Source organism: Salvelinus fontinalis, chromosome 12, assembly GCF_029448725.1.
Source record: "Salvelinus fontinalis isolate EN_2023a chromosome 12, ASM2944872v1, whole genome shotgun sequence".
In the NCBI taxonomy this organism is placed as follows: domain Eukaryota; kingdom Metazoa; phylum Chordata; class Actinopteri; order Salmoniformes; family Salmonidae; genus Salvelinus; species Salvelinus fontinalis.
Window position 1 is genome coordinate 26,044,056 of NC_074676.1, and position 72,089 is coordinate 26,116,144.

Consider the following 72,089-nt stretch of genomic DNA (forward strand, 5'->3'; position numbering starts at 1 on the left):
TAAAAAATTGGTATTAGGTGAACAATAGATATGTAAAGAAATAAAAATAACAGTAAAAAGACTGTGAAAAATTAGAGTAATGTCACACCCTGGCCTCTGTTATATTGATTTTCTTTATTAGTTTAGTTAGGTCAGGGTGTGACATGGGGATGTTTGTGTGTTTTGTCTAGTTTAGGGTGTTTGTATTGTATAGGGGGTTTTGTTGAGTGTATGGGGTTGGGCTTAGTATAGGTGTCTAGGCAAGTCTATGGTTGCCTGAATGGTTCTCAATCAGAGACAGCTGTCATTCATTGTCTCTGATTGGGAGCCATATTTTAGGCAGCCATAGCCAGTAGGCTTTCGTGGGTAATTGTCTATGTTGAACGTTAGTAGCTTGTGTGTGCACTTTCGTTTATAGCTTTGTAAGAGTGTTTCGTTTTCGTGTTACGTCTTCGTCTAATAAAAGGAAGATGTATTTCTCTCCCGCTGCGCCTTGTTCCCCTCATTCACCACAAGACGACCGTGACAAGTAGGGAGGCTATTTACAGTAGCGAGGCTATATACAGGCACCGGTTAGTCGGTATATTGGATGACTTATTCATATTCCATTCACCCAGTTCAATGTAACAGTGATAGGTTTAGGCTACTACATGATACTAAAATTTTCCCTATACCCATCATGAGATTGCTTCAATTTAGCCTATGAATGAAAGTTTACAATATTGGATTATATCAATGGATTTATGAGTTTGTAATTTGGGAATGTTTTCTTGGGGTGCTCTAAGTTACGATTATATGCGTTTCTGGCATTGAAAAAAAAGTGCTACACCCCCTTTAAAATGGGATTGAGCGAAGTAGCAGCAAATATATTCAATAAGCAACTAATGAGCATGGAGAGCCTCACACGTTATACAAAATTAACTTATATCTTTTAGTATAATATAGCTACTTACTTACTTTAGTAGCTCTTCGTTGGAAGCACGCTTTTTGTAAGTAGTTAGGCCTCTCCAGGTTTACAGTCCTCTCCAAATTTAGCTGGAATTTAACCTCAAAGGATTTAAGAAATGTGATTGCCTGACGATAGCTGTATGCCATGGGAGGGCATAGGCCCACCCATTTGGGAGCCAGGACCACCCACTGGGGAGCCAGGCCTAGCCAATCAGAATTGGTGTTCCCCCACAAAAAGGCTTTATTACAGATAGAAATACTCCTCAGTTTCATCAGCTGTCCGGATGGCTGGTCTCAGACAATCCCGCAGGTGAAGAAGCCGGATGTGGAGGTCCTCGGCTGGCATGGTTACATGTGGTCTGCAGTTGTGAGGCGCGCTGACAAATTCTCTAAAACGACATTGTATGTGGCTTATGGTAGAGAAATTAACATTAATTAAGTTTCTTCAAGTGCAGTTGCAAAAACCTTCAAGAGCTATGATGAAACTGGCTCTCATTAGGACCACCACAGGAATGGAAGACCCAAAGTTACCCCTGCTGCAGAGGATACGTTAATTAGAATTACCAGCCTCAGAAATTGCAGCACAAATAAATACTTCACTGAGTTCAAGTAACAGACACATCTCAACATCAACTGTTCAGAGGAGACTGTGTGAATCAGGCCTTCGTGGTCAAATTGCTGCAAAGAAACCACTACTAAAGGACACCAATAAGAAGAAGAGACTTTCCTGGGCCAAAGAAACACGAGCAATGTATTTTAAATCGGTAGAAATGTGTCCTTTGGTCTGTCCTAATTGGCGATTTTTGGTTCCAACCGCTGTGTCTTTATGAGACGCGGTGTGGGTGAATGGATGATCTCCGCATGTGTATTTCCCACCGTAAAGCATGGAGGTGGAGGTGTGATGGTGTGGGTGTGCTTTTCTGGTGACACTGTCTGTGATTTATTTAGAATTCAAGGCGCACTTAACCAGCATGGCTACCACAGCATTCTGTATCAATACGCTACGCCATCCCATCTGTTTTGGGATTAGTGGGACTATCATTTGTTTTTCAACAGGACAATGACCCAGGCTGTGTAAGGGCTATTTTACCAAGTGGGAGAGTGATTGAGTACTGCATCAGATGACCTGGCTTCCACAATCCCCTGACCTCAACCCAATTGAGATGTTGAGGGATGAGTCGGACCACAAAGTGAAAGAAAAGCAGCCAACAAGTGCTCAGCATACGTGAGAACTCCTTCAAGACTTTGGAAAAGCATTCCAGGTGAAGCTGGTTGAAAGAATGTCAAGAGTGTGCAAAGCTGTCATCAAGGCAAAGGGTGGCTATTTGAAGAATCTCAAATATAAAATATATTTTGATTTGTTTATCTTTTTAGGGATAGGGGGCAGCATTTTCACTTTGGATGAATAGCGTGCCCAGAGTGAACTGCCTCCTACTCTGTCTCAGATGCTAATATATGCATATTATTATTACTATTATTATTACTATTGGATTATTACTATTGGATTACTATTGAAACACTCTGAAGTTTCTAAAATGGTTTGAATGATGTCTGTGAGTATAACAGAACTCACATGGCAGGCAAAAACCTGAGAAAAAATCCAAACAGGAAGTGGGAATTCTGAGGCTGGTCGATTTTCAACTCATCGCCTATTGAAACCCAGTGGGATATGGATCTGTTTGCACTTCCTATGGCTTCCACTAGATGTCAACAGTCTGTAGAATGTTGAATGAAGCTTCTACTCTGATGTTGAGCCGGATGGGAGCTGTTTGAGTCAGTGGTCTGGCAGAGAGCCAGGTCCTGGTCATGTGCATTCCACATGATATTGACTTGCGTTCCATTACTTCTATAGACACAAGGAATTCTCTGGTTGGAACATTATTGAATATTTATGATAACAACATCCTAAAGATTGATTCTATACTTAGTTTGACAAGTTTATTCGACCTGTAATATAACTTTTAGAAGTTTTCGTCCGAAGTTCGCCTGGACCTGCACGAGCGTTTGGATATGTGTACTAAACGTGCTAACAAAAGTAGCTACTTGGACATAAATAATGGACAATATCGAACAAAACAACAATCTATTGTGGAACTAAGATTCCTGGGAGTGCATTCTGATGAAGATCATCAAATGTAAGGGAATATTTATAATGTAATTATATCGTATTTCGTATTTTTGTTGACTCCAACATGGCGGAGAAATGTTGTTTCTATCTGACCGCCGTCTCAGATTATTGCATGGTTTGCTTTTTCCGTAAAGTTTTTCTGAAATCTGACACAGCGGTTGCATTAAGAACAAGTGTTTCTTTAATTCTATGTAAAACATGTATCTTTAATCAAAGTTTATGATGAGTATTTCTGTTATTTGATGTGGCTTTTTGCAACTTCTCCGGATATTTTGGAGGCATTTCTGAACATGGCGCCAATGTAAACTGAGATTTTTGGATATAAATATGCACATTATTGAACAAAACATACATGTATTGTGTAACACGATGTTCTATGAGTGTCATCTCATGAAGATCATCAAAGGTTAGTGATTAATCTTATCTCTATTTCTGCTTTTTGTGACTCCTCTCTTTGGCTGGGAAAATGGCTGTGTGTTTTTGGGACTTGGCGGTGATCTAACAATCATATGTTGTGTTTTCGCTGAAAAAGCATTTTTTAAATCGGACATGATGGGTAGATTAACAAGATGTTTATCTTTCATTTGCTGTATTGGACTTCTAATTGTGTGAAAGTTACATATTTCAACAAAAAAAAAATGAATTTCCCGCGCTGCCTTTTCAGTGGAATGTTGTCGAGGGGTTCCGCTAGCGGAACGTGTGTCCTAGAAAGGTTAACACCTTTTTGGTTACTACATGATTCCATATGTGTTATTTCATAGTTTTGATGTCTTCACTATTATTCTACAATGTAGAAAATAATAAAAATAAAGAAAAACCCTTGAATGAGTAGGTATTCTAAAACGTTTTACTTGTACTGTATATATACACTGCTCAAAAAAATAAAGGGAACACTTAAACAACACAATGTCACTCCAAGTCAATCACACTTCTGTGAAATCAAACTGTCCACTTAGGAAGCAACACTGATTGACAATAAATTTCACATGCTGTTGTGCAAATGGAATAGACAACAGGTGGAAATTATAGGCAATTAGCAAGACACCGCCAATAGAGGAGTGGTTCTGCAGGTGGTGACCACAGACCACTTCTCAGTTCCTATGCTTCCTGGCTGATGTTTTGGTCACTTTTGAATGCTGGTGGTGCTTTCACTCTAGTGGTAGCATGAGACGGAGTCTACAACCCACACAAGTGGCTCAAGTAATGCAGCTCATCCAGAATGGCACATCAATGCGAGCTGTGGCAAGAAGGTTGGCTGTATCTGTCAGCGTAGTGTCCAGAGCATGGAGGCGCTACCAGGAGACAGGCCAGTACATCAGGAGACGTGGAGGAGGCCGTAGGAGGGCAACAACCCAGCAGCAGGACCGCTACCTCCGCCTTTGTGCAAGGAGCACTGCCAGAGCCCTGCAAAATGACCTCCAGCAGGCCACAAATGTGCATGTGTCTGCTCAAACGGTCAGAAACAGACTCCGTGAGGGTGGTATGAGGGCCCGACGTCCACAGGTGGGGGTTGTGCTTACAGCCCAACACCGTGCAGGATGTTTGGCATTTGCCAGAGAACACCACGATTGGCAAATTCGCCACTGGCGCCCTGTGCTCTTCACAGATGAAAGCAGGTTCACACTGAGCACATGTGACAGACGTGACAGAGTCTGGAGACGCCGTGGAGAACGTTCTGCTGCCTGCAACATCCTCCAGCATGACCGGTTTGGCGGACAACAAAGTCAAGGTATTAGAGTGGCCATCACAAATCCCTGACCTCAATCCTATAGAAAAGTTATGGGCAGAACTGAAAAAGCGTGTTTGAGCAAGGAGAAACCCAAAATATGTCCATTATAAGAACTCAATACAATACATTATATTTTGATAGATAATGATGCACTGATATTAATGATATTCTGTAGACAAAATATTAACCACATATTAATCTATCTTTCAGCTACAGGAAACTACAACAAAAAGTCTAGAATGTGGAGTGTCTACGCTTTGAAATGTACATCCCGAAACTCCAGAGAGCAGTGATGATGAGATGACTAGGGGTTCAATCAGGGCTACCAAGGAGCAGGATCCTGAGACCAGATTAATCAAGATGATTAGGTTTACTCCCTGAAGTGGCAGCACCATCAATGGCTGAGCTTATGCAGGCTCAAGTCCACAGAGGAGCTAACACAGAGGCCCCCCTGCAGTTAGCACTCCTTTGAACATGGGAGGACCTGAGCTCTCCATGTTATTTTCAGACTTGACTGGCTGCGGGAAAATGTGAAAATACTCAGAAGATTTGTTAACAGGGGGGACAACAACCAAATGTGTGAATCATATGTAAATAAGATATGTTTGTTTGGACAACAATAAACTTGTGGGAGAAACACATTTTTGCATTCCTTATCTAGCATATAAAAATAATTAGTGAACTTTCAAAAGGTTTTATAATTATTTACTGAACTACTCTCTTCATGGACATCTGTGCTCCTGAAGGTTTATTTCCAAATAACCTAACATACTGGAGATGTCAGAAATAGGGATGACTACCCTGGTGTAAATACAGTATGAATAAGTCAAAATCAAATCCAATTTTATTAGACCTTACAGTGAATTGCTTACTTACAAGCTCTTAACCAACAAGGCAGTTTTAAGAAAAATAAGTGTTAAGAAAGTATTTACTAAAATAAACTGAAGTTAAAAAAAAATGTAAAAGAAATGTCTGTACACTGATAAGGTCAAATAAATGTTTATTATGGACATTTTACAAGATAGTCTCTGTGTCCTTCTGAAAATGACAAAAAAAAGCTAAAGCAGTTGTGCAAAAATGACAAGACAAATAAGACAAAATAACATTCCTATGAACTCCTGATCTGGTAATAAACTGAACCTCTATTGCCCAGAACGAATAAAACAATCACAAACAACTATTTACAATGATATCAAGGAATATTATTCCTAATTGGGATACCAATGAAGAATATTGCAGTGCAGTGGAAAGTGTTCAATTGTTATGCAAACATACTTGGTGATAAATATCAGGCACATGTGCTTTCAAAAAAATGTTTTCAAACAAAGTTTGTTTGAAAAACATAACTAACTAGCTAGTCTAACTACAGTGCATTCGGAAAGTATTCAGACCCATTCACTTTTTCCACATTTTGTTACGTTACAGCATTTTTCTAAAATGGATTAAATACTTTCTTCCCTCATCAACCTACACACAATACACCATAATGACGGAGCAAAAACAGGTATTTAGACATTTTTGAAAATGTATTAAAAATAAAAAACTTAAATATCACATTTACATAAGTATTCAGACCCTTTACTCAGTACTTTATTGAAGCACCTTTGGCAGTGTTCTTCTTGGGTATGAAGCTACAAGCTTGGTACACCTGAGTTCTCCCATTTTTCTCTGCAGATCCTCTCTGTCAGGTTGGATGGGTAGCGTCGCTGCACAGCTATTTTCAGGTCTCTCCAGAGATGTTCGATCGGGTTCAAGTCCGGGCTCTGGCTGGGCCACTCAAGAACATTCAAAGACTTGTCCCAAAGCCACTCCTGCATTGTCTTGGCTGTGTATTTAGGGTCGTTGTTCTGTTGGAAGGTTAACCTTCACCCCAGTCTGAAGTCCTGAACGCTCAAAAGTAGGTTTTCATCAAGGATCTCTCTGTACGTTTCTCCATTCATCTTTCCCTGATCCTGACAAGTCTCCCAGTCGCTGCCACTGAAAACATCCCCACAGCATAATGCTGCCACCAGCATGCTTCACCATAGAGATGGTATTGGCCAGGTGATGAGCGGTGCCTGGTTTCCTCCAGACGTGACTCTTGGCATTCAGGCCAAAGAGTTCAATCTTGGTTTCATCAGACCAGATCATCTTGTTTCTCATTGTCTGAGAGTCCTGTAGGTGCCTTTTGGCCAACACCAAGCGGGCTGTCATATGCCTTTTACTGAGGAGTGGCTTCTGTCTGGCCTGATTTGTGGAGTGCTGCAGAGATGGTTGTCCTTCTGGAAGGTTCTCCCATCTACCACAGAGGAACTCTGGAGCTCTGTCAGAGTGACCATCGGATTCTTGGTCATCTCCCTGACCAAGGCCCTTCTCCCCCGATTTCTCAGTTTGGCCGGGCGGCCAGCTCTAGGAAGAGTCTTGGTGGTTCCAAACTTCTTTCATTTAAGAATGATGGAGGCCGCTGTGTTCTTGGGGACCTTCAATGCTGCAGACATTTTTTGATACCCTTCCCCAGATCTGTGCATCGACACAATCCCGTCTCGGAGCTCTACGGGCATTTCCTTCAACCTCATGGCTTGGTTTTTGCTCTGACATGCACTGTCAACTGTGGGACCTTATATATACAGCTGGGTGCCTTTCCAAATCATGTCCAATCAATTGAATTTGCCACAAGTGGACTCCAATCAAGTTGTATATATATCTCAAGGATGATCAATGGAAACAGTATGCACCTGAGCTCAATTTTGAGTCTCATAGCAAAGGGTCTGAATACTTATCTAACTCGGGTATTTCTGTTTTTATTTTTTATGCGTTTGCCCAAAAATTGTAAACCTGTTTTCACTTTGCCATTGTGGGGTATTGTCTGTAGATTGAATAGGAAAACAATGTATTTAATCCATTCTAGAATAAGGCTGTAACGTAACAAACTGTGGAATAAGTGAAGGAGTCTGAATACTTTCCGAATGCACTGAATATAGTTAGCTGGCTAAGGAGGACTATTAGCTAGCTCTCAAGAATGCAAGGAGTCAGAGAGCAAAGGACTAACATTACCAAGCAAGCCAAAGCCAAGCTATTGTTGTGGAAATTCACCACTAATGACTCAAACTCAATATAAATGAATAAATCTTTATTAGTACGGCCGGAGGGGTTCAAACTCAATCCAAGCTTGATGAAAACTCTGAAAAGGGTGTTCCCTCTTAGTCCTCATATGCTGCCATATAAATAAGTCATATAAGCATGATTTACATGATTCATTATTCATTGTCAATGTTGGTTCCTGCATGTGACTGACGAGGCTTCTTCTCTCAAAGCAGAGACATTGATACTGAGATACTCCTTTTAGCTCCCAGAACAATGTTCTGAACGTACTACAATTGGTCAGAGGTCTGAGGTCACAGCCACCTGCACAAACCAAGATAGAGTGATAGGAGATGCTGTGTACAATTCAATGCTATAACTATTCAGACAACAACATTTTCCCTCACAATATTTTCTGTGAATGCAACTCTTTGAAAATCAAAATGTATTGTTTTACTCAATTTTTTTCCACAAGTGTGATAGCTAGCTAATGGAACTACCAACTTAGCTTGCCAGCTATCATCAGATTGAAATCCAATCTTTTACCAGGCAGAAAAATTCACGGTAAGGCCGTTAGCTAACATCAGACAGCTATAATGTTATAACAATGTAGCCCACCTTACATTGTTAACGTTCTGGCTAACAACATAAACACTTTATTTCAATAAAAAAACAAGATTTATAGCCAATATATCACATTACCTGTTCTAAAGACATTGTAAGATGGAATCGATTGATTTTGTATTCAATTTTGAACGTAGCTGTTCAGAGCGGATGTTGATATATCATGTCATTCCCAGCCGACGACCTATGAGAGTTGGGATTTCTGGGGAATTGAGTTCTAATTGAGAAAAAATACAGATTCTAGCAGGAGGGGTCTCCAAAAACACCTGTAAACACAAACTGAAATAGTTCCACTTTAACTTCTGAGAGATCAAAATGTGTCAGAGGGTGAGGTTGGACCCAGGTGCAGAGAAGAGACCAGACGGGGAATCAGCGATTAAGAATAAACACAATAATTTACTGAGACACGGTAATGGAAGTATCACAGTAACACTGGGAAAACAGCAAACACTGTCTCGAAAACTCACTCAGGAGACAAACGCACATGGCACATAACTAAAGCTCCAACAAAGGACAACAGAAAACACACCTCTTTTAACAGGGAAATCATAATGAGTAAATAGGACCCACCTGGGTGTTGCTAATGTCTCTAGGACGGTTTCTGCCGCCTTCTGGTGACAGGTGGAATCATGACAATACGCCCCATTCTAGGAGTGGCTCTAGCCGCAGAGCCAGGGCGACCACCACGTAGTTGGTTGAAGTCCCGAACGAGTCCCGGATCCTGGATGTCCCGGGCAGGCACCCACACCCGCTTCTCGGAGCTGTAGCCCTCCTAGTCCACCAGGTACTGCAGGGTGCCTCGAACCCGACGAGCCTCCAACAGACGCCGGACAGTGTAGGCCGGGCAACCAATAACAAGTCAAGAGGCAGGAGGGGCAGGTGTGGGGGAAGAGAAGGAACTGGTCCTCACCAGATTGAGATGGTAGACATGGAAGGATGGATAGACCCTCATAGACCTGGGAAGCTGGAGACGATAGGTGACCGGGTTGATGCGACTCAGGATCTTGAATGGTCCTATGTAGCATGGAGATAGCTTCCACAAGTCCACCTTTAAGAGAAGATCACGGGTGGACAGCAACACTCGTTGACCCTGCCGGAAGAGCTGAAGAGGCCTTCGGTGCCGGTTTGTCTGGTGTTGGAGTAGGGCAGATGAGCGGAGCAAGGAGGATTGCGCTCTGATCCAGGTGCGGCGATATCGTAGAATGAACACCTCAGCTGATGGCACCCCCGAACAGGCCGAACCCGAACTGACACTTGAATGGCGACAGTACAGTGGACGAGTTTGGCAGTGTGTTGTGAGCATACTCCACCCAGACTTCTCCAGCTCCTGGTTGGCCCGCTCCATTTGCCCATTCGGCTGTGGGTGGAACCCAGAGGAGAGACTCACCAATGCCCCCAACAGGGAGCAGAAGGCTTTCCAATACTGTGCGTTGAACTGGGGCCCACGATCGAAGACAATGTCCTGGGGAAGTCTGTGTAGTTGAAAGACATGGGTAATCATGAGATCAGCAGTCTCCTTCACTGACGGAAACTTGGGTAAGGCAATGAAATGGACTGCCTTGGAGAACCGATCAACAACCATGAGGATAGTGGTAAGCCTTTGGGATGGAGGTAACCCTGTGATAAAGTCTACGGACAGGTGGGACCAGGGCCAGCTGGGGATGGGAAGAGGTTGGAGCAACCCAGCCGGTCGCTGTCATGAGGACTTGCTTTGGGCACAGGTGGAACAGCCCGTAACAAATTATTTCACATCCTCAATCATGTTAGGCCATCAGAATTTCACCTTCAGCATCCCCAGTGTCTAATTAACCCCTGGATGCCCAGTTAATTTAGAGCAGTGTCCCCATTGTAGCACTTGAGAACGGGCTGATTGTGGAATATAAAGTCTATTAGTAGTACCGCTGCCGCGGTCAGGTTCTCGGGTCTGGGCTTGTCATAGCATGGTCTCTATACTCCATAACACGGGAGCCACAATGCGGGAGCTGGGGATGATGGGCTCGGAGTCCCTGTCCTCGTTAGAGATATCATGATGGCGGGATAGGACATCTGCTTTCTGATTCTTGGATCCCGGGCGATAGGCTAGAGTGAAGTTGAACCTGTTAAAAAAACAGAGCCCACCTAGCCTGGAGAGCGTTCCACCTCCTGGCTTCTTGAATGGAGACCAAGTTCTTATTGTCCGTCCAGATCATGAAAGGATGAGGTGCCCCCTCTAACCAGTGTCTCCACCCCTCAAGAGCCCACTTGACTGCCAAGAGCCTGCCTACATCGTAGTTGTGTTCCACTGGCGAGAAGCCCTTGGAAAGAAAGGCGCACGAAGAAGAAACCTGCACCAGCTGGGGATGTTGAGGAGCGAATGAAACCTGCCTCCAGCAACTCCCGGATGTAATTGTCCATGACTGCATCTTCAGGGATCCCCACTCGGGGAGGGGAGAGCGGAGAAGTTGATCTTGGTCTTCAATGGATGCAGGGGGATGCAGCAAGGCTCTAGGTGGGGGTCATAGACATTTAACCTGGCAGTTCTTACCCCAGTAGGTGTAGTAGGTGTCCCGTGGACCAGGAAAGTAGTGGGTTATGTAGCGCTGGCCACTGATACCCTAGGATAAGGGGGTTCTCGGGAGCCGTGATCAAAAGAAAACTAAGAGTCTGAGTGATTCACCCCAACCTGCAGTAGAAAGGGCTTGGTCTGACATTCCACCTGACCGGAGCCAATGGGGCGTCCACCGAGGGCTTGAATCTGCAGATGGATGGGAGATTTCACACAGGGGATTTGTAATTCTCTGACGAAGTCTTGATCAATGAAATTATCTGTGGCTCCAGAGTCCACGAAGGCTTGAATCTGGTGCTGACGGTTGTCCCAGTGGAGGGTTGTGGGTAGTGACAGACAGTGACTGGGTAGCTGGTGGGTAACTGCATAGCATGTCAGGGTCTCCCCTTGTCCTGGCGAGCCTTGGCGTTTCCCGTCAGCTCTGTGCATGTAGCACGGAGATGGACAAGACCTCCACAGTAGAGGCAACAGCCTTCGCGCATGAGCCTGTCAGACTCCTATGGGCTCAGACGTGTGCGACTCAGATGTTTACGTCCCAACTGCATTGGGCTCCTCAATGCTGGGTTCGGGGGGCTTGGGGTGCTAAGAAATCCGAGATACTGGGGTGGTGTCAAAAAAGCTCTGTCTCATACGTTCTCAGAGGCAGTTGTCGATCCTGATTGCCAGCGTTATCAGCGACTAATGGTCCTCTCCCAGTTCCTGAGAGGCCAGTTCATCCTTGACAGAGTTAGACAACCCCTGGTGGAAAGCGTTGACCAGTGGAAAAGCTTTGAATAGTGCCTGTGTATTCCACCCACTCTCTGCGGCGAGGGTGTGCGGAACTCAATGGCAAAGTCAGTCACTGGTCTGGCTCCTTGGCGGATGTTGAACAGTCGTCTGGCCGCTGCTCTTCCCCCGACTAGGTTTTCGTAGACTCGTCGCAGCTCGGCAGTGAAGGCTAATATGGAGCTGCAGGATGGTGGCTGTTGTTTCCACACTGCCGTTGCCCATGCCAGGGCCTTGTCTGAGTGTAGAGAGATTATGTAGGCGATCTTGGCCTGATCGGTGTGGAACGAGGAGGACTGTAGCTCGAACACCAGAGAGCACTGGGTGAGGAATCCCTTGCATCCTCCCGGTTGGCTGTCATACCGCTCAGGGGGCTGAGTAAGTGCCCAGAGTGTTTCTGATATCTGGAAGAGTTGTTCTTGCTGCCGCCCCAGCAGTGCTCCTTGGTGGGTTACAACATTCTTGATCTGTGTGATCTCTGCTGGGTCCATGTTGATGGGCTGAAGCTTGCTGTGACATGGTGAGGTTGGACCCAGGTGCAGAGAAGAGACCAGACGAGGAATCAGCGGTTAACCTGTCTAGGATCAGCGTGGCGCTAGCGGCACACCCCCCCCCCCCCCACTGAAAAACCAGTGCCGCGAAATTCAAAAAAAATATTTTTTTTAAATATTTAACTTTCACACATTAAAGTCCAATACAGCTAATGAAAGACACAGATCTTGTGAATCCAGTCAACATTTCCGATTTTTAAAATGTTTTACAGGGAAGACACAATATGTAAAGATGTACATCTATTACCTAAAAACACATTAGCATAATCCACCATCTTTTATTTGTCCACCAACACCAGTAGCCATCACCAATTCGGCTAAACTAAGATATTTATAGCCCCTAACCAACAAAAAAACTCATTAGATGACAGTCTGATAACATATTTATGGTATGGGATAGGTTTTGTTAGAAAAAAGTGCATATTTCAGGTAGATGGCATAGGTTACAATTGCACCCACCGTCACAAATGGAATAGAAAAACTACTTAGAGCAACGTGTTTACCTACTTACTAATCATCAAACATTTCGTAAAAATACACAGCATACACGAATCGAAAGACACAGATCCTGTGAATACAGACAATATTTCAGATTTTCTAAGTGTCTTACAGCGAAAACACAATAAATCGTTATATTAGCGTAGCACATAGCACATAGCAGCCCAGCATTGATTCTAGCCAAAGTGAGCGATAAAAGTCAACATCGCCAAAAGATATTAATTTTTTCACTAACCTTCTCAGAATTCTTCCGATGACACTCCTGTAACATCATATTACACATTCCATATAGAGTTTGATCGCAAATGTTTATATTTAGCCACCAAAATCATGGTTAGACAATGTGAAATGTAGACAAGCTGGTCAGAAAAAGTCCTTGCGCCACTTAGACAGTGATCTACTCTTATACATAAATACTCATAAACGTGACTAAAAAATATAGGGTGGACAGGGATTGATAGACAATTTAATTCTTAATACAATTGCGGAATAACATTTTTTAATTTATCCTTACTTTTCAATACAGTTTGCGCCTAGCGAAGCTACGTCATAAAACATGGCGTCCTAAGCCACTAAAATGTTTCGACAGAAACACGATTTATCATAATAAAAATGTCCTACCTTGAGCTGTTCTTCCATCAGTATCTTGGGCAAAGGATCCTTTCTTGAGAGCAATCGTCTTTTGGTGGAAAGCTGTCCTCTTGCCATGTGGAAATGCCTACTGCGTTCGGGATGAACTGAAAAGCGTGCCCAACTATTCACATCGTTGCAAAAATAAATGTCCCAAAATCGCACTAAACGGATATAAATTGCTATAAAACGCTTTAAATTAACTACCTTATGATGTTTTTAACTCCCATAACGAGTAGAAACATGACCCGAGTAATATTACCCCCTTCACTAATGCTTGGAACAGGAGCGGGCCGGTGTCCTCTAGGCGCATGACGCAGCTCCAAAAGAATGACTAGCTTCAGGGTTTTTTCATTTGTGGGGCCTGTGAACGCGCAATCGACCCCATTGGAATCGTCATCACGTAAAGGCATCCAGGGGAAGACGTAAGAAGTGTCCGTATAGTCATAGCAATATCAGTGCCGTTTTAACTGACTTCAGAACAGTGGCCAACATTTCTGAAATCTGAATCCATGTCAGGGAAATTGCTGTAGAATGGGCTCTGTTCCACTTAGAGACAAAATTTCAACTCCTATAGAAACTATAGACTGTTTTCTATCCAATAATAATAATAATATGCATATTGTACGATCAAGGATTTTGTGGGAAGCCGTTTCAAAAATTACCCAATTAGCATAAATAGTCTAAACAGCGCCCCCATCCCCAACAGGTTATTAAGGATAAATATAATATTTTATTGAGACACAGTAAAGGAAGGATCACAGTAACACTGGGAAAACAACAAACACTAAGTCTCGAAAACTCCCCCAGAAGACAAACACGGCACATAATTCAAGTTTCAGTAAAGGACAAAATAAACACACCTATTTGAACAGGCAAAACATAATGAGTACATAGGACACAACTGAGTGTCATTAATGTATCTGCCGCTCTCTGGAGACAGGTGGAACCATGGCAAAAGGAGGGTTTGTGGCAGGGTCAAAAACCTTCCCATCTGGGCTGGCACCAAGGTAAGGAGCATCTGGGTGTATCACAAAGCCACAAGGTGACACACTGACATTATACATTTCAGAGTACTGCTCTAACACCTCTGGCTCTACATCCCCTTTTCATTTGACTGGTTTACCGTACCCCCTTAATCTCGTTTACCCAGAAGTGTGCAGGCAATTGAGTTGGTATCCAACATGGCATTGACTGTGATCTGACTGTTAATTTTGACTGGCGTGTAAAAGAGGCTATATGAGCTATCAACACGCTGTGTGTTCTGGAAGACTACTTTGGGAGACTCTTGGGAAATTTCATTAAGTGATGAATAAACTGACTCATAATCAGGTACTTCACTGAGGGATTTTTCACTGTTACCTTCACTTCTCCTCTCTGAATGCAGGCAACCTAGTTTCCCTGAGCTGGTGGATTCTGGCTGGCTCGTCACTCGGGCAGCCAGGGTTTTAGATGCGGCTATAGGGCAGTCTCTCTTAATATGAGCTATGGAGTGAAATCTGAAACATAGTCGACTAGACTGACATTGGGAGAACGTGGTGTGTGCTGTATCTTTACACACATGGCATGCCTGTTCAGGGGCACTGTTGTTGTTTACACAAAAATAGTTTTGTCATTTTGCAGATCCTGTTATCCAGTGCAAGGGTAAGGGTTAAGTGCCTTTCTCAAGGACACCAACAGATTTTTCACCTAGTCAACTCAGGGATTTGAACCAGCAACCTTTCAGTTACTGGCCCAATGCTCTTAACAACTAGGCTACCTGCTGCTATAGTGCTGCTTCAGAATGCTATAGCCTACTCATCTTCTTCTCTGACTGGCTGGTTAATGGGACACTCCTTCTCTTCATGTCCATCCCCATCACATCAACCCATTCCAGAAAGTCACACTTGTCTGACCCATCCCCCTGAAGACTGGTGTATCCTTGGCGTCAGATTTCAGGATTACATTCAACTGAGATAGATCTCGGTTTGTACCCTGTGGGCTGAAGTTGGCTGAACCACTGTGACATCTGGAGGGCTGAGTTATTTTCCCAAATTCACCCTCAAATAGTAGTCTGGCTGTCACTGAGTTGCCTATGTGCTCGACTAACTTCTCCATCAACATACCTAACTCTCTAGCTGGGTCACTAGAGGTCCTGGTGTTGATATTCACAGTAGTTTCCAAGATCTGGTAAATCAAGGTCTGAGCTAGGGTCAGCAAAGTGCACTGAGACTTTGGACCTAGTGCCACAATAACCTTTACCTGGTCTGGTTCTATCAATACCTTCTGCCATGGTATTAATATTAAAATATCCCAAAAGTCAAATTAAATGTGTAAAATTATTGTTTTATTCACTGCTGGTGAGAGACTGTTTAAAAATACGACTCAAATGACTGAGAAATGTACTCTGAAAATAACAAATAGAGAAATTCAGAGAATTCAGAGAGAACTCCGTATAATACGAAAAGGTACCGAAATGAAATCCACTTGTGATGCACTAGATACACGGCACTGCTGCAGATGTCCCTAGGCAATCGGCTGATCCGATTGTAACCAATTGTAACCTTTTGTTTCTGACTCCTTTCCAAGGCAACTAATCAGCATGCACGGACACGATGGTACTGGAGCACATGAAATTATTTTATTCTGGGACAGACAACACGCAGTGTTCGTTGACTTATTGCTTCTTTCACACTCTATACACTCCATCAGCATTTAACAGTCTGTTATGGTATTCTTGTTTTGATCATATAGTATATATCATTTTTCTTTCAAAATCCATGAGCTCCATATAAAATTATAAAATTTTATTTATTTTTATTTTACCAGGTAAGTTGACTGAGAACACGTTCTCATTTGCAGCAACGACCTGGGGAATAGTTACAGGGGAGAGGAGGGGGATGAATGAGCCAATTGTAAACTGGGGATTATTAGGTGACCATGATGGTTTGAGGGCCAGATTGGGAATTTAGCCAGGACACCGGGGTTAACACCCCTACTCTTACGATAAGTGCCATGGGATCTTTAATGACCTCAGAGAGTCAGGACACCCGTTTAACGTCCCATCCGAAAGACGGCACCCTACACAGGGCAGTGTCAAACTGCCCTGGGGCATTGGGATTTTTTTTTAGACCAGAGGAAAGTGTGCCTCCTACTGGCCCTCCAACACCACTTCCAGCAGCATCTGGTCTCCCATCCAGGGCCTGACCAGGACCAACCCTGCTTAGCTTCAGAAGCAAGCCAGTAGTGGTATGCAGGTTGGTATGCTGCTGGCTAACAATAACAATAGACAACAATAATTACATAGAAAAAATACAAATTCTCCATAGACAACACATTCAATCACATACCTGGGACAGGCAATAACCAACACCGTAGTGTTAGTTGACTTATAGTTTCTCTCACTCTCCTACAACATCAAATTATATTTTTTAGGTTTGGACGGCACACACATGTTGAAAACAAGCTATTTAACAGTATACAGTACATGGCTAACAGGACGAGAGCTAGCATAGCTAACAAGTTAGCATGAAAACTCAGTTAAAACAACCAAAATACATTTTACATTGCAACAAACTACTTGTCATTACGTTGTACATTAGTTCATACACATTCTGACAGTTTGGACGTAATTATATCAAGAGACCGTGCCTTTAACTGGGAAAGTAGTAGAGAAGCATTTCCAACCTACCGTACACTCCATCAGCACAAAACAGTCGCAACAACAATAGAGCAGTCAGAGTGAAATATTGTCAACCAACTACACAATGTCAGTCAAGTAGCAATGAATGGAATACAGTATGTCAATAGGAATCAATACAACTATATGACATGTTTAAACAGAAACTCAATAACATGAATGCAATGCTTTTTAAACTAATTTGGGCGAACTTTACAAATAAAACAGGATATATTTTTTTACTCTGTTACACCTGCCATGCTGAGATATGTTGTATGGAACAGAATACATGTATGTATATATCAGTCATGTTTTGAACACTCATGAGCCCAACATGAATCCTTCCGAACACGATAAATTAATCTACATGGCAATATCCAGCCCCTTTGTCAAGGAGAGGTGTCATTTCCTAAAGGTGCCCCCAGTGATATACTGGGCCGTATCACTACCCTCTGTAGTGCTTTGCGGCCGGAGGCTGAGCAGTTGCCATACCAGGCAGTGATGCAACCAGTCAGGATGCTCTCGATGGTGCAGCTGTAGAACTTTTTGAGGATCTGAGGACCCATGCTAAGTCTTTTCAGTCTCCTGAGGAGGAATAGGCTTTGTCGTGCCCTCTTCACAACTGTCTTGGTGTGTTTACCATGATAGTTTTTTGTTGATGTGGACACCTAAGAACTTGAAGCTCTCAACCTGCTCCACTGCAGCTCCGTCGATGAGAATGGGGGCATGCTCAGTCCTCCTTTTCCTGTAGTCCATAATCATCTCCTTTGTCTTGATCACGTTGAGGTCTCTGACTTTCTCCCTATAGACCAGGGGTGTCAAAGTCAAATGGACGGAGGGCCAAATAAAAAATTTAGCTACAAGCCGAGGGCCGGGCTGTTCGAATGTTCATTGAAAAATTTTTAAATGACGCATATAGTCTAGTGAACCTAATTGAACCTACTGAAAACCTAACAAATATATTCCAATATGATCAGATAAATAAAGCAATATTTTCTTATGGCTCTGTCAGTAATCTTTAATTTTCAACAGACACAAAAGACAAATTTCCTTTATATAAAAATCCCCATAACATGAACATTAAATGAAAGAAACCGGTATTCAAGGCACCATCAGTAGCCTATATTTTCTATTTTAGCAAAAGTGGGCTAAATTTACTTCAAAGAAAAAAACAATAATAGCAATTTTCTATCATCCACTCAACTGAAATATTTTTAAAATATAATTGGATTGAAATACAATAAAATAAAGTGCAAAAATCTATTAATCAAAAACAACACTTTGTTTAAGGAGAAGTAACATGCAGTGAAAACAAATATTAAACTTTAACTTTTAAACTTGAACTGAGTAAAAACTCTAAATATGTGATTGCACAGTAATGTTCACTTGTTTGAGGTTGAGGGTGATACTTGGTGGTGTCCCATCTTTTCCACAAGTTCATCAATGTTCGGGGTAAGGCTCTGAGCTGAGGAAATCCTCAGAATTGAGTGGAGGTGTTCAGCAGTAAGTCGACTTCTGTGTGATGTTTTGTTCAGGTTCATCAAAGAAAACAGTTGTTCACACAGGTATGTGCTGCCAAACATAGACAACGTTTGAGCAGCCTGGATGCGCAGCTGGGGCATTGTGTCGGGGAGGAAACGGGCGAACTCCGCAGCACCCACTGCCGCATATTTTGCCCTCAGTGCATCATTGCATTGGAGGTCAATCAACTCCATTTGGAGGTTTGGTGGTGAGCTTTCCACGTCAACAGCAAATGGGTTACCGAGCAGTTCCAACCTGCTTTTTTGTGCTTCAAAGTCAGCAAATCGGCGTCGAAAGTCAGCGGCAAGCATACCTATTTTATCAGCCAACTGTGCGCTCGGGAACGCACTGGTAGAGAGCTTCTCTTTCATGGTCTGGCAGCTGGGAAAGTGGCTCAAATTTTCTTTCCGCATCTGCGTCTCCCACAGAGTCAGTTTGGTTTTAAATGCCTTCACTGTACTGTACATATCAGAGATGACATGATCCCGACCCTGCAGCTGCAAGTTCATTGCATTCAGATGACTCGTAATGTCACACAGAAAAGCCATTTCACACAGAAACATTTCGTCTCGGAGTTGTGTTGTGTCTTTCCCTTTGCTGTCCAAGAACAGACAAATCTCCTCACGAAGCTCGAAACATCTTTGAAGCACCTTTCCCTGGCTTAGCCATCGCACCTCTGTGTGATAAGGCAAATCACCATGCTCCGTTTCTAACTCCGTCAGAAATGCCTTGAACTGGCGGTGATTCAAACCTTTGGCTCTGATAAAGTTAACTGTGCGCGTGATGATGCTCATTACATGCTCCATTTTCAAGGCTTTACCGCACAACGCTTCCTGGTGTATGATACAATGATAAGCTGTCAGCTCACCTGTCGCGTTTTCCTCTTGCATCTTTTCCCGTATCTTCGCCACCAGTCCGCTCCTGTGTCCACACATCGCAGGTGCTCCGTCGGTTGTCGAACCCACGAGTTTTTCCCAAGGCAGCTCCATCTCATTTACACATCTTGACACCTCTTCATACAAATCATGCCCCGTAGTTGTGCCATGCATAGGACGTAAAGCCAAAAACTCCTCTGTCACGCTTAGGCTGGACTCCACTCCGCGGATGAAAATTGACAACTGGGCAATGTCAGAAATGTCGGTGCTCTCATCCACAGCCAAGGAATATGCAATGAAATCTTTTCCCTTTTTCACAAGCTGCTCTTTTAGATTGATGGACAACTGGTCTACTCTCTCGGCAATGGTGTTTCTGCTCAGACTCACATTTAAAAAGAGTTGCCTTTTTTCTAGGCAAACTTCGTCACAAACTTTAATCATGCAGTTTTTGATGAAATCCCCCTCCGTAAATGGCCGGGCTGATTTAGCGATCTCTTCTGCCAAAATAAAACTGGCCTTGACAGCAGCCTGGCCTTGTGATTTGGCTTTTTTGAACAGAGCCTGTCGAGATTTGAGGCCTCGTTTTAATTCCTCTGCCTTTTGTAGCCTTTGTTCCATGTCCATATTCTTGTTTTTGTCCGCGTGTTTCGTTTCATAATGTCGTCTCAGATTATACTCTTTCAGTACCGCCACACTTTCTCCACACAGAAGACACACAGGTTTTCCAGCTACCTCCGTGAACATATACTCCGACTCCCACCTTGTTTGAAACCCCCGGTTCTCAGTGTCCACCTTCCGTTTTGCCATTTTTGATGGGTATCTGAAAGTTAATTTTACTGTGATGCTGACGACTGCTGTGCCAATAAATATTGAAATGAAGCAGCCTACTGCTCGGTGCGTCACCGTTGCATTGTGGGAAATGTAGTATTGGTGCGTGTAAAAGATCTGCGGGCTGCCGGCTTGCTGCGGTCTGCGGGCCGGTTCTAATAATAAATCAAGATCATCCCAGGGGCCGTAAAAAACCTTCTCGCGGGCCGGATGTGGCCCGCGGGCCTTGACTCTGACATATGTGCTATAGACTGTCTCATCGTTGTCGGTGATCAGGCCTACCACTGTTATGTCATCAGCCAACTTAAAGATGGTGTTGGAGTCATGCCTGGTCATACAGTCATGAGTGAACAGGGAGTACAGGAGGGGACTGAGCACGCACCATGAGGTGCCCCCGGGTTGAGGATCAGCGTGGCGGAAATGTTGGTACCTACCCACCTGGCAGTCCAACGGATGAATCTGGATTTGTACGATGCCAGGTTAATGCTACCTGCCTGAATGCATAGTGCCAACTGTACAATTTGGTGGTCTGGGGCAGTTTTACGTGGTTCGGGCTAGGCCTCTTAGTCCTAGTGATGGGAAATCTTATCACTACAGCATACAATGAATCCAGACGATTCTGTGCTTCCAACTTTGTGGCAACAGTTTGGGGAAGGCCCTTTCCTGTTTCAAAATGAAAATGCCCCCATGAAGAAAGCAAGGTCCATACGGAAATGGTTTTTCGAGATCGGTGTGGAAGAACTTGACTGGCCTGCACAGAGCCCTGACCTCAACCCCATCGAACACCTTTGGGATGAATTGGAATGCCAACTGCGAGCCAGACCTAATCTCCCAACATCATTGCACGACCTCACTAATGCTCTTGTGGATGACTGGAAACAAGTACACGCAGCAATGTTCCAAAATATAGAGGAAAGCCTTCCCAGAAGTGTGGAGGTTGTTATTGCAGTAAAAGGGGGACCAACTCCATATTAATGGCCATGATTTTGGAATGAGATGTTAGACAAGCAGGTGTCCACATACTTTTAGTCATATAGTGTATCTGTGACCAACAGATACATGTCTGTACTCCCAGTCATGTGAAATCTATAGATTAGGGCCAAATGAATTTATTTCAAATTACTGATTTACTTATATAAACTGTAACTCAGTAAATTCTTTGAAATTGTTGCATGTTAAGTTTATATTTTTGTTCAGTGTTGTTTAGTGGAGTTTGCCTCACTCTGCTCTGTTGTCAGCGAATGCACGATTCACAAATCTGCCCCCTGTAAGCAAATACATTGTTTTATTGAAATGAGCTGTTTTTGTCTAAAAATACTGTTTTGAGTCACAAAATCTTGACTTTTCCTCATTAAATATTTGCGATAATTACATTTTTTATTTTAGGTAGGTGACTGACAAGTGGAGTGGAGATGGGTAAAATCTGTGCATGAGGGCCCTCAGGGGGAACCCCTTCTATTTATGCCCTTATATGGAGCTTGATATCACAGATTCAACTTTTTTTGGGGGGGGGGGGGGGGTAGAAGTAGTGAGGATACTGAAGACAGCTCCATATATTGGCATATAATGAGTAGGGTTTTCCCTATGAGAGCTACATAAACGAATGATAGAAAATAATCACAAATCTGGTGGAAAAGTACACATTTCCTGACTCAAAACCAATATACTTTTGACAAAAATAGCAAATTTGGCCTACGCATTCAATAAAACAATGAATTTGCCAACAGTTTGCAGATTTGTAAATCATGCATTCACTGACAACGGAGCGGAGCGAGGTCTGCATCCAGGAATGTCACGAGTCACGTGACCTGTTTTTGCAGCTGTCTCAGTTCTGCAATCCAGGGAGAGAGAACGGAACTCCACTAAAATAGTTTCAAGGTTTGGAACCACTTGGGATATTCTGGATTTTGGGTAGACTTCTCCTTTAAGTGGGCGTGATGAGCAGCCTTTTTTCTCAGGTTGTGTCTGTATAGTTCTTCTGTTCCTCACCAAATTAAATGTGCCCACGGTCTTCAGCTGGACTCAACACTAGACGGTTAGTTTCTATTATTTTTACATTTGATTTTTTTTAAATTGCTGGTTTACTTCTGTAGTAGTAGCCTAATAATAGGGTACCGTATTCAGTATAAAATGTTTCTACAAGTCAATATGCTGGTAGTAGTTCCAAACTTGCTTCAGGTGCAACAATGATTCATTGTTGTGTCATTCACATAGTTGATCAGTCATAATGGCTCCAGAGAAAACAGCATCCACCAAAGCCCAGTTAAAGGTGAGGTTTCCAAACAGTTTACAACTACATGTTCTTGCACTGATGTCACTGTAACATAATTCCACTACAGTACAACATCCTAACCCTCAGCTGTAAATCTCTGACAGACTATAATAACAGTTATGTATATATGTAGCCTACTATAGTATGTATGCACATTGACAGAGTCGAGCGTGTCCGTCTCAGCTTGAGGAGTGAAATGTTGTTCCATGTCTCTCAGGACAATGTGTTTGTCAGACTCCTAAGCCTACCTGCAGTGAGCTCTACCTGTGAGGTTATTGAGAGGACCTACACTAGCACCAAGCAGACCCACCCGCTCCTCTGCTCTGTGTGTGGGGTGTATGAGAGGGGGGCCAGGACCGCAAGCAGTCTGGCAGTGTGGAGCATCCAGCCTGCCATCGACCGACTGGAGACCCAGCGTGAGCACTGATTCCCTGCCTTAGTGCTAACTGTCATCAATTGCTGCACTGCAAAAATTGTTAGTCACCCTGCCACCAGTCCAGACAAATAGATAGGCTGTGTAATCAGTTCAGTAACCATATGTTCAGCTACTACAGTACAATAGTCTATACTGCTTCACACTGCAGTACCATTACCTGATTGTGATGTTCATCTACTACAGTAACCTGAACATGCAGTACCTCAAAAGTAATCCTTCAATACATGTTGATGCTGTGAAGTGCAATGCATGACAATTAGCTCATTCTCACTGAGAGGGTTTGCTGTTTGTTTGATTATCTGTAGTGACAACAAATCCGTTGTGCTGTTGAGTCTGGGAATGTGTCCTGCCGTACGCCTGGGCTAGGGCCAGTTCTTAGTAGAGCCAGGTTTAGTAGACTGAGCCAGGTCTACAAGACTTGGTTTGACTGTTTCTATGTTCTACTTGTTGCTGGGGAGAACACACAGTTGTCATGAAACTCTCTCTGGGGATGTTACATTTCCTGGTTGTGAAATTTAATTTATATTGGATGAACTCTGTGTCCTGAACTCACATTCACAAATTGCAAAACTGTTCTCTGGTGACAAGTAAACTTTGACATTTCATAATAAATTGGGCAATTTAAATATTTCATTGTCTCACGTTCTAGCTTACTTCACAAACATTTTTTATGAACAAGCATGAAGGAAAATATTGAATCTGGAAATGCAATACAGCTTTGATCACAACCCATTGGCTCGTGAGGAAAAACGATCTGTTGTAATGAGTGCAATATAATGAAAGTACCAAGGCAGATTGAAGATTGCAGCTTGCATGTCACTAAGGTGTGCCATAGATATTCTGTCTCAGAGAGCAATACCATAATGACAATGATCTCATCTGCATTTTTGCTATCTTGCTCCTGGAGATGTTTAATAACGTATTATTTGTGATGAAATAATTTCAGAGTAGAGAACATCTTTCAATGTATTCAATACTCAGAGGTTATCGGCAGTGTAAAACACATAATGACCTTCTCTAAACACAATGTATTCAATACTCAGAGGTTATCGGCAGTGTAAAACACATAATGACCTTCTCTAAACACAATGTATTGTCTCTAGTTGTTGCTGCCAACAATCTGGCCTGTAAAGGGCTGGATCATCTGGAGGAGAAGATCCCAGCCCTGCAGTATCCCCCTGAGAAGGCAAGGAAGCTATTTTCTGAGTCAATTTAAAATGCTTGTTACACAGCATGACTTCTGCCCCTAAAACCTGTCTTTTCCCTCTGTTTCACACAGCTGGCATCTGGCATAGTGGATGCAGTCACCTCTACAGTGCAGACAGCTAAGGAGGGCATCGCCAGCCCCATCGCTGGCACCTCAGACAGGGTGCTCAGCATGGCATCCAGTTGGCTCCAGTTGACCAGGGGTGCCTTCGGTGATGGCTTTAGCTACGTCCTGAACAGCAAGCCTGTCCACCTTGCAGGGGAGGGAGCAGACACTGCACTGACCCTGGCTGAGAGTCTGGTCAACTATGTTCTGCCTGGATCCTCTGAGGAGAATGGTATACTTCACAAACGTGATGTTTTTTTCTTCTTACTGTGTTGAGTTAGTTCAGATAAGAACATGGAATGGGAGTATGACAGCTAAACATTTACAATGGTCTGTGCTATCCGTTAAGGGACGTCCCAAAGATCCCAGATTGCACTGACCCATTTAAAAGGTGACAGTATACTGTAGCTATTTCAACTTTCACCACAAGGTGGCAACCTACAATTGAGAAACAAAACAGTGGAGTGCTATGGTTTCATGGTTACAGCAGGCAAGCTGTAGTAGATGACTGGTGATAGGAGATGTTTTGTTTCAGGACACAGAAAGAACATAACAGCATGATTTAGACAAGTGAGATAAAATGAACATCTCTAAGCAATGTCTGAAGATGAGATGTTCTCTAGCACTTGCACTAGACACAACAACCTCTTCACCCTCCACATGAGGACTCATACATGAGTCAGTCTGTTACAATCTAAGGGAAATATATTATATTCAACAAAATTAGCCAAGACATACTTGGCTTGCCAAATGGAACCATATCGGGCTGTTAGAGAAGGTGCCAGACCATAAGGAAATCTATAAAGAATCCCCATACCATACCTGTAGAACAGGGGTGTCAAACTAATTTCCCCCTGCGGGTAGCATTTGGTCTTCACCGAGGTCTGGAGGGCAGCACTTCAAATGTATTATATTTCCTCGCAGTCAATGTGTAGAAAATTGTAGCATATCCATCACTTTTGGAATTTGATCAGTGTTAGCATTTTACATTATTTGTCAGACACTCTTATCCAGTGACACTTACAGTACATAATCATATTTGTTTTTTTATACTATTCCCCCATAGGAATTGAACTCACAACACTGACATTGCAAGGGTCATGCTCTACCAACTGAGCCACACGGAACCTTTAGCAAGCTGGACAGAGTGAAGAGACTATAAATGTAGAACCATTGTCATTTCTACAGTTTAAATTTGGTTTTAGTCATTTCAATGTTAATTGAGATTATTCTTATTTTTTTTACTCAAACCCCCTGCCTGCCAGACTGAATGGGCTCTTGAGTTTGACTTGACTGGCTGTTGAACAATCTATTATTTGCTTTTATACTGTGCGAGGGGGCACAATGTATGGGCACTTCTGTCCGGTCTGCAAATGTCATTATTAAGTCAATGACCCCCATTTTATATAATTTGTATTATTGGTTCCACCTGTGGCCCTGTCTAGCCAGACAAGTCACTTGGGTGTTCTCCAGACTAATCCTCCTGCTCTGGGAGTACAAGTGATCCAGTCCTCAGATAGGCAGGCAGGATAAGCACTTGGCCCTGTCTGACTGAGGTTAATCAACCCATCCCATGCCCACCACTCACACAGTGTGTGGTATATAGGCTCTCTGAGGTGAGCCATCTCGTACAGAGAACATGCTGTGCTGCTCTGATGATTAGAAAGCTGGTGTTAAGAAACAATTCTTATTTGGGAATTTCAGTACTTCCACTGAACATTACACACAAGTTCCCACGTGGTTCTCTTAAAAACCTCTTCCAGGTAAATTACCCTGTTTTTGCCCACTAACATTTTTGCTTATAAATTGATCTTAGGACACCTTAGATCAAAATGGCTTGCATTGAGCAGTAGCCCTGACTCTCATGGGCACAGGAGTTTGTCTCATCTGCCTTTTTATAAAGGCACTAACAAAACAAATGGCTGTAATCCTTACATCTTATCGCAGCAAGGGAGAGTGATTTTGTCACTGTAGCACATTTTTGGTGAAATTTTATAGCCAATAATCTAAAATAATTCATAGATTTGAAACCTTTCTGTTTGTCATAGACGGACAAGATTAATATGAGATGAAAGGCGAGTTCCTATTGAGTTCTGGAAGCCAAGCTAGAGCTCTGAGCCGTTCACAGTGGGGGGGGGGGGCAGGCAAACGTTTTGATCAGGAAAGACCTTTAGGAAATATGTACATTTTCTTTAACACTAAATGTACAGATATGCATTTTAGAGATTTTATAAGGAAGGTGAAATCTAATTGTATAAATTGACTATACAATATATAGAAAAAAAAGTAATCTCAAGCCTAATTTACACAATTTAGTTGAATAGGAAATGCATTATGATAAAAATTGAACATTTTATACATTTGTATTGTATACTTAAGCTTGTCCTCAAAAGAAAGTGACTACACCTCAGCAATATAACTGTTTTTACCAGAAAGGTTAGATGGTAACCTTTCTTGGAGTGTGCAGCATTACTAGTTATTGTTTATGTCCCTCTCATGACAAATAATTACTTTGGGGGATTACATAGATTACATTTAGTTACCTTTAGTTAAGCTTCTTCAGGCTAGGGTCTTTTTTTCTCCACTTCCTGTCTGACTGATGTGCTCAAAGTAAAGTGCCTGTTACTCAGGCCCAGAAGCCATGATATGCATATAATTGGTACCATTGAATAGAAGACACTTTGAAGTTTGTAGAAATGTTAAAATAATGTAAGAGACTATAACACAATAGATATGGTAGGAGAAATCCCAAAGAAAAACCAACCAGAATAGTTTTTTTTGAGAGCCCATGCTCTTCCAATGGAACGTTTTGGGTCATATCCAAATCCAGCTCCCAGATTGCAATTCCTATGGCTTCCACTAGATGTCAACAGTCTTTATTCAAGGTTTCAGGATTGTTTCTTCCCAAACGAGGAAGGATTTTGAGTTTTAATACTGGGAGTCAGAGTTTGAAATCAGTCTGTGCGTGCGCGATGAAGAGGACATGCACCTGCTAATTTTGCTTTCCTATTGAACATATTTATTTCTGTATGAAATATTATAGTTTAATTACATTTTAGGGTACCTGAGGATTAAATAGAAACTTAATGTTGACTTTTTAACAAAGTTTAGAGGTAGCTTTTGGTTTCCTTTCTCTGCATGTTGAACGAGTGGATTACTCAAATCGATGACACCAACTAAATAGACTTTTTGGGATATAAAGAAGGATTTTATCTAACAAAATGACCATGCGTGTTGAAGCTGTGATCCTTTGGATTGCAAATCAGAAGAAGATTTTCAAAAAGTAAGGGAATATTTAATTGACCGTTTGTGATTTTTATGAAACCTGTGCTGGTTGAAAAATATTTTGATGGCATTTTTGATGATATTTTCAAACAATCGCATGGCATGCTTTCGCTGTAAAGCCTATTGTAAATTGGACAATGCAGTTAGATGAACAAGACTTTAAGCTATTAACCGATATATACGACACTTGTATGTACCTAAAAGTTTAATATCGATAATTTGTATGATTATTTATTTGAAATGCGCGCCCTCCAATTTCACTGGAAGTTGGCGACAGGTGTCCCGCTGGCAGGATGCCTAGCCCTATTAAGCAATGTTCTCAGAACGTTTAGAGACTGTATAGTCCTCTTTTATGTCAGTTATTGGAAATATTCAGAATGTTTTATTTTGCATAGTAACATCAATAAGCTCTAAATTCTTAAACTTTCCATAAAAACCACAGGAACTTTAGGAAAGCTCAGAGAACAATCTAAGAATGTCATTTTAAAATAAGGTAGCACTATTATTACAAGTCTTATTGAAACATTTAGTAAAAGTATTTTTTAAAGTTATTCACAAACCTCCAAATGACCTATAATTTATGTTCTCAGATTGTAAATAAAACCTGTATGGAAAACCTTATCGGAACCAGAATAAAACATTCTCAGAACCTCCCTGCAACCTAAAAATTATTGTTTCCAAAACAGGCAAAATGTTCATGTACATTTCCACCACTTCCAAGGACCCAAATGTGCTAGCTAGTGACCAACTACAGAATGTTACATCCCCATTCCACACAGTAAGGCCAGAAGTGTTTACCTACAACAAGACCAGTCAAAGGTTTGGACACACCTACTCATTCCAGGGTTTTATCTTTTCTTTTTACTATTTTCTACATTGTATAATAATAGTGAAGACACCAACACTAAGAAATAAAACATATGGAATCATGTTGTAACCAAAAAAGTGCTAAACAAATCAAAAATATATTTGAGGTTCTTCAAAGTAGCCACCCTTTGCCTTGATGACAGCTTTGCACACTCTTGGCATTTGCACACTCGATTGTTGTATGTGTGGGGTACAGAAATGACGTAGTAATTAAAAAATCATGTTAACCTTTCACGAGTATCTACCCCGGGTCCGGGAGCACCCCCCACCCCCCCACACTGAGTAGCATCGCTAGCATAGCGTCACAATTAAATAGTAGCATCTAAATATCATTAAATCACAAGTCCAAGACACCTAATGAAAGATACAGATCTTGTGAATAAAGCCACCATTTCAGATTTTTAAAATGTTTTACAGGGAAGACAAAATATGTACATCTATTAGCTAACCACGTTAGCAAAAGACACCATTTTTCTTTGTCCACCATTTTTTCTCAACACCAGTAGCTATCACCAATTCGGCCAAAAATAAAGATATTGATAGCCACTAACCAAGAAAAAACCTCATCAGATGACAGTCTGATAACATATTTATGGTATAGGATAGGTTTTGTTAGAAAAATTTGCATATTTCAGGTATAAATCATAGTTTACAATTGCACCCACCATTACAACTCGACTAGAAAAAATACAGAGCAACGTGTATTACCTAATTACTAATCATAAAACATTTCTTAAAAATACACAGCTCACAGCAATGGATAGACACAGATCTTGTGAATTCAGACAACATTTCAGATTTTCTTAGTGTCTTACAGCGAAAACACAATAAATCGTTATATTAGCATACCACATGTGCAAACGTTACCAGAGCATTGATTCTAGCCAAAGAGAGCGATAACGTAATCATCGCCAAAATGTATTAATTTTTTCACTAACCTTCTCAGAATTCTTCAGATGACACTCCTGTAACATCATATTACAACATACACATAGAGTTTGTTCGAAAATGTGCATATTTAGCCACCAAAATCATGGTTAGACAGTGAGAAGTTGCCCAGCTGGTCAGAAAATGTCGTGCGCCATATTAGACAGTGATCTAGTCTTATACATAAATACTCATAAACTTGACTAAAAAATACAGGGTGGACAGCGATTGATAGACAATTTAATTCTTAATACAATCGCTGAATTACATTTTTTAAATTATCCTTACTTTTCAATACAGGTTGCGCCAAGCGAAGCTACACCTAACAAAATGGCGGCATAAGCGTTTCACATTTTTCGACAGAAACACGATTTATCATCTTAAATATTTCTTACTATGAGGTGATCTTCCATCAGAATCTTGGGCAATGTATCATTTCTTGGGTCTAATCTTCTTTTGGTCGAAAGATGTCCTCTTGTCTGTCGAAATGCCCACTAACGTTCGACCGGGACCCCAAAACGTGCCCGGCGCTTCAAAGTGCACAACAAAGCAATGCCTCAAAATCGCACTAAACGGATATAAATTGCTATAAAACAGTTCAAATTAACTACCTTATGATGTTGTTAACGCCTATAACGAGTAAAAACATGACCGGAGAAATATTACTGGCTAAAACAACAGGTTGGAAGGAGGCGAGTCCGACATCCTTCGTGCGTCAGGCGCAGGCAGCCAAAGGAAGTTACTTCCGGTATTTGGTGATTTATAGAGGCCATGATTGCGCAATCGACTCCATTCAAAGCGTCATCACGTACTGACATCCAGGGGAAGACGTAAGAAGTGTCTGTTTCTCCATAGCATTTACACGGACCTTTAAACTGACTACAGATCAGGGGCCAAGATGTCTGAAATCGGACTCCCTGTCATGAAAAATGCTGTAGAAGAAGTTCTGTTCCACTCAGAGACATAATTCAAACGGCTATAGAAACTAGAGAGTGTTTTCTATCCAATAATAATAATAATATGCATATTTTACGAGCAAGAATTGAGTACTAGGCAGTTTAATCTGTAGAGCAAATTATGCTAATGCGAAACAGCACCCCCTATAGTCGCAAGAAGTTAAACACCATTGCACACTGAGTCCATGCAACTTATTATGTGACTTGTTAAGCACATTTTTCATCCTGAACTTATTTAGGCTTGCTGTAAAAAAGGGTTTGAATACATTTTGACTTAAGACCATTACAGATTTCCATTTTTTATTATTTTGTAAAAATGTCAAACAATTCCACAGGTCAGTGACAAATCTAAATTTGTATTAATTTTAAATTCAGGCTGTAACACAACAAAATGTGGAAAAAGTCAAGATGTGTGAATACTTTCTGAAAGCACGTACCTTTTTCAGAACTCATGGACATAAGACATAGCCACTCAAAGATTGACCTTCTGCTCACAAGTAATGAACTGTAACATTGTCTGTCAGTAAACAAGATACAGTATTTATGTAACAGCTATAGAAGTTTGGAATCTAGTAGTTCTCACAAGTTTGTTTGCTTTTTCTAAGTGAGGGTCCATTCTATTTGTCCTTCATCAGGAGTGGTCAGCGAATGATGATATATGATGCTTTGAGTTAGAGATTGTTGAGTGAAAAGGATACATTTTGTATCCATTTGTCCAGCCGTTGAGTGCTCTTTATCTGTCCCACAGAGTCGGCTGCTTTGTGGGAGCAGGAGTCTGGTGTCAGTGCTCCTGGCCTTCCGCCCAGCTACAGGAGGCTTGGGGCTCTGGCCAGCACAGTGTGTCGACGTGCCTACAATCAGACAGCAGCAACGCTCCAACACGCCAAGAGTCAAGGTCAGGACCTGGTCACACACATCTCCGGTGTGTCTCCACTGGTAAGAGCCAGCTGTCTGTTTAGTCTCAGCCGCAGACACTGTAAATAATTGTGGAGGAATTAAATTAAAACATCACATTTTCGCTGATGGGATCTAGATACAGTGGAATTGGCCAATCAAAATAAAATGTGGCAGCCCAATTTAGGTTCTACAGTCAGTCCAAATAAGGGAAAATGTGTGAATTTTGACCTCTGTTAGCCCAATGTAGAGTTGTTGTTGCGGTCATCAGGGAGAGGGAAGAGCATGCCTGTGGAAAGACTCATATTAAATGTATTCCTATTACTTACAGCCAGCGTATCATTTATTTATTTATGACTGAAAGATTGACACAATTCTATCCATCATTTTGACATGTGAATTACTTGATGTGTGTTCAATTATGAAATTAGGTATAATTATTTGGGTTATTACTAGAGTAAATGTGTACTCTCTCGGAGGTTATGTCACACACAGTCTAAAGCCATAATTCATTCCAAATCCCTCTCTGGGAATCACATCAATTACAGTAGTTCTCAATAACAGCAGGGGTTACTGGAGTATGACAGTTGAAATCCCAGCTGATATAAGCATTGAAGAGAGACCCAAGGAGAGACAGACAAGACAGCCAGAGTTACACTGAGTGTACAAAACATTAGGAACACCTTCCTAATATTGGGTTGCAATCTGTTTTTCCCTCAGAATTGTCTAAATTCGTCGGGGCATGGACTCTACAAGGTGTCGAAAGCGTTCCACAGGGAGACTGTCCCATGTTGACTCTAATGCTTCCAAACGTTGTCAAATTAGCTGGATGTCCTTTGGGTGGTGGACCATTCTTGATACACACAGGAAATCCAGCAGCGTTGCTGTTCTTGACATACTCAAACCGGTGTGCCTTACACCTCCTACCATACCCCGTTCAAAGGCACTTAAATATTGTGTCTTGCCCATTCACCCTCTGAATGGCACGCATACAGGATCCATGTATCAATTGTCTCAAGGCTTAAAAGTATTATTTAACCTATCTCTCCCCCCGCCCCCCCCCCCCCCCCCCCCCTCCTGGATCTGGGATCCTCCTCATCAGAAACGTTGACTAGCATAGCCTAGCCTAGCGCCACAGGGAATATCATATAATATAATTTCATGAAATCACAAGTCCAATACAGCAAATGAAATATAAGCATCTTGTGAATCCAGCCAACATGTCCGATTTTTAAAATGTTTTACAGCGAAAACACAACATATATTTATGTTAGCTCACCACCATATCCAAAAAAACACAGCCATTTCTTCACAGCAAAGATAGCTTTCACAAAACCCACAAATAGAGATAAAAATAATCACTAACCTTTGAACAACTTCATCAGATGACAGTCATATGACAGCACGTTATACAATACATTAAATAAAGTGGCTTTAACAGTTGACATCAATAGGGGATCATAACATTCACCTGGTCAGTCTATGATTTGATTTGTCATGGAAAGAGCAGGTGTCCCTAATGTTTGTACACTGTATATCCAGTGTGTACAGCATTAGCAATTAGGCCTACAGGGATTGGTCTTTTTTGCTCTTTGCATCCCTTTACTTTTAAAAGTAAAATGATTAGTCCAATTCAAAATGCCTGTAATTCACATGACACAATAGCTCAATATACAGCACCCAATTGAATTGAAGGTACTTGAATCCTTGAACTTATTGCTTACCCCGTTTTGGTATCTACTGACACTGTAGATATTTTTGGTTGTAGGGACTGTACTCCCCAAGGTGTAGAAGTTACCTTTTTACACACAGATTAATTCAATGAAGCAGATGGTCCTTTTATGTATTTATTGCAGTTGTCTTAGTTAGATTGCTTTTTCACAGCATTCCTTTTGATTTAAACAAAACTTTCCGTATGTTTGCCCGTGGAAGAAGTGGTAACATTCGAGAGAGAGAGGGGTCCTCAAAGTTGACCCATTTTGCATACCCCCCCATATTATGAGACATCCATTTCATCACTGTAAAAGATAAACGTGTCACGATCGTTATGAGACGAATGAGTGGACCAAGGTGCAGCGTGGAAAAAAGACATATTCTTTTAATGAAGAAAAGCAAACACTTATTAAACGAACAAAAAGAACTAAGTGCACACATGCAACATAGAACATAGACAAAACACACAAACATCCCCCATGTCACACCCTGACCTAACTAAACTAATAAAGAAAATCAATATAACAAAGGCCAGGATGTGACAGTACCCCCCACCCCCCCCCCCCCCAAAGGTGCGGACTCCGGCCGCAAAACCTGACACAGAAGGGGAGGGTCCAGGTGGGCCTTCCTATGGCGGCGGCTCGGGTGCGGGACGTGGACCCCCCTCCACCATAGTCACTACCCGCTTTGGTGGTGCCTCTGGAACGGCGAGTCCCGGACTGAATACCATCCCAGGGGGCAGCTCCGGGACTGAGGGGCAGCTCCGGGACTGAGGGGCAGCTCCGGGACTGAGGGGCAGCTCCGGGACTGAGGGGCAGCTCCGGGACTGAGGGGCAGCTCCGGGACTGAGGGGCAGCTCCGGGACTGAGGGGCAGCTCCGGACTGGCGGATCCTGACTAACTGACGGCTCCGGCGGATCCTGACTAACTGACGGCTCCGGCGGATCCTGGCTGGCGGACGGCTCCGGCGGATCCTGGCTGGCGGACGGCTCCGGCTGGTCATGGCTGGCGGACGGCTCCGGCTGGACCTGGCTGGCGGACGGCTCCGGCTGGTCCTGGCTGGCGGACGGCTCCGGCTGGTCCTGGCTGGCGGACGGCTCCGGCTGGTCCTGGCTGGCGGACGGCTCCGGCTGATCGGGACAGAGGGGCGCCTCTGACGGCTCTGGGCATACTCTGGCTGGCTGAGGCGCACAGTAGGCCTGGTGCGTGGTACCGGAACTGGAGGTACTGGGCTGAGGACACGCACCATAGGGAGAGTGCGTGGAGGAGGAACAGGGCTCTGGAGACACACTGGAAGCCTGGTGCGTGGCGTTGGCACTGGTGGTACTGGGCTGGGGCGGGGAGTTGGCGCCGGATATACCGGACCATGCAGGCGTACTGGCTCCTTTGAGCACTGAGCCTGCCCAACCTTACCTGTTTGTATGTTCCCCGTCGCCCGACCAATGCGGGGAGGTGGAATAACCCGCACTGGGCTGTGTAGGCGAAACGGGGACACCATGCGTAAGGTTGGTGCCATGTATGCTGGCCCGAGGAGACGCACTGGAGACCAGACGCGTTGAGCCGTCTGGCTCAATACTCAATCTAGCCCTGCCAGTGCGGGGAGGTGGAATAACCCACACCGGGCTATGCACACGTACAGGAGACATCATGCGCTCTACCGCATAACACAGTGTCTGCCCGTACTCTCGCACTCCATGGTAAGCATAGGGAGTTGGTGCAGGTCTCCTACCTGACTTCGCCACACTCCCTTGTAGTCACCCCCTCCCAAAGAAATGTTGGGGTTTTACTCACGGGCTTCCAGCCTTGCTTCCGTGCTGCCTCCTCATATCGCCTCCTCTCGGCTATAGCTGCCTCCAGCTCTTCACGAGGGAGGCGATATTCTCCCGGTTGTGCCCAAGGTCCCTTACCATCCAGTATCTCCTCCCAAGTCCAAGAATCCTGTGTATATAGCTCCTGCTGCTGCTTTACACGCTGCTTGGTCCTTTTGTGGTGGGTAATTCTGTCACGATCGTTATGATACGAATGAGTGGACCAAGGCGCAGCGTGGAAAAAAGACATCTTTTAATGAAGAAAAACAAACACTTATTAAACGAACGAAAACAAACGATCGTGAAGCTAAAACGAACTAAGTGCACACATGCAACATAGAACATAGACAAAACACACAAACATCCCCCATGTCACACCCTGACCTAACTAAACTAATAAAGAAAATCAATATAACAAAGGCCAGGGTGTGACAAAACGGTTGAGTTTGATATCTTTCAAACAGGTTACAAACAGGGTTTGAATACAAATTTAACTTAAATATGTTTTTGTCAATTTTCATATTCGCATATGTTGTAGCTTAGACTCTATTTGACATCATCTGAGGTTTTTGTGTTGTGCCCACCAATCGGTTGAGAAGCAACATGTTCTTGAATACAGGGTGGGTATAATTTCAATCATAGAAATATAATGAACTTATCCCTTCAGACCACTGCAATTTAGCTGTTACACCATTGAAATTTAATTTGAATTTACATTTTTACTTCTATTTACTACCACAAAGATGGCCGCCGGGCCACCCACAGTTGAATGTCAACTTCATTGTTTGTCTATTCTATATTTCTATGGTTTCAATAGGTTTCCTATAGAGGATTGACAGTATAATTTAAAACGGATATTCCTATTCAAATCAACATTCTCTGATGTGTGGATCTCCAACCATTTTTGAAAGTTAAATAAAAGCATCAATCTCAACCGCTTATCTTTTCCAGTGACGAAGACAGGGATGTTTGATAGTATGGTGGGGTATACAAAATTGGTCAACTTTGAGCACCTTTTATCTCTTGAATGTTTTGGCATTCTACAATGGGTAAATATGTATGGAAGGTTTTGTTCAAATCAGATGGGGTGCTGTCAAAGTGATTAAATTCAAATGGATTTACCCAGGTGTGTTTGAGAATGGCTGTACATAAGATGGTGGTCTGAGTCGATACAACTTAGTGGCCTTGTGTCTGACGTCAGCCAATAAATGCAAAAGCTTAGCGCTTTTGAATGGATATTCTCACAGTTGTGGGTTTGATAAGGCTTACAGTAGTTCTAGATACTACTCAAACTATTATAAATAATCGACTGGAACAGTGTGCGATCCAAGCCATTTTTTTTAACCTTCTTTCATAATGACATAGAAGCTTCTAAAATATGACTTGTAACTGAGTAATTTTATTACTGTAACTAACATTTTAGTTTTTTGCAAATATGTTATGGATGATTAAAATTGACTTTGAAAATGTACTGTTCCCTGCCAGACTGAATATGCCATGAAGAACCTTGAGGCTGTGGAAACAGTGGGCCTGTTCTTTCAGAGCTCATTGATGGGATTCTTCAGTTGGGAGGAGCAGAGAGACAAAGCGACAGAAGCAGAGTTTCAGAAGGTTATGAACCCTTACATCGTACCAGCCTTAGAGCAGGTCTCAAACATAATGCACATCACCATATTTTTTTAATAGTAAATTAGGTCATTTCATTATTGTCATTAGAGGATGTTTTACTGTAAAGTCTTTGCTCCCTCTGTGCTACAGTATTTCTCTAGATTGATGTGGTCATGTCTGCCCCACTCAAATATGCCTAAAAGTCTCCCAATGCGATCCTTGATGTACCTCATGGTATTCTCAGAATATTTAATCAAATACTGTATACATTCTTAACATTCAGCTCACATTCCCTGAGACTACCCCTACTGAAGTATAATTGAGGGAGTGGATAAAGAAATCTGAAGTGCTGTTACACAACATACAGAATCTGGCCTCTAGGTTCACCCTAGAAGACAGCCAAGACAATACCCATATGTACAATACATGTTGTACTGTTTATGTTGATTTACTGCTCAGAAAAGGCTGCCTGGTTAGCAGAGTATAATGAGCCACACCATGTGAGTAGGTGGTGTTGTTGTATGGTAAAGAATTGTTCAGATACTCACCTTGTATTACATTCATGTCCCTGTGTTTCAGAGTGGTGGTGGGCTGCAGCGCCTGGTGAGTGGCCTTGGTTATCAGCTGCAGATTAACTACATGTCAGTTGTGTCCAGTGTGAAGAGTGCCCCTCAGACCACCTTTGGCTTGGCTAAGAACGGTCTGGGTGCCGTGTTGGATACCTTGGGCAGCGCCCGGGAGCGTGTGGTGAACAGCATCTCCTATTATGTTATGGTGAGTCACTCCGTCATCCCTGCCATCCCCTGATTTGATTTGGCCCTCACATACATGCATTGATTCTATCTGGCTTACCCTTCACTTGAACCCCTCATGTGGGGAAAGGAGGGAGCTGCTCCATCCCCCAACCCAATCATCCATTATCTGTGTGATCATAACACCAGCTCAGCTCTTCAGAGAGGGCCGGATCACATACTGTAGGAAATAATCAGATCAAGAAGTGGTTAGAATGCTCTATATGGCTAAGTGACTACATATTGGACATGATTGTGGTGTGTACAGATGACCTATTGCATATACTGTACCTCAAAGGATTTGTTCAGGAAGTGAAGTCACCCGTTTACGGGTACAGTTGACCACTGGCACAAGTGGTTGATGTATTCTTCTAATTAACAGTTTTTGTATGTAAACTAAAGGAACATTTTGTTCAGGGTGGCCCCACTACATGCATATTTCAACAATCTGCAGTGTCTTTATAGGCCCTTGACAAGGCTTAATTTCAGACATTCTTATTTAGTGATTTCAGTTTCAAATCAAATCAAACTTTATTTGTCACATGTGCCGTATACAACAAGTGCAGACCTTACCGTGAAATGCTTACTTACAAGCCCTTAACCAGCAGTGCAGTTCAAGAAAGAGTTAAGTAAATATTTACCAAATAAAGTAAAAAATTATATAAGTAACACAATAAAATGACAGAGGTTATATAGAGGGGATACCGGTACGGAGTCAATGTGCGGGGGTACAGGTTAGTCGAGGTAATTTGTAAAGTGACTATGCATAGATAATAAACAGAGAGTAGCAGCAGTGTAAAAACAAATGGAGGGGGGTGTCAATGTAAATAATCCGGTGGCCATTTGATTTAATTGTTCAGCAGTCTTATGGCTTGGGGGGTAGAAGCTGTTTAAGGAGCCTTTTAGTCCTAGTCTTGGCGCTTCGGTACTGCTTGCCGTGCGGTACGGTAGCAGAGTAAACAGCCTATGACTTTATTGACTGGAGTCTCTGACAATTTTTGGGGCTTTCCTCTGACACCGCCTAGTGTATATAGGTCCTGGATGGCAGGAAGCTTGGCCCCATTTATGTACTGGGCCGTACGAACTACCCTCTGTAGCTCCTTAAGGTCAGATGCCAAGCAGATACCATATAAGGTGGTAATGCAACCGGTCAGGATGCTCTCGATGGTGCAGCTGAATAACTTTTTGAGCATGTGAGGACCCATGACAAATCTTTTCAGTTTCCTGAGGGGGGAAAGGGGGTTGTGGTGCCCACTTCACGACTGTCCTGGTGTGTTTGGACTAATGATCATTCGTTGGTGAGGTGGACACCAAGGAACTTGGAAACCTCGACCCGCTCCACTGCAGCCCCGTAAACTGTTCGCCCTGCCTTTCCTGTAGTCCATGTTCAGCTCCTTTGTCTTGCTCACATTGAGGGAGAAGTTGTCCTGGCAGTCTCTGACCCCTCTATAGTCTGTCTCATCGTTGTTGGTGATCAGGCCTACCACTGTTGTCAGTAAACTTAATGATGGTGTTGGAGCTGTGTTTGGCCACGTAGTCGTGGGTGAACAGGGGGTACAGGAAGGGGCCAAAGCACACCCCTGAGGGGCCCCAGTGTTGAGGATCAGCGTAGCAAACGTGTTGTTGCCTACACTTACCACCTGGGGGCCAGCCCGTCAGGAAGTCCAGGATCCAGCTGCAGAGGGAGATGTTTAGTCCCACAGTCCTTAGCTTAGTGTTGACTGGTGTTGAACGCTGAGCTGTAGTCAATGAATAGCATTCTCACATAGGTGTTCCTTTTGTTCAGGTATGAAAGGGCAGTGTGGAGTGTGATTGCGTCATCTGTGGATCTATTGGGGCATTATGCGAATTGGAGTGGGTCTAGGGTATCCGGGAGGATGCTGTTGCTGTGAGCCATGACCAGCCTTTCAAAGCACTTCATGGCTACGGGGAGGTAAACATTTAGGCAGGTTACCTTCGCTTCCTTGGGCACAGAGACTATGGTGGTCTTTTTGAAACATGTAGGTATTACAGACTCGGTCAGGGAGAGGTTGAAAATGTCAGTGAAGACACTTGCCAGTTGGTTCATGCATCCTGGTAATCCATCTGGAGCCGCAGCTTTGTGAATGTTGACCTTTTTGAAGGTCTTGCTCACATCGGCTACCGAGAGCGTTATCACACAGACGTCCAGAACAGCTAGTGCTCTCATGCATGCTTTAGTGTTTGCCCTGAAATGTGCATAAAAGGTATTTAGCTCATCTGGTGGGCTTGCGACACTGGGCAGCTCGCGGCTGAGTTTCCGTTTGTAGTCCATAATAGTTTTCAAGCCCTGCCACATCCTACAAGCGTTAAATCCGGTGTAGTAGGATTCAATCTTAATCCTGTATTAATGCTTTGCTTGTTTGATGGTTCGTCTGAGGGCATGGTGGGATTTCTTATATTCATTTACCAGCGTTGGGCTAAATCGTCTGCTAAATCATTGCCGCCACTCCAAAAATTATGAAATGTTTTTTTTATTTTTTATAAGTGTATGTTTATGTAGATTTTTTTTATTTGTGCCTTCAGAAAGTATTCACCCCTTTAGTTTTGTCACTGGCCTACACTAACCCGTAATGTCAAAGTGGAATAATAAAAATTTTGAATTAATTAAACGTGAAAATCTGAAATGTCTTGAGTCAAGAAGTATTCAACTCCTTTGTTATGGCAAGCCTAAATAAGTTCAGGAGTAAACATTTGCTTAACCAGTCACATGATAAGTTGTCTGGACTGGGCACCTATTGGTAGATGGGTAAATTATATAAAAAACTGATATTGAAAATTCCTTTTGAGCCTGGTGAAGTTAACTACACTTTGGAAAGTGCATCAATACACGTCCTTCCTAACTCAGTTGCCGGAGAGGAAGGAAACTGCTCAGGGATTTCAGGTTACTTTAAAACAGTTAATGGCTGTGAGAACTGAAGATGACAACATTGTAGTAACTCCACAATACTAACCTAATTGCAGAGTGAATAGAAGGGATCCTGTACAGAATAAAATATATTCCAAAACATGCATCCTGTTTGCAACAAGGCACTAAAGTAGTACTGCAAAACATTTAACTTCTTGTCCAGAATACAAAGTGTTATGTTTGGGGCAAATTCAATACAATACATTACTGAGTACCACTCTCCACGGAATTTTGAGGAAATTTTAATTATGAGATTGCTGTTTGAATTTGGCGCCCTGCACTTTCACTGGCTGTTGTCATATCGATCCCGTTAACGGGATTCCAGCCATAAGAAGTTTCAAGACACTAACAGCTTACAGACGGTAGGCAATTAAGGTCACAGTTATGAAAACTTAGGACACTAAAGAGGCTTTTCTACTGGCTCTGAAAAACACCAAAAGAAAGATGCCCAGGGTCCCTGCTCATCTGCGTGAACGTGCCTTAGGCATGCTGCAAGGAGGCATGAGGACTGCGGATGTGGGCAGGGCAATAAAATTGCAATGTCTGTACTGTGAGATGCCTCAGCCAGCGCTACAGGGAGACAGGACGGACAGCTGATCGCCCTCGCAGTGGCAGACCACGTATAACAACATCTGCACAGGATTGGTACATCCGAACAGCACACCTGCGGGACAGATACAGGATGGCAACAACTGCCCGAGTTACACGAGGAACGCACAATCCCTCCATCAGTGCTCAGACTGTCCGCAACAGGCTGAGAGAGGCTGGACTGGGGGCTTGTAGGCCTGTTGTAAGGCAGGTCCTCACCAGACATCACCGGCAACAACGTCGCCTATAGGCACAAACCCACCGTTGCTGGACCAGACAGGACTGGCAAAAAGTGTTTTTCACTGACGAGTTGCGGTTTTCTCTCACAATGGGTGAAGGTCGGATTCGCGTTTATCGTTGAAGGAATGAGCGTTACACAGAGGTCTGTACTATGGAGCGGGATCGATTTGGAAGTGGAGCGTCCGTCATGGTCTGGGGGCGGTGTGTCACAGCATCATCGGACTGAGCTTGTTGTCATTGCAGGCAATCTCAAAGCTGTGCGTTACAGGGAAAACATCCTGCTCCCTCGTGGTACCCTTTCTGCAGGCTCATACTGACATGACCCTCCAGCATGACAATGCCACCAGCCATACTGCTCGTTCTGTGCGTGATTTCCTGCAAGACAGGAATGTCAGTGTTCTGCCATGGCCGGCGAAGAGCCCGGATCTCAATCCCATTGAGCACGTTGGGGACCTGTTGGATCGGAGGGTGAGGGCTAGGGCCATTCCCCCCAGAAATGTCCGGGAACTTGAAGGTGCCATGGTGGATGAGTTTGATAACATCTCACAGCAAGAACTGGCAAATCTGGTGCAGTCCATGAGGAGGAGACGAACTGCAGTACTTAATGCAGCTGGTGGCCACACCAGATACTGACTGTTACTTTGATTTTGACCCCCCCCCCCCCCCCCCTTTGTTCAGGGACACATTATTCCATTTCTGTTAGTCACATGTCTGTGGAAATTGTTCAGTTTGTCTCAGTTGTTGAATCTTATGTTCATACGAATATTTACACATGTTAAGTTTGCTGAAAATAAACGCAGTTGACAGAGGACATTTCTTTTTTTGCTGAGTTTATAAAGTACATTCGGAAAGTATTCAGACCCCTCGACTTTTTCCACATTTTGTTACATTACATCCTTTTTTTTTAAATAGATTTTTTTTTATATCCCTCATCAATCTAGACACACTATCCCATTCTGGCAAAGCAAAAACAGGTTTAGATATTTTTTTAACTAATTTTTTTAATAAAATGCCCTGGAAATATCACATAAGTATTCAGACCCTTTACTCATTACTTTGTTGAAGCACCTTTGGCAGCGATTACTGCCTCGAGTCTTCTTGGGTATGACACTACAAGCTTTGCACACCTGTATTTGGATTTTCTCCGATTCTTCTCTGCAGATATCTAGGTTTTGTGTGTGTATTCTCCTCAGATCTCTGTTCAGTACCACCAGGCAGAGGCCTGACCCTGCTGTTTGCTCTGTTGCCTCTGTTAAAGCCCTCATTATCACCCTGTGCATAGAGAGATGGCTTACAGAGCTGTCACAATACAGCAGTGTAGCGCTCACTGACAGACAGCTCCAGACCAGAGGCACCCGTCTCCTGTCACCTGACTAAGAAAGAGCTTAGATTTATCTCACAAGAAACAGAATAACTGAAACCCAAACGAGTGGAATCTTTTCTGTTTATCTTGATTGATGCTAGACAAAAAGGACTGCCAGTGTAAAGTGTCATTGTGCTTTCTTAGCGAGTACCGCTTCCTCATCATTCAGCTCACACTCAGGCTCACGCTGAGGTGCAAACCCAGGAACTCTGCTTTCTAGCACATGACCTCCCTCCTGAAGCTTCTTACCAGTCACGCAACGTGAAAAGCTAGCTTTTCAGCGGTGCAAGTTGGACACTTAATGAAATCATCCAGTGTTACTGAAGTAAATTGACTAGCAGTGAATTTACTCTGCACAGTGAATTTTCACCCATTAGAAGCAGAAAGAGAGGGGAGAAGGATTATGGGTACCAGCTCCCTCAGTGTCAGTCTGACTGCCTGACCAGCATAGGAAGGTCTTAGTGGGTGTGCAGCCGCTGCACTTGAGGAGAACAACTCTGCAGGGGACCTTAATGTTCTGCTGGGGAGTATTCAGGCAAAGGGATATTGGATAGCTGGCATTTTATTTATTATCAATTAACACGTTTCTTCAGGTTTTTCTCCAGCAAAAAGGTCCCCTTAACCTTAACCACACATTCCAGACCCCCTGCTGACCGTTGTAACAACTTTTATTGGGAGATTGAAAGTCAATGTTAGGACAGGTTGGCATACAACGTCTTAACGTTGGACTAAGCAGGGGATGTTGATTGCAGTCTGAGATGTGGCCTAATTAACTTCTGCCTAGTCTGTTATATTAAAGTAATATTATTTTGACTCTATAATTTTTTGAATGCACGAACCTCTTAGCTGAGAGGTTCATCTAGCTAGTGGTTAGATGGTTATTTTTTTTACATTGTATGGTTATTTTCTTTACATTGTATGGCTCCTCTATTGGAGGAAGGTGAGAACTCAATGTTGTCTCTGGCACATGTATACACTCACTCATAAATTCCACCCTCATGATTTTTTTTGGGGGGGGGTGGCATTTTTTTTTGCAATGGAAATGTATGTAAAGCACCTCAATCATTGGTCTTAAAACGTTAATGCCTTAGGGTTCTCTTTGCAACTTGTCAAACAGGACTTGGATGTTATTTGATGCACCATGGTCTAGTAAGCAGTGGACATCCTTCCCACCCCACTAGTTTTCATTTCTCTAGGTACGGACTCATACAATAATATGATCTTGTTTATATACAAATCTTGATCATGCGTAAACAGAACTATATACACAAACACACACACACACACACACACACACACAGTTAAAGTCGGAAGTTAACATACACTTAGGTTGGAGTCATAAAACTAATTTTTCAACCACTCCGCAAATGTCTTATTAAACTATAGTTTTGGCAAGTCGGTTAGGACATCTACTTTGTGCACGACACAAGTAATTTATACATTAATTGTTTACAGACACAGTGAATTCTAAGTGAAAAAACCTATCACAATTCCAGTGGGTCAGAAGTTTACATACACCAAGTTGACTGTGCCTTTAAACCGCTTGGAAAATTCCAGAAAATGGTGTAATGGCTTTAGAAGCTTCCGATAGGCTAATTGCCATCATTTGAGTCAATTGGAAGTGTACCTGTGGATGTATTTCAAGGCCTACCTTCAAACTCAGTGTATCTTTGCTTGACATCATGGGAAAATCAAAGGAAATCAGCCAAGACTTCAGAAAAAAATTGTAGACCTCCACAAGTCTGGTTCATCCTTGGGAGCAATTTCCAAACGCCCGAAGGTACAATGTTTATCTGTACAAACAATACTACGCAAGTATAAACACCATGGGACCACGCAGCCGTCATACCGCTCAGGAAGGAGACACATTCTGTCTCCTAGAGATGAATGTACTTTGGTTTGAAAAGTGCAAATAAATCCCAGAACATAAGCAATGGACCTTGTAAAGATGCTGGAGGAAACGGGTACAAAAGTATCTATATCCACAGTAAAACGAGTCCTATACCGACAACCTGAAAGGCTGCTTAGCAAGCAGTTTTATGGCGGTTCCAAAACCGCCATAAAAAAAGCTAGACTATGGTTTGCAACTGCACATGGTGACAAAGATCATACTTTTTGGAGAAATGTCCTCTGGTCTGATGAAACCATAATAGAACCGTTTGGCCATAATGACCATCGTTATGTTTGGAGGAAAAAAGGGGAGGCTTGCAAGCAGAAGAACACCATCCCAACCGTGAAGCACGGGGGTGGCAGCATCATGCTGTGGATGTGCTTTGCTGCAGGAGGGACTGTGGCACTTCAAAAAACAGATGGCATCATAAGGCAGGAACATTATGTGGATATATTGAAGAAACATCTCAAGACATCAGTCAGGAAGTTAAAGCTTGGTCACAAATGGGTCTTCAAAATGTACAATTACCCCAAGCAGTCTTCCAAAGTTGTGGCAAATTGGCTTAAGGGTACCAAAGTCAAGGTATTGGAGTGGCCATCACAAAGCCCTGAGCTCAATCCTATAGAAAATTTGTGGGCAGAACTGAAAAAGCGTGTGCGAGCAAGGAGGCCTACAAATCTGACTCTGTTACACCAGCTCTGTCAGGAGGAATGGGCCAAAATTCACCCAACTTATTGTTGGAAGCTTGTGGAAGGCTACCCGAAATGTTTGAACCAAGGTAAACAATTTAAAGGCAATGCTACCAAATACTAATTGAGTGTATGTAAACTTCTGACCAACTGGGAATGTGATGAAAGAAATAAAAGCTTTAAAAAAATCATTCTCTCTACTATTATTCTGACATTTTAAAATAAATTGGTTTTCCTAACTGACCTAAGATAGGGAATTTTTACTAGGATTAAATGTTAGGAATTGTGAAACTGAGTTTAAATTTATTTGGCTAAGTTGTTTGCAAACTTCTGACTTCACCTGTGTGTGTGAGTGGCCTGCTGGAGGTCATTTTGCAAGGCTCTGGCAGTGCACCTCCTTGCACAAAGGCGGAGGTACCTGTCCTGCTGCTGGGTTGTTGCCCTCCTACGGCCTCCTCCATGTCTCCTGATGTACTGGCCTGTCTCCTGGTAGCGCCTGCATGCTCTGGACACTACGCTGACAGACACAGCAAACCTTTTTGCCACAGTTCGCATTGATGTGCCATCCTGGATGAACTGCACTACCTGAGCCACTTGTGTGGGTTGTAGACTCCGTCTCATGCTACCACTAGAGTGAGAGCCCCGCCAGCATTCAAAAGTGACCAAAACATCAGCCAGGAAGCATAGGAACTGAGAAGTGGTCTGTGGTCACCACCTGCAGAATCACTCCTGTTTTGGGGGGTGTCTTGCTAATTGCCTATAATTTCCACCTTTTGTCTATTCCATTTGCACAACAGCATGTGACATTTATTGTCAATCAGTGCTGCTTCCTAAGTGGACAGTTTGATTTCACAGAAGTGTAATTGACTTGGAGTTACATTGTGTTGTTTAAGTGTTCCCTTTATTTTTTTTAGCAGTGTATATACTGTACGCTGGATTCATTCAAACTACCAGCATTATTTATATTAAAGTGGAACTTCACCTGCTGATTTGGCCTTGTTTTTGGCTTGCTCCTCAAATGCTGGCAGCCATGGCAGAAGTGAAATGCGAGTTGGCTTGGGGGTTTGATTTGGGTGTGTCCTTGGCACCACCAAGACGCATCCATCTGTCAACCATGCTCAGTTGTTTTCCTCCCACTCAATCACAACAAACAAACCTCCTTCAGATTGAGTTCAAAAACTATTGGCAGATGTATGGTGAGATAACAGAGGAAGTGAGCTGCCCACTGACGCGAGCCTACCAGATAAGTAAATGCCTTTTTAACTTCTTGCAACTATAGGGGGTGCTGTTTCGCATTAGCATAATTTTCTCTACAAATTAAACTGCCTAGTACTCAATTCTTGCTCGTACAATATGCATATTATTGTTATTATTGGATAGAAAACACTCTCTAGTTTCTATAGCCGTTTGAATTATGTCTCTGAGTGGAACAGAACTCATTCTACAGCACTTTTCCTCCCAGTGAGTGAGTTTTCAGAACTTGGCCTCTGGTTCCAGATCAGTTTTAAAGCCACTGTAAATCCTATGAGGATACAAACACTGCCCACGCCTTCCTCTAGATGTCAGTAAGTGGTGACAATTTGAATGGAGTCGATTGCGCAATCATTGGCTCTATAAATCACCAAATACCGGAAATAGCGTTCCTTTGGACACTGCGCTCAACGCAAGAAGGATATCTGACTGGCCTTTTTCCAAGCCTTGGTTTAGCCAGTAATATAGCGTCGGTCATCTTTTTACTCGTTATAGGTGTTAGAAACATCATAAGGTAGTTAATTTAAACCGTTTTATAGCAATTTATATCCGTTTAGTGCGATTTTGAGGCATTGCTTTGTAATAGACTTTGAAGCTCCGGGCACGTTTCGGGGTCCCGGTCGTACGTTAGTGGGCATTTTGACGGACAAGTGGACATCTTTCGACCAAAAGAAGATTAGACCCAAGAAAGGATTCATTGTCCAAGATTCTGATGGGAGAACAGCTCATAGTAAGAACAATTTATGATGATAAATCGTGTTTCTGTCTCAAAATGTTAAACGCTTATGCCGCTATTTTGTTTGCTATAGCTTCGCTTGGCGCAACCTGTATTGAAAAGTAAGGATAATTTAAAAATGTAATTCCGCGATTGTATTAAGAATTAAATTGTCTATCAATCGCTGTCCACCCTGTATTTTTTTGTCAAGTTTATGAGTATTTATGTATAAGACTAGATCACTGTCTAATATGGTGCACGACATTTTCTGACCAGCTGAGCTACTTTTGTCATTGTCTAACCATGATTTTGGTGGCTAAATATGCACATTTTCGAACAAACTCTATATGTATGTTGTAATATGATGTTACAGGAGTGTCATCTGAAGAATTCTGAGAAGGTTAGTAAAAAGATTTATATATTTTGGCGATGATAACGATATCGCTCTCTTTGTCTTGAATCAGTGCTCGGGTAACGTTTGCATATGTGGTATGCTAATATAACGATTTATTGTGTTTTCGCCGTAAAACACTTAGAAAATCTGAAATGTTGTCTGAATTCACAAGATCTGTGTCTTTCCATTGCTATGTGCTGTGTATTTTTAAGAAATGTTTTATGATGAGTAAATTGGTAATACACGTTGCTCTCTGTAGTAATTCTAGGAGCTTTGGTGAGATTTGTGATGCTGGCTGCAATGGCAAACTATGATTTATACCTGAAATATGCACATTTTTCTAACAAAACCTATCCTATACCATAAATATGTTATCAGACTGTCATCTGATGAGGTTTTGTCTTGGTTAGTGGCTATCAATATCTTAGTTTAGCCGAATTGGTGATAGCTACTGGTGTTGAGAGAAAATGGTGGACAAAGAAAAATGGTGATTTTTGCTAACGTGTTTAGCTAATAGATTTACATATTGTGTCTTCCCTGTAAAACGTTTTAAAAATCTGAAATGGTGGCTTTATTCACAGGATCTGTATCTTTCATTAGGTGTCTTGGACTTGTGATTTAATGATATTTAGATGCTACTATTTAATTGTGACGCTATGCTAGCGATGCTAATCAGTGTGGGGAGGGGGGTGGGGGGTGCTCCCGGACCCGGGGTAGAGGCTCCTGAAAGGTTAAGCTCGCTTCGAGGCAAGAAACACTGAAGCATGCATGAGAGCACCAGTTGTTCCAGATGACTGTGTTGTCTTACTCTCCGTAGCCAATGTGAGAAAGACCTTTTTTTTTTTAAACAGGTCAACATTCACAAAGCCGTGGGGCCAGATGGATAACCAGGACTGTACTCAAAGCATGCGCGGACCAACTGGCAAGTGTCTTCAATGACATTTTTAACCTCTCCCTGACCTAGTCTGTAATACCTACATGTTTCAAACAGACCACCGTAGTCCCTCTGCCCAAGAAAGCGAAAGTAACCTGCCTAAATGATTATCGCCCAGTAGCACTCACGTCAGTAGCCATGAAGTGCTTTCGAAGGCTGGTCATGGCTCACATCAACACCATCATGCCGGAAACCCTAGAGCCACTCCAATTCGCATAACGCCCCAACAGATCCACAGATGACATCCTCAATCGCACTCCAAACTGGCCGTTCCCACATGGACAAAAGGAACACCTATGTGAAAATTGTGTTAATTGACTACAGTTCAGTGTTCAACACCATAGAGCCCACAGCTCAACACTAAGCTAAGGACACTGGGACTAAACACCTCCCTCTGCAACTGGATACTGGACTTTCTGATGGGCCACCCCCAGGTGGTAAGGGTAGGCAACAACACGTCTGCCACGCTGATCCGCAACACTGAGGCCCCTCAGGGGTGCGTGCATTGTCCCCTCCTGTACTCCCTGTTCACCCACGACTGCGTGGCCAGGCATGACTCCAATACCATCATAAAGTTTGATGACGACACAACAGTGGTAGGCCTGATCACCAACAATGATAAGACAGTCTATAGGGAGGAGGTCCGAGATCTGTCAGTGTGGTGCCAGGACCACTACCTCTCCTTCAATGTGAGCAAGACAAAGGAGTTATCGTGGACTATAGGAAAAGGATGGCTGAACAGTTAGGGGAGTTAATTAACATCGACAGGTGGAGAGTTTCAAGTTCCTTGGTATCCACATCACCAACAAACTATCATGGTCCAAACACACCAAGACAGTCATGAAGAGGGCACAACAACACCTTTTCCCCCTCAGGACACTTAAAAGATTTGGCACAGGTCCCTAGATACTCAAAGTTCTACAGCTGCACCATCAAGAGCATCCTGACCGGTTGCATCACCGCCTGGTATGGCAACTGCTTGTTATCTGACCATAAAGGCTTTACAGAGGGTAGTACATACGGCCCAGTTCATCACTGGAGCCAAGCTTCCTGCCATACATGACCTATATATTAGGCGGTGTCAGAGGAAGGCCCCAAAAATTGTCAGACTCCAGTCACCCATGTCATAGACTGTTTTCTCTGCTACCGCTTGGCAAGCGGTACAGGAGCGCCAAGTCTAGTTCCAAAAGGATTCTTAACAGCTTCTAACCCCAAGCCTGCTTAACAATTAATCAAATGGCCACTCGGACTATTTACATTGACCCCCCCCCCCCCCCCCCTTTGTTTTTACACTACTGCTACTCCCTGTTTTATTATCTATGTGTAGTCACTTTACAAATTACCTCGACTAACCTGTACGCACGCACATTGAGTTGGTACCGGTACCCCCTGAATATAGCCTTGTTATTGTTATGTAATTGTATTTTTTTCAATTTTGTTTATTTAGTAAATATTTTAACTATTTCTTGAGCTGCGTTATTGGTTAAGGGCTTGTAAGTAAGTGTTTCACAGTAAGTTCTACACCTGTTTTATTCGGCGCATGTGACAAATAATATTTGAATAGGTCAGTAGCCTATAAAGTAATATGAGAAGAATGCAATTGCTGAATTTATCAAGATATTCTTAACTAAGTGTTTTGGTAACTTTCAAATGTTGTAACAGGTTTATGTAGAATAAACAACCCTTATCATAATACCATAGAAGTAGTGTTCTGCTAATATCATAGTGTGCACCTTTTCACTTTTCATTGTCATTCCCAGCCAATACACATACTGTGTCCATCAGCATTTTGGCTGGTGGTAATGGGACTACCTTGACAAACATGTCAGAGTCATCATCCTGTGTGGTGTCCCGTATATAACAGGAGTTCTCTGATTCTGCTGTAGAATATACAGGGTTATTCCCTCCCCATATGGACTGATGTCATTCAATAATAGAAAAAAGACAATACAAGTAAAAGTTTTGTCTAGTAAAATTGTAATGCTGAGTGCAAGGTCTCTCTCCAAGCCTGTCTGCCAGTCTGGACTTCATCACATCTTGCAAATCTCCATGTGCTGGCTCCATACATGTTTCTGTGAACACATACACACAAAGTCACTGTTCTATTACCAATGGCAGTTAGGAGAGGAAATATCTAATGCAAACAGGTATTATGTTGAAGTTTGAACAGATCAGATAACATCTGCCCAATTATGGTCACCCCATCAAACAACCGAGGCTGGTGTCTCGCAAAAGCATCAACAATCCTCTCCATCTGTAGAAATAGCTAGAGTTAAGGCTGAGTTCATCAGTGACACATGGAATGAAAAGGGTGTTACAAATACTGAACATTTTTGATGTACTGTATTATTAGTAATCGACTTCAGTCCCACATTGTGGATGTGTTGAGTGCCAGGTCTCTCTCCATTCAGAGATGTCAGTATCAAGCCTGTCTGTTGGTCACGACTCCACATCATCTTGCAAGTGCTGGCTCCATAGACCCATCTGTGAACACATACAGTCACTCTTCTATTAATAGTGATGTCTGACAAACGAACATATACTATGTTGAAGTTTGAACAGGTCAGACTAAACCTACCTAATTCTAGTTTCCCCATCGACGACCGTTGGTAAGCAGTCGGGGAGGCTAGAGGTAAGGTTTTTGCCAGAGCCCTATTGATGAGCATGGCTGTGTAGATCAGCTCCTGGCCCCTCCATTAAATATACTGGTCGGTCACAACCAGACAGAGAACACTGATTACATGATCAATGGTGGTTATGATTAGCACGATGAAACTAACCTGATCACTACATTCACCTTTCTATTTCACATAAGATATCATGATATGTGACGTGAAATAGAATGGTAAATGAAGCGGTCAGGCCGGTTCCACCAGGCTAGGTTATGAAGGTGAATTGGGACAACTTGAAACTGTTTTGACTTTTGACCAGGTCAAATGTCATCAACCTGATTTCAAGTGTCCTCCCTGTTCCATTTATAGGAAGGCTCAAAGCGAGGGCATGTCTCGTGATGCTGACGGTCCCCTTGCTGGTCTACTCTATGTTTCATAATCGGCTGTAAACTGGACATCTCTTGAACAACTGCAGCAGGCAATCTTCATAATCAATGTACTTCCTCATCTTATGAGTTGGTGCTGACTGGGGGTGCCTGTGACAGGTGATGCAATAGATAGCCAAGTGGTAAATTGCATTTTGTTATAAAGAAAGAACAAAGCTTTTTGATAATGTACTTCACAACCAAAATGACTCCACTACTTGTATCAGCTTGACTGGGTAATTAATTAAATTGCTAGTTTATCAAACTGGGTATTTTCTTTATACACTTTCACATAACACACATTACCGTTGTTGATGAAGCCATCTGTGTAATCAGGGTAGTGACTCGGGACAAGCTAATTTGATGCTTTACAGATGTAGACTGACTGTAGCCTCAGATTGGATTAGATTCAGGCCGGTGACGCTGTTATGGGTTGTTGCTCCTATTTCACTGTATTATTCAGCCTCAGACATGAGTTATCTACCACCATAGGTGCATCCAATTATTTAGTTTTGCCCTTGACAATACAGAATACACTTGTACGAGCTACGAACTAACTTGTAAATCCAACATGTATGAAAACATTAGCTAGCTACAGACTAGCTATCTAGCTAGCCTGCCTCGCTAGCATTATCAAATGATAACGTTACATAACCAGTAATATATAGACAATACACAAACTTGTATGAGCTACGACCTAACTGTTGTAATGAGGTAGCTAGATAGCCTGTCTTGCTTTATCAAAAATAGCTAGCCAAACACAACCAGCAATAGCGTTATCAAACACATCCAACCTGATTTCAGTAGCTTCTTCATTAATGAGATAAAGGCATGTTGTGTTCAATAAGGAATGGGGAAATTCCATTGTCTGAGAAAATTGATCATCTGTGGCTTGGGAAATGTGCTATAAAGATAAGCATGGAGAAAATACCCATTTACCTACTGTGACTTTGCCATTGGCCCTCTAAATCTGTGGAGCAAACAGGTGACTAAAAACTCAACGTGAACTTCATCACAGCGACAACACGGTTAGAACTAGATGCTTTGTGTCAGCTGTGGGACAAAAAAAGTACAACCAGATTATGAAAGCCCGCATTTATCTAATCCAAATAGGTACCATGTGCCTGGCCAGTTCGTCAGTGACTATCATATTTTATCATGCCTTTACTGGATATACATAGGGTCTTGATTCTTTCAAAATTTCAGATGAGGAAAGACTAGACCTTGATGCCTTCAGAAAGTATTCAGACAAAGCGGTGTAATGGGTTCGCACTCAATAATATATTGCATAAAGCTTACTTCATTATCCAATGCGTACACAGACGTTTTGGCTTTACAGCCACATTCAGTGTGTACAATTTTCTTTAATTCAAAGCAGCATTTGTAAAGAACAACAGATGAGCAGCAGATGGTTCTAATCAGGGTTGCCACTTATCTGCCATTCAGGTACCCGGCCCCTCTGGTCTACCTGTATTCAAATTAGTCACAAAAATATACAGAATTATAGGGTATGGGAGCGGGCATGAAAGGGCAACTCGCAAATCAATCGCCCAGGGGTGTCCACTCACCTAAATACGTCACGTCAATTCATGAGATAGCCGACCACAAAGGACATCAGACAAAGCCGTTCATAAATATGTGGGGCTAACTCATAAACGATATGCAAAATCTGATATGGAAAGTATTCTAGTATAAATGTGGCTCAAAGGAAGAATGCGAAATCTAGTTCTTCGTTTAAAATTGTGGAGATACAGAATTTAAGTTATATATCCACATCGCTTCTCTTTGGAGTAATTTGTTGTCATAGTCTGTGACACAGTCACCTCTAGGTGGTGGATGAACCTTTTAGATCCCGACACAACACAATTCATTAATAGAATGATTTTCTTTTCTTCTATAAAGTGTCTCGCAACTGGCAAGGTGATATCTTGATGTCTAATAGTGGATTTATGTTCTCCACAACGTCCTTTCAAGGCACGGGATATACATCTTATTACACTAATATATATATATTAATCTCCTTTATTAGTGCAATTTATATATTACTTTATCTCATAGGTCCTAGAAGTCTGAAGGCATGCAAAGTTGGAACATTTCCTTATGGTGCCATGAGGTACAACATCTACAGGGGAAGCATCCTTTTATGAATGCCTCTGTCACATTCTGACCTTAGTTCCTTTTTTATGTCTTTGTGAAGTTGCATGTATGCACTCTTTGTTTATAGCAGTCACGTTCGTTTTGTTATTTTGTTTAGTGTTCTTCGTGTTTAGTCGTCTTGTATTAAAAATATGTCTTCACATCACGCTGCGCTTTGGTCTCCTCACGACGACGATCGTGACAGAATAACCCACCAACCAAGGACCAAGCAGCGTGGTAAACAGGAGCATAGGATTATGGACTCATGGACATGGGAGGAGATACTAGACGGTAAGGGACCCTGGGCACAGGCTGGGGAATATCGCCGCCCCAAGGAAGAACTGGAGGCAGCGAAAGCTGAGCGGCGGCGATATGAGGAGGCACACGGGGAGTGTGGCAGAGTCAGGTTGGAGACCTGAGCCCACTCCTCGTTCTTATCGTAAGCAGCGCGTTACTGGTCAGGCACCGTGTTATGCGGTTAAGTCCGGTGCGCTATAGGCCAGCCCCCCGCAAGTGTCATGCGAGTGTGGGCATCCAGCCAGGGTATCCTGCGCCGGCTCTGCGTGCTGTGTCTCCGGGGCGCTGGGATGATGCAGTGCGTCCTATGCCTGTGCTCTGCTCGTGCCAGGCGAATGTGTGCATTGAGCCTAAGGGAGAGGTGTGAGTGGTATGCACCAGATCTCCAGTGCTCACCCACAGCCCGGTTCAACCTGTGCCTGCACTCTGGAGGGTCCGCGCTAAAGTGGTCATCCAGCCTGGAGAAGTGGTGCCAAGGCTGCGCACCAGAGCTCCAGTGCTCCCCCACAGCCCGGTCCTTCCGGTGCCTCCTCCAAGCACCAGGCCTACTGTAGGTCTCCCCAGCCTGGTGGGTCCTGTGGTAGCCCCACGCACCAGGCTTTCTCTCCGTCTCCTCCCTCCAGGTTCTCTCTCCATGCCAGAGCCGCCCGCCAGTCCGGCGCTGCCAGCCAGTCCGGAGGCGCCCGCCAGTCCAGAGGCGCCCCTGGGTCCAGTGGTGCCCTCTACTAGGGTCTCCAATCCGGGGTCGGTGGCGAGGGTCGACACTCCTAAGGTGCCACATAAGTGGGCCGAGACTATAGTGGAGTGGGGTCCACGTCCCGCTCCAGAGCCGCAACCGCGGTAAATGCCCACCCAGACCCTCCCCTATAGGTTCAGGTTTTGCGGCCGGGGTCCGCACCTTTGGGGGGTACTGTCACGTTCTGACCTTAGTTCCTTTTTTTATGTGTTTGTGAAGTTGCATGTATGCACTCTTTGTTTATAGCAGTCAAGTTTGTTTTGTTATTTTGTTTAGTGTTCTTCGTGTTTAGTCGTCTTGTATTAAAAATATGTCTTCACGTCACGCTGCGCTTTGGTGTCCTCACTACGACGATCGTGACAGCCTCTTCTCTCTCCACATCTGATTTAACTAATATGTTTGATAGATTTGTTGATTGTTTAAAAACCATTTGGCACTAGGCTAGGCCATGCTAGTCAGCGTTTTGGATGACAGTTATCCCGGATCCGGGATGGGTGATCCAGAGGGTTGAGGTGAATAAAGGAGGATTCTGGAAAAACAGAATTTAAAGAGGAGTCTGATAATGTGCTAATGTTTGGCAATAGACTTGATGCCATTACGGCTATCATTGAAAGTAAATATATAGTTTACAGAAAACACTTTCTTCTGCTTATTAAGTAATTGGCTTCTGTTCAAGCTTTTAACTTGTTTTTTAGCTTTATCAAGCCAGGTATCGGGGTATCCCCTCAAGCGAAAATGCTCAAGGAGAGAATACGATTGTCTATCATATTCTTCCTCTGTGTCACAGATGCAATGCAGTCTTTGAAGTTGGCTTACTGGTAAACCTTTTTTTTAGGGGGAGAGGGTAATAACTATCACTATTGATTTGTGAACCTTTAACATACTATTAAGGAACGGAACTTCATAAAATATTCACACCCCTTGACTTTTTCCACATTGTTGTGTTACAATTTTAAATTGATTAAATAGATGTTTTTTTTGTCACTGGCCTACACACAATACCCCATAATGTCAAAGTGGAATTATGTTTTTAATTTTTACAAATGAATAAAAAAATAAAACCTGAATTGTCTTGAGTCAATAATTATTCAACCCCTTTGTTATGGCCAGTCTAAATGAGTTCAGGAGTACAAATTCTCTTAACTTGATGTCCTGAATACAAAGTTATGTTTGGGTCAAATCCAACACGTCACTGAGTACCACATGTCCTATTTTCAAACATGGTGGTGGCTGCATCATGTTATGGGTATGCTAGTCATCGGCAAGGACCAGAGTTTTATTCGGGGGGGAGTAAAAGAAACAGAATAGAGCTAAGCACAGGCAAAACCCTAGAGGAAAACCTGGTTCAATCTGCATTCCAACAGACCCTGGGAGAAAAATTCAATTTTCTACATCTGCATTGCTTGCTGTTTGGGGTTTTAGGCTGGGTTTCTGTATAGCCCTTTGACGTCGGCTGTTGTAAAAAAAAAAAAAAAAAAAGGGGGCTTTTGACAATAACATTAAACACAAGGCCAAATATACACTTGTGTTACTTAGCCTACAGTAGGTACAGTTTTAATTTAAATTGTCTTGAAAAATAATGGCAAGACTTGACAATGGCTGTCTAGCAATGATCAACAACCAACTTGACAGAGCTTGAAGAATTTTTTTTAAGAATTTGAAAATATTGTACAATCCTAGTCTACAAAGCTCTTAGACTTATTCAGACTCAGTTGTAATTGCTGCCAAAGGTGATTTTAACACATATTGACTCAGGAGTGTGAATACTTATGTAAATGAGATCTTACTGTATTTAATTTTCAATACATTTATACAAATTTCTAAAAACGTGTTCACTTTGTCATTATGGAGTATTGTGTGTAGATGGGTGAGAACAAATATTTAACCCATTTTGGATTCAGGCTGTAGCACAACAAAATGTAGAATAAGTCAAGGGGTATGAATACTTTCTGAAGGCACTTTAAATTCAGATTTGCCTGAAGGTGGTGTGATGCATTCTGGGTAATGCCGGCACATGAAAAGGCCTGCATGCATTGTTCCCTTCATAGATCATACCAGAGTCTTTTTGGCCTCATTGGCCTGTTTGTTCAAATAGCCTCCTAATGAAATATATTTAATCCATCAGAATGTCATTCCATTTCTCCTTGCCATCATACAGCTCCTGATTCCCTGAACAAACAGCAAGCAGCTCTAACTGGAATTGTCCCACACAGAGGAAAAATCCTGCTGGCTTTTCTGGGAAAACACTGTCTGATATTCTAATTAGCTGCAGGCCCAGATAACACATGTCTCAAATAAGCAATAGCAGTTTTTTTTTTAAGAAGCCATTGTAGGAGGGGGGGGGACAACACAGACCTTCCCATGAATTCAACTAAGCCTGTGACACTCATTAAATCACCCCTGTAGAAGACAATAACCAAACAAGTAATGATTCAGATGAAAATGATTAGAGCTAGTAAATTACTTGGATGAATTGCTATCATGGTATTGTTTTCTTTGGACACAGATTCCAGGGTTATACAAGGAGTCCGAGCCTGGCTGCAGTGCTGGAGATGAGGAGGACGGGGAGCCCAAGATCTCTGATGAGGCTCGGCTCCTCAAGCAAAGGGTCCTGCTGCAGATCCCCCAACAGCAGAGGATGATACTGGGCCAGTCCTACACCTCTATCGTCACCCAGCGCATCCCACGGAGAGGAGAGATCGCTATGAGGTCCCGAAACTCCTCGTATACACACAATGTGCATTCCCGCCGCTACAGCCCCACCGCTAAATACGTTGTCACTGTGGAGCCCATTCAGAAGGATACAACTGAAATGGATGACTAACAGTGTCAACTAGAAGCAGTTTAATATAAGCTTGCAACAATGCTGTGATTCAACCAATGCAACAGTATTTGTAGAGCTTTATGCAGTAACAGCAAGTGCAATCATGTATGTTAAAGGTCTACAAATGTAATACTTGTGTGTTTCTTTGTGATATGGCCAAAGCTTTGCTTGAAAGAAGGCCTCCTATTCTGTTGACAAATACATAGCTAATAGACAAAGCCATGTCTAAAACAATGATTTATATATGCAGTAGATGACTATTAGGAGGGGGCGTGTTGAAGCCACCGCACCTCCATCTTGGCAAAGATATTCTGGAAGTTATATAAATGCATTTGTTAATGTCAACATAAATTTCTGCCACATTTAGTCTATTTCAGACAGATTAAAGCATACTTTAAAATTATGTCAGCTAAACATTCAAATGGCAAAACATTTTCCATAAAGTATCATTTTGAGATTACGAATTTTATTGTCCCCACTACAACAGAAAATACTTAAATACATGTAATTCTGTCCTTTAAACATTTCATTTAAGTAATGTAGAATTCCATTAATTCCTATGGAGGACTGACGGCTTCAAAGCCTCACAATGGCAAATACATAGCATCAACAATCCAGGGTTTAAATAAATCATTGGCCTGAAACAATGTGACTCTGCTCAATAGCTTTGCCAATAACATAGCTGAATCATTAAGAACAGACAGATCAATGAAGTGACGCCTTGACCCTGTCCAGAGTGAGCTCTGTGTCTCTCTGTCATTAGAGGAATTCATAAATTGGATTTGAGAAGAAACTCTGGGTTCCATCTTTCCTTCTTACTGTCTGCCATGGGAAAATGTTGAACAGAAGACTGTCTTGAAGAAATAACCCACATTTTATCACGATGAGGGACATGCATGACATTAAACCATTAAAATATTCTTAAATGACACTTTCATGACTGTTTCTTAATAGCATGTGTCTGTTTGCACATCCTCACTTTGCATTAAGTCCTTACTTAAAAAAAATATATATACAGTGTTTTCAGAAAGTATTCAGACCCATGCTTTTTTCCACATTGCCTTTCATTACAGCCTTCTAAAATGTATTATATACTTTCCCCCCTTCAATCTACACAACATTTTTGATAATGTCAAAGAGAAAAACAGTTTTTTTTTTAAACTGAAATATGTTATTTACATAGGTATTCAGGCCCTTTGCTGTGATACTCGAAATTGAGCTCAAAAGCATCCTGTTTCCATTGATCATCCTTGAGATGTTTCTACAACTTGATTGGAGTCCACATGTGGTAAATTCAATTGATTGAACATGACTTGGAAAGGCACACACCTGTCTATACAGTGGGGAGAACAAGTATTTGATACACTGCCGATTTTGCAGGTTTTCCTACTTACAAAGCATGTAGAGGTCTGTCATTTTTATCATAGGTACACTTCAACTGTGAGAGACGGAATCTAAAACAAAAATCCAGAAAATCACATTGTATGATTTTTAAGTAATTAATTTGCATTGCATCTGGAAGGTTCTCCCATCTCTGCAGCACTCGTCAGTAAAAGGCAAAAGACAGAAGCCACTCGTCAGTAAAAGGCACATGACAGCCCGCTTGGAGTTTGCCAAAAGGCACCTAAAGGACTCACAGATCATGAGAAACAAGAATCTCTGGTTTGATGAAACCAAAATTGAACTCTTTGGCCTGAATGCCAATGTCACATCTGGAGGAAACCTGGCACCATTCCTAGAGTTAAGCATGGTGGTATCAGCATAATCCTGTGCTATGTCTTTCAGTGCCAGGGACTGGGAGACTAGTCAGTATTGAGGGAGAGATGAATGGAGCAAAGTAAAGAGAGATCCTTGATGAAAACCTGCTCCAGAGCGCTCAGGGCCTCAGACTGGGGAGAATGACTGTTTAAAACAGTCATCAATGCAAAGGGTGGCTACTTTGAAGAATATAAAATAGTAAAAATAAAGAAAAACCCATAAATGAGAAGGTGTGTCCAAACTTTTTACTGGTACTGTTTATATAGGGTTTCACTGGCTGTTGAAGAGGTGGGACGCTAACGTCTCACGTACCCAAGAGAGGTTAATTAATTTTTATAGGTGCAGCCCAGGACATTCGGAACATGCAGAGCACGGCATACCAGGCTCTGTCTCTCTGTGAATTCTCTGGACTGGCTTTTCCAGTGGGACTCTGAACATCGTGTTGGACGAGGGACAGAACTGTGTCAAAGTGTGTGCTTGTAATGGTAGAGAAAACATTAGCAATAGAGAATTCCTTGTCTAAAGCTCAGCTTATATACAGTATTTCTGTATTTTAATTTGGCGCCTAGCAGTTTCACTGGCTATATATGGGGTGGAGTCATTAAAACTTATGTTTCAACCACTCCACAAATGTCTTGTTAACAAACTATAGTTTTGTCAAGTCGGTTAGGACATCTACTTTGTGCATAACAAGTCATTTTTTCAACAATTGTTTACAGAAAGATTATTTCACTGTATCACAATTCCAGTGGGTCAGAAGTTTACATACACTAAGTTGACTGTGTCTTTAAACAGCTTGGAAAAATCCAGAAAGAAATGTCATGGCTTTTGAAGCTTCTGATAGGCTAATTGACATCCTTTGAGTCAATTGGAGGTGTATCTGTGAATGTGTTTCAAGGCCTACCTTCAAAATCAGTGCCACTTTGGCTGACATCATGGGAAAATCTAAATAAATCAGCCAAGACCTCAGACCTAATTGTAGACCTCCACAAGTCTGGTTCATCCTTGGGAGCAATTTCCAAACGCCTGAAGGTACCACGTTCATCTGTACAAACAATAGTACGCAAGTATCAACACCATGGGACCACGCGGCCATCATACTACTCAGGAAGGAGACGTGTTCTGTCTCCTAGAGATGAACGTACTTTGGTGCGAAAAGTGCAAATCAATCCCAGAACAACAGCAAAGGACCTTGTGAAGATGCTGGAGGAAACAGGTACAAAAGTATCTTATCCACAATAAAACGAGTCCTATATCGACATAACCTGAAAGGCCGCTCAGCAGGGAAGAAGCCACTGCCCCAAAGCCGCAATAAAATAGCCAGACTAGGGTTTGCAACTGCACTTGGGGACAAAGATTGTACTTTTTGGAAAATGTCCTCTGATCTGATGAAACAAAAATATAACTTTTTGGCAACAATGACCATCATTATGTTAGGAGGAAAAAGGGGGAGGTTTGCACACCATCCCAACCGTGAAGTACGGGGGTGGCAGCATCATGTTGTGGGGGTGCTTTGTTGCAGGAGGGACTGGTGCACTTCACAAAATAGATGGCATCATGAGGAGGACATTTATGTGGATATATTGAGGCCACATCTCAAGACATCAGTCAGGAAGTTAAAGTTTGGTGGAAAATTGGTCTTCCAAATTGACAATGACCCCAAGCAGACTTCCAAAGTTGTGGCAAAATGGCTTAAGGACAACAAAGTCAAGGTATTGGAGTGGCCATCGCAATGCCCTGACCTCAATCCCATAGAACATTTGTGGGCAGAACTGAAAAAGCGTGTGCGAGCAGGGAGGCCTACAAACCTGACTCAGTTACACCAGCTCTGTCAGAAGGGATGGGCCAAAATTCACCCAACTTATTGTGGGAAGCTTGTGGAAGCCTACCCAAAACGTTTGACCCAAGTTAAAGAATTTAAAGGGAATGCTACCAAATACTAATTGAGTGTATGTAAACTTCGAACCCAAGGGAATGTGATAAAAGAAATTAAAGCTGAAACAAATCATTATCTTTACTATTATTTTGACATTTCACATTCTTAAGATAGTGGTGATTCAACGGGCCTACTAGTTTGGTACCCTCTGAGCCGGTTTGGGGCATGATTGAATGTAGAGGTCTGTCATTTTACCACGTTATAATGAGCGACCGACTGAAAGAGAACGTACAGTTATGAATATAACTACTGTTCCCTGAAGAATGAAAACAAGTGTTTAGTGAGTCTGCGAGATCAAAATGTATTTCTGTCTAAAAAAAGGCCTTACTTTCCTTGAATTGCTGAGATGATTCAACGGAACAGCTACATTTGTTCCATCTGTCATGGTCTGCTCATTATTCTGTCTGGGTATGGCTGATATTTTCTAATTAACCTCAACCGTCCTTGGGACGCCTGGAACAATAGATCCAGATGACACAGAACCCTCACAGGTCCCCGTCCTAAAGGTGGATGATCTCCGGGAACTAGGGTTTTTTGGGCCAACAGGGAGCCACAAAAATCAACAACAGACCCTCCTACCAGACCCTCTCCATGATGGTCTAAATCAGGTCCACCAGAGGAATGCATAGAGTAGGGTCCGTTCCCAATGGAGCGCCCACACCCTTTATTGAGAAGAACAGACGACAACACGCGTTTTCTCTTGATGAATAAGATCTATGTCGACCATGCTGAACCGGTGGCATATCTGGGCCAGCACCAAGAGGTGCAGTCACCACTCAGTAGAGACAGAACCCCCCCTGGAAAGTCGATCCGCACCCACGTTGAGAGATCTGCATAGATGCGTTGCCTTGAGCGACAGGAAATGTGCACCGCTCCATTTCAACAGATAATGGGCCAGGTCTAGGAGAGAGAGAAACCGCGTCCCTCCCTGCCTGTTGATGTACGCCACCACCGTCCTGTTGTCAGACCTTACCAACACATGCTGGCCATTCAACATAGGAAGGAAATGCCTCAGAGCTAGCAAAACAGTCAGTAGCTCTAGGTAATTGATATGCAGCACCCTTTGCGCTATTGACCAAATCCCTCTTTCTGAGTAGCCCACACACAGCGCTCCCCATTCCAGTAAAGATGTGTTTGTCGTAATCACCCTGCAGGACACTTCCCGGCCCATGAGAACCCTTTGCAAAAGCAGTCACGGGTCTCTCCAAGGAGCCAACACCCTTAGCAACGAAGGGGATACCTTGAGCAACCGATGACAGAAGCGAGATTCATCCAGACGAGTAGCAATCACCCAGCACTGAAACAGATGCATCAACTTATTTTATTATATTTTACATTTAGCAGACGCTCTCATCCAGAGCGACTTACAAGTACATACATTCATACCTTTTTGTACTGGCCCCCCGTGGGAAACGAACCCACAACCCTGGCGTTGCAAGCGCCATGCTCTACCAACTGAGCTACACGGGACTGAAGTCCCAGATCAACTGAAGTCCCAGAGGCACCACAGGTATCATAGAGGCCATCGGACTCAAAAACCACAGGCAAAAATGAGTGCCCCAGCAGAAACAGTGCCGGACAGCAACCCCCCTCTGTTGGGACAAAAATGCATGATTCAGAACCGAGTCCAGAACGAGACACAGAATCTGAATGTGCTGAGCCAGAGTCAAACAACTCTGATCCCCTGGCACTGCAACGGTGCCAAAGCCGCCTCCACCACCAGAGAAAAGATGGGGTCGATGGGTAGAATGTATACAGTAGCACATGAAAATATGCACCCTTCAGATCTATGGACGTGAATCAATTGATGGTACGCACTGACTACAATCGTGTGAGCATTTGGAACTTGCAATCGTGACGTACTTGTTTATGACACGCAAGTCCAGGATGGGACGCAATGTTCCATCGCTCTTTGGAACTACGAAGTACTGGCTATACCAACGGCGCTGTACTTCTGACACAGGGAACCACCCAAATAGCCTGCTTTTGAAGTAGAGAAGAAATATCTTGTCAGGACAGGCGCTAGGACCTCGGGGACCATTGACATAATGACGCCACGAAAAGGAGGAGGACGCATAGTGAACTGCATACCGTTCCCCTAGTCACCATCCTCATCACCCATGGTGAAACTGTGCATTCCCACTGGATAGAACACCAGGTTCCTCAGCATCCAGTAACCTGCCCTCATTAACCGCGCTACTTGGGAGAACTATTGCCAGAATAAATGCTTGGGGAAGAGGGCCTCTTGTTGTAGAAACTGGCTCATCCAGATATCTGCTTGTCCCTCTCAGGAATCTCAAGAACCGGTGATATTATTAACCCCCTTCTTAGCTTCAGGAGCGAAGCAACTTGCCACTCATTGGAGAAATCTTTAAACAGGGGTAAGTGATGCTTCACCGCTGCAGGGACAGGAGATAAATACCTTTCCCCAAACTCCGCTGTGGGGGAGAACATGCCATCAAAGGCGCATTTACCACCAATGGTTCATTCTCCCCCGCTGAATCCAAACTCGGGGTTTCAGGCTAACCCAGACTGATGTCATTTGATTCACACTCTAAAAGCCTTCCAGAGCCAATTAGGGATAGTATATCATCCCCGGAATCTAGACTCTGAACTCTGCCAGAGAAACTGTAATGAGCCTCAGTCAGCTGGGATGACACGACTATCAACTCCGACCACCAATCTTCCTCACAAAGTCAGCCCTACTCCCAATGGAAGTTGAACCAAGCCGGAGACATTGGTCACACGAACTGGTCTGAGCCAAGGCAACTTGAGCGGGTTTCCACAGGCAACAGGACAGCACTCGTGAGTATCTTTAATCTTAGTTGTGAAACAACATGCCATAGGGCATGGTCGGAGATTCAAACTTGTCTGGTTAGCCGTTTTGAACTTGTTCTTACCACTGGCAATCCTTCTCAAGCAAGAAAGCACTGACTATACAAGCAGAGCAGAAAGTAGTAATCTTGTAGCAAACACAAAAAACGATACCAAGACACAGAACTTGCAACATCTAGGGGGATGAGTACTTTCTCCTCAGTAACAGACACCTAAGTCTAGCCGAACCTCGTAGCCTTCGTGTGCTTGAAAAGTTTGTAAATTGTGTGACGTACTTCATGTAGGCGAGATGAAAAGCGAAGAATTTAGGAAATGGATGCAACCCCCGGTATTATAGAAAGGAAGGTGGGGCCTCCGAAGGCGGGCTCGGCATCCATTGACCCGTAGTTGTGATTTCAGTTCATTTCAGGTGAATAGGATTGGTTGTTGACTACCCATAATTTGTTATACCAATTGACCGACTGAAAGGGAACCGGAAATTAGTTACTATTTTTTTTTTACCTCTACTTTGTTCAGCCATTCCTATGGGAGAAATTAGTGGGAAAATAATGGGGTTTTGGGATAAATGCCAAAAATAAAGTCTGAGGTTAGCAGAGGCTTACAGTATATCTTATATAATCTTATATGTTTTGTTCTATGAGATAATATAGTCAGATAACATGACCTTTATGAAATATGAAGCCCTTATGTACTTTACGTACTTTATGTGCTTGTTTTGATTACATAAAGGATAAAAGAATCACAAAAAGTGACATTAGCTGATGAATGTATAAGATCTCCTAAGCCTGTGTTTACCACAGACCTTATTTTTCAAAAACCCTACTGTTATGGGATTTTTATGAATAATGACTAAAGTATGTATACATTTAGCTTAAATCTATAACTAAACAGAATACTACTATGTTACTGTATGGATGTATGAACATTATTCTAATCATAGTGCTGAATATAATGTGTGTAATTTTAATCAAGAATTAGAACAAGGACTGTCTGTTCCTTGTTGGAAACTAATGGAGTTATCGTCATTTTTATTATATAACCTGATGTAAATTGTACTATGATCAGTACTCTCGAGAATAAACGCTATTGATTGATTGATTTTGAGACTGGTTTCTGTCCATGTTATGCAAATAAGTATCTTACAAATTCTTATGAATGGGCAGAGTTTTTTAATAGAATTGGTTGATGAACATATAGGAATGAAAATTCCTTTAACACCTACATAACAAAAACTCCATTAATTACCCTTTTGGCTTCGGTTAGGCATATTGCTCTCTATGAAGATTGTGTCTAAAATTGCTACTGTACTGGTTGCTGTTGTTACAAGAAGAGTAATTCACATACCATGCTGCACAATATTGATTCCAGTATTCCTGTCATACATAAATTAAATAATATGAAGGTAAAATGTTTTTATTCAGCTCATAACAATAAAAAATGAATTGTTATGAGTATCTAATTTCAGTATAGTAATATACATTATACTGAAATACATGTATACATATACTTATCTTAAGTGTTTTGTACTGAATGATGACTGAGCTTCATTACAATTGATTTCATTTCTATCTTGGTCACAAACAATATGGACATGAAATGTGCTCACGTTGGTTTAAGAAAAGGTGATGTTTGTGTATGAAGCTGTTAAGTGCTTGCCCTGTAGAAATTGATTGAGGGTTGAGGATAATAGTAATTTGATTTTTTTAAATAACAGCGGAGAGGAAAAACATAAGCTTTAAAGTACATTTTCAGCAATTCTACAAGTTTTGCCATGAGACAGAGAGAAGATTTTACAATTCATGCAATTCCTCTCATTTTGCTATATGGCGGAGAGAAAAATAAGCAGTTTTACAGCTAATTTCCTGAAATTCTACACATATTTGCAAAGGAGAGAAATATTTGATATCTGAGTGAAAATGACTAACTAAATCAATGGGGGCCCCTGGTTGGTAATTCAACCATGATTACTACAAGTTTAGATAGCTGGCTGACTTACTTACCAATAAAACAAATGTTTGCTGACATGGGGTAATTGAGTGACTGTCAGTGACTGACATTACAAGAGAAAAACTGCTGATGTCACATTTAGAAGTTGCTACTATTATAACTCTCAACAGTAAGTTAAAACCCCAACTGAATTCCCCCCCCAAAAAAACATGAATATATTTGTTTTTGTTTTTGGAAATTGATCCGCTGTTGCCCATCCCTGGTATACAATGCTTTCCTCCCTGTGACATAGTCTCACAGCGAATCTGTCTGTCACCTGGAAAAATCTGCAGACATGCTTTTCACTATGCCCTTGATTCCAGCTGGCATCTTGATGGCAGACATGGACTCACGTATCCTGTCTATTAGTCCGTGAAACATCATCAGGACACTGTGGTAGTTCTCAGCAGCTGAAACCTCATAGAAGTCACAGTCTGTTGTGAGGGCTAGCGGTCTACCCTTCTCACTGAGGACTGTCCGTCTGTGATTCAAGTCCCTCTTGTTGCCCACAATCACTATGGGAACCTTGTCCATGCCCAGGTAGTCCTTGGTGGCCCTGTCACAGATGTTTACCAGAACAAAAACTGTCCGCCCACTGGACTCCCTTCTCATATAGAGAGGTCTCCATGGACAAATCCTGGAAAAGGGGAAAAGATATATACAGTTGATATAGGCTTGCTTGGATCAAAGAGTGATAGATTTTGTATTGGGAAATTACCAATCTTAGGATAAGTTAGTCAGTACATGTAAGCCCTATTTCTCTGGGCCGATTGTGTCCAGTCACTGTGGCCCTGCATGGTGCAAGTAAAATGGGACTCATTCATGCCAACGACAACCAGGCGCTTCTCTGCAGTAATACTCACTCCACTACGGGAAAATGGCAGCATCATACACTGTATCTGTGTGTACCATAAAGGCACTAATAAAGTAGCCTATGCGTGTGTGTGGGTGTGCTCGACGGCACGTGCGTACATATTGAAAGTGCATGAGTGTGTGTGTGTGTAATCTCTTCAGATCTCTGTGCAGTGCCGCCAGGCAGAGGCCTGACCCTGCCGTGTGTTCTGCTGCCTGTGTAAGAGCCCTCATTATCACCCTGTGCATAGAGAGATGGCTTACAGAGCTGTCCCAATACAGCAGTGTAGCGCTCACTGACAGACAGCTCCAGACCAGAGGCATCCGTCTCCTGTCACCTGACTAAGAGAGAGTTTAGATTATTTCACAAGCAACAGAATAACTGAAACCTAAAGGCTAACAAGTGCTGTTTATCTTGATTGATGCTAGACAAAAGGGACTTGCAAGTATAAAGGAGGTAATGGTGCTTTCTTAGCGAGTACCGCTTCCTCCTGACTTGGCTCACACCGAGTCTTAAAACCAGGACCTCTGCTTTTAATAGCAGACGTGACTGTCCTCCCGAAGCGTTTTACCAGTCGCAGCAGGTGAGTAGTAAGTTTCACACATCCCCATGTGCTACACCAGCATAGCAGTGCTTCAATGTTCATTTTAGTTCATCATCATGTTTTGAGTTGAGTAGCCGAAGAGAAATCATGCAGTGTTATTGAAGTAAATTGACTAGCAGTGAAAGTACTCTGAATTTTCACCAATTAGAGGCAGTAGGGGTGGGAGCAGGATTATGGTTACCAGCTCCCTCAGTGTCAGAATGACTTCCTGGCCAGCATAGGAAGACCATAGTAAGTGTGCAGCCAGTGCACTTGAGAAGAACAGGTCTGCAGGGGGCCTTAGTAATCTGCTGGGAAGTTCAGAAATGGCAACGGGATATTGGATAGCTGGGATCTTTTAACAATTACTGCATTTCTTCAGGTTTTTTTCTTCAGCAAAAGGTCAATTTAGCCTCAACAGTTTTACAGTTCACACATTCCAGAACCCCTGCTGACCATGGTGGATAGAGAGACATTTATTATGTTCAACATAGGAGGGCCAAGCACAGGAAGCAGCTCTTTCAGTAGTTTAGTTGGAATAGGGTCCAGTATGCAGCTTGAAGGTTTAAAGGCCATGATTATTTTCATCATTGTGTCAAGAGATATAGTACTAAAACACTTGAGTGTCTCCCTTGATCCTAGGTCCTGGCAGAGTTGTGCAGACTCAGGACAACTGAGCTTTGGAGGAATACGCAGATTTAAATAGGAGTCCGTAATTTGCTTTCTAATGATCATGATTGTAACGATCCTGACCTGTTTTATGTTGTTTTTGTATGTTTAGGTCAGGCCATGTGTTTTGGGTGGGCAGTCTATGTTATCTGTTTCTATGTTGGTTTTGGGTTGCCTGGTATGGCTCTTAATTAGAGGCAGGTGGTTTGCGTTTTCCTCTAATTAAGAGTCATATTTAGGTAGGGCGTTCTCACTGTTTGTTTGTGGGTGATTGTCTCCTGTGTCGTTGAATGTATTTACCATACGGGACTGTTTGGCTGTTCGTTTATTTTGATGTCGTCTGTTTCCTGTCCGTGAGTTTACGAAGTTTAGTTATGTAAGTTTATGTTCAGGTTTCGTCAACGTCGTTTTCTTGTTTTGTATTTTTGAAAGTGTTTTGTTTTTTCGTGTTGCCATCATAGTTTTTTCCAAATAAAGAGATGGCCTATTTTCCTACTGCTGCATTTTGGTCTGATGATCCTTCTCTCCTCTCCTCGTCCGAGGATGAGGAGAGAGACAGCCCTTACAATGATCTTTTCCTCAAAGAAGTTCATGAATTTATTACTGCTGAAGTGAAAGCCATCCTCTCTTGGGGAATGCTGCTTTTTAGTTAGCTTGCGACAGTATCAAAAATACATTTTGGATTGTTCTTATTTTCCTCAATTTAGTTGGAAAAATAGGATGATCGAGCAACAGTGAGGGCTCTTCGATACTGCACGGTACTGTCTTTCCAAGCTAGTCGGAAGACTTACAGTTTGGTGTGGCGCCATTTCCGTTCTAATTTTCTGGAAGCTTGCTTCAGAGCTCGGGTATTTTCTGTATACCAGGGAGTTAGTTTCTTATGACAAATGTTTTTAGATTTTAGGGGTGCGACTGCATCTAGGGTATTGCGCAAGGTTAAATTGAGTTCCTCGGTTAGGTGGTTAACAGATTTTTGTCATCTGACGTCCTTGAGTAGGCAGAGGGAGTCTGGAAGGGCATCAAGGAATCTTTGGGTTGTCTGAGAATATATAGCACGACTTTTGATTATCCTTGGTTGGGGTCTAAGCAGATTATTTGTTGCGATTGCAAATGTAATTGAAAAGTAATTAAATGTAATTAAATGGTGGTCCGATAGTCCAGGATTATGAGGAAAAAGATCCACAACATTTATTCCATGGGACAAAACTAGGTCCAGAGTATGACTGTGGCAGTGAGTAGGTCCGGAGACATGTTGGACAAAACCCACTGAGTTGATGATGGCTCCGAAAGACTTTTGGAGTGGGTCTGTGGACTTTTCCATGTAAATATTAAAGTCACCAAAAATTTGAATATTATCTGCTATGACTACAAGGTCCGATAGGAATTCAGGGAACTCAGTGAGGAACGCTGTATATGGCCCAGGAGGCCTGTAAACAGTAGCTATAAAAAGTGATTGAGTAGGCTGCATAGATTTCATGACTAGAAGCACAAAAGACGAAAATGTCGTTTTTTTTGTAAATTGAAATTTGCTATCGTAAATGTTAGCAACACCTCCATCTTTGTGGGATGCGCGGGGGATATGGTCACTAGTGTAACCAGGAGGTGAGGCCTCATTTAACACAGAAAATTCATCAGGCTTAAGCCATGTTTCAGTCAGGCCAATCACATCAAGATTATGATCAGTGATTAGTTAATTGACTATAACTGCCTTGGAAGTGAGGGATCTAACATTAAGTAGCCCTATTTTGAGATGTGAGGTATCACAATCTCTTTCAATAATGGCAGGAATGGAGGAAGTCTTTATTCCAGTGAGATTGCTAAGGCGAACACCACCATGTTTAGTTTTGCCCAACCTAGGTCGAGGCACAGACACGGTCTCAATGGGGATAGCTGAGCTGACTACACTGCCTGTGCTAGTGGCAGACTCCACTAAGCTGGCAGGCTGGCTAACAGCCTGCTGCCTGGCCTGCACCCTATTTCATTGTGGAGCTAGGGGAGTTAGAGCCCTGTCTATGTTCATAGATAAGATGAGAGAACCCCTCCACCTAGGATGGAGTCCGTCACTCCTCAACATGCCAGGGTTGGTCCTGTTTGTGGGTGAGTCCCAGAAAGAGGGACAATTATCTACAAATTCTATCTTTTGGGAGGGGCAGAAAACAGTTTTCAACCAGCGATTGAGTTGTGAGACTGCTGTAGAGCTCATCACTCCCTCTCCCCAACTGGGAGTGGGCCAGAGACAATTACTCGATGCCAACACATATTTCTAGCTGATTTACACGCTGAAGCTATGTTGCCCTTGGTGACCTCTGACTGTTTCATCCTAACATCGTTGGTGCCGACGTGGATAACAATATCCCTATACCCTCTACACTCGCCAGTTTAAGCTTTAGCCAGTACCATCTTCAGATTAGCCTTAACGTCGGTAGACCTGCCCCCTGGTAAACAGTGTATGATCGCTGGATGATTCGTTTTAAGTCTAATACTGCAGGTAATGGAGTTGCCAATGACTAGAGTTATCAATTTGTTAGAGCTAATGGTGGGAGGCTTCGGCGTCTCAGACACCGTAACGGGAGGAGTAGAGACCAGAGAAGGCTCGGCCTCTGACTCCGACTCGCTGCTTAATGGGGAGAACCGGTTGAAAGTTTCTGTCAGCTGAATGAGCGACACCGGTTGAGCATTCCTACAGCATTTCCCTCCAGAAGCCATGAGAAAGTTGTCAGGCTGCGGGGACCGTGCGAGGGGATTTATACTACTATCTGTACTTTCTGGTGGCACAGACGCTGTTTCATCCTTTCCTACACTGAAATTACCCTTGCCTAACGATTGCGTCTGAAGCTGGGCTTGCAGCACAGCTATCCTCGCCGTAAGGCGATCGTTCTCCTGTATATTATGAGTACAGCGACTGCAATTAGAAGGCATCATGTTAATGTTACTACTTAGCTTCGGCTGGTGGAGGTCCAGGCGAACCACGTCCAGATAAAGCGTCCGGATTTAAAAAGTTGAATGAAAAAAAAAACATTTGAGTGAGGGAAAAACTACAAATATGAATGGTAAAAAAACATAAATTTGTCAGGTCGCAAAGTAAGGTTAGCAACAAAACACACAGGAGCACGTAAACAAGTCTGCAAGTTGTGACCGGAAATGACTGCATGTGAGTCAATCCATTACAGTGTCATTCCATTTCTCCTTGCCATCACACAGCTCATGATTCCCTGAACAAACAGCAAGCAGGTCTAGCTGGAATAGTCCCACACAGAGGACAAATCCTGCTAGCTTTTCTGGGAAAAAAATTCTGATATTCTAATTAGCTGTAGGCCCAGATGACATATGGGTTGTTCCACCTCAAAAAGCAAAAGAAAGAGGATTTCGACATCCACCATCTCAGATTGTTCTGAAGTAATTTCTGTAGTTACCCACTGGGACCACACTGGTTGAATCAATGTTGTTTCCACGTCATTTCAATGAAATTACATTGAATAAATGTGGAATAGACATTGAATTGACATCTGTGCCCAGTGGGTAGTAACAGATACAATTAGCATTCCTGAAATATTATTTTGTTGTAATCTAATTTGCTCTATGAGAAATTAAGCTAATTGATTGCACCTAAATTGGCCATTTTAATTTATAGTACTCAGATAATATTCAATAAAATATAGTATCCAACAACTGATTTGGACCATACTTCTTCCTACTGTTGGATTCCCTAGGCAGTGCAACATCATTCATAACTCAAATGGATTTCTTAAGGGACTCTGTTGAATACAGACAAGCTCAGATTTCTGACTTCCTGTTTTGATTTCAACTCAGGATTTTGCCTGCCAATATGAGTTCTGTTAATCTCACAGACATAATTCAAACAGTTTTAGAAACTTTAGAGTGTTTTCTATCCAATACTAATAATAATATGCAAATATTAGCAACTATGACTGAGGGGCAGGCCGTTTGATATGGGCACCTTTCATCCAAGCTACTCAATACTGCCCCTTCAGCCATAAGAAGTTAATACCTGTGATTACTGTAAATATAGGGTGAGTCCCAGAAGGTAAGCCCGCAGAGGCTGGAACCTGCGAAGGGTAAGTCCTAGGGGTTAAATTCCGACGGGGTTGGTTACCTGCATAACCTATAACGGTGTGAGAGCCTAGATGTTGTAGCCATAAAAGTGTGTGTGTGAATGGTTGTGAAATAGTTGTGTGCCCTGTTGGGGTGGTGAACCATGGCAGATTATGTGGAAATCGGAA

At 42.6% G+C, this 72,089-nt stretch overlaps 1 protein-coding gene and 1 pseudogene across 1 annotated transcript; one reads left to right on the forward strand and one right to left on the reverse strand.

Moving 5' to 3' along the window:
- Positions 1-22,088: 22,088 nt before the first annotated feature.
- Positions 22,089-58,378, forward strand: plin1 (perilipin 1). The gene is made up of 9 exons (XM_055940202.1): positions 22,089-22,374; positions 22,554-22,608; positions 22,829-23,027; positions 24,151-24,233; positions 24,327-24,591; positions 31,143-31,330; positions 36,294-36,419; positions 36,996-37,190; positions 56,911-58,378. The coding sequence occupies exons 2-9, from the start codon at positions 22,567-22,569 to the stop codon at positions 57,226-57,228; spliced, it is 1,416 nt and encodes a 471-aa protein (XP_055796177.1). The 5' UTR covers positions 22,089-22,374; positions 22,554-22,566; the 3' UTR covers positions 57,229-58,378.
- Positions 58,379-66,016: 7,638 nt separating this feature from the next.
- On the reverse strand, positions 66,017-66,371 carry LOC129867714 (ras-related and estrogen-regulated growth inhibitor-like protein; annotated as a pseudogene).
- Positions 66,372-72,089: the final 5,718 nt, after the last annotated feature.

Bases quoted from the DNA above. Each gene is read 5' to 3' on its own strand.
- plin1 (XM_055940202.1), top strand. From the start codon at position 22,567: ATGGCTCCAGAGAAAACAGCATCCACCAAAGCCCAGTTAAAG. The intron at 24,592-31,142 runs GTATACTTCACA...TCTGTCCCACAG, and splicing joins TGGATCCTCTGAGGAGAATG to AGTCGGCTGCTTTGTGGGAG. The intron at 37,191-56,910 runs GTGAGTCACTCC...CTTTGGACACAG, and splicing joins GCATCTCCTATTATGTTATG to ATTCCAGGGTTATACAAGGA.